We start from the raw sequence: 72,089 nt of genomic DNA, 5'->3' as shown, positions 1-72,089 counted from the left end.
GACAAAAGACGGTTTCACTCTCTTCAGCTGAGGCAGAATATAGAGCAATGGCAGGTGCTTGTTGTGAGTTGACATGGTTGAGGAGTCTTCTCAGAGATTTAAATATTCTTCATTCAAAACATGCTTTGTTGTATTGTGACAATAGAGCAGCTTTACATATTGCAGCTAATCCTGTCTTTCATGAAAGGACCAGACATATAGAGATGGATTGTCACTATATCAGGGACAAGATTCAAGATGGTTCAGTAGCTACAAAGTATGTGAGCTCTTCATGTCAGTTAGCTGATGTTTTCACAAAGGCCTTGGGAAAGGAAGTTTTCATTCCTTTGATTCGCAAGTTGGGAGCTCGTGATATTCACTCTCCAACTTGAGGGGGAGTGTAGAAAATATTGTATCATAATTGTAATTGAATTGAGATTGCATAGCATTACTTTAGGAGATTATGTAGATTAACTACCTTATTAGAATTCCTAGATTGTAGTAGTAGGAGTCCAGCTGCGTTTAGCCCTCTCTTGTATAAAAACATTCTGTATCTATCAATGAATATCCCTTCAACCAATATTCCTTTTTTCAGTATCTAACATCGGAATTGCCAACAAACAGGCACCTATACCTATACTCCTGTCGACTTCATGCAGTTCCAAGTTCAGAGGACCAGTGGCTGGTGGAGGCCCTTCTATGGACAAGGGAGTGCCTTGCAATGAGTGTTCCAAGGAGCACCCTCCTTATTCTTATTGCCCTTACGTGCCTTGTCATATTTGTTATAAGGTTCACCACCCTAGTTATTGCCCTTACTTCGACCATATCCCACAGGGTGCCAACTTTTCACCATGGCTATGAAATAATTTGTGGATGTGGTAATGAATTTAATGAGGATAAGTGGGTTTGTACCTCTTGTGGTGGGAGCAGAGCAGTGCTTAAGGCCAAGCATTTTTCCATTTGTAATAGCGTGAAACAGCACGGCACATATGAATGCCCGAAGGACAAGGTTCTTGCTGCTAAGTATAAATTGGCCAAAGACTAGATACGTTCAGTTGTACCGAATTTGATTCCTTATGACACTGTCTATATTCCAAAATCATCATCAGGAAAGATCTATGTTCCAACTCCTCCTCCTGGGTGGGTTTGTGGACACATGAAAGAAGGCATGCTTACTGGGTCTACGAAATAAGCTTCCAACGAGTTGTTGTTTGCTTCTCTGGATAAATAGACTGGTTGCACCAGAGAGGATTCGGTTAATGTATCTTTATGAGGTCAGTGTGACTTTATGAGCAGATAATTAAAGACGCCTTGAGAACTTTTTAATGGCTGAAATGTTTTACTATTTACAATGGTATACAGGATTTACTTTTTTTTTTTTTTTTCTTATGTGGAATTTACTTTGGTGTTGTTTCTTGACAAATTGCTTGACATTCATGTATGTATTATTATGTTTTCTATAAAAAAAATATATATTTTTTTTATTAATCAAGGCTTGAGGGGAGCCGCAGTAGTTTCCTTTAAAAAAAATTGCCTATTCTAAGGCTGTGCATGGTCCGAACCCGAAAGAAATTTGCAAAAACCGGCCCAGTAGATTTGGGGAATTTCTTCTCTCCCCAAAATCAAAACTTTATACAAAAAGGGGGTTTATAATATTATTGCAACAAAGGCTAATAGGCATTTTATTCTTTCTATTTATTAACAAATGTATATTTATATATTTCAAAATCTGCTGTTCTTACCAGATTTATATACTTGCCGCTAGTCAGTAGACCAATCAAAGTTCATAAGTTATTCATCAAAAAAAAAAAAAAATCAAAGTTCATAAGTCGAAATTCTAACTAAACTGGTTACAAAAATGGTTGGATATAACAAAAAACATTAGATTCTCTCGATGCGTCTGGTGTTGAGATGTGCTGCATCTGGCGTTCACTGTATATCATAACAGCAAAGGATTAACAGTACATAAGCACAGAAAATCAACTTATATAGACAAAAACATTTCATTTTCGGCTTATTCACAATGTACATTATCAATTCTAAACATAAGGGTATCCCCACAGAACGGACACAAGCAAATTCTAATAGAAATATAGAATCCCATTCTCTGCAACATTTTAATACAAAGTCACCTACAAAGCAGACCAATTGCTTTCAACTCCTAGAATCTAGACATTAGAGGCATGTTCTCTTGCTACAATAATCTGTTCTGTTGTCAAGCTTTCATCACCAAGATGTAGCATCGGTATGCTTTATGTTTAAGAGACTGAGCATAGAAAACTAACTGTTGCTCAAAGAATTAACAAACGACATAAGCTAGCTTTACTTGAAATTAAGAGCTAATTAAATTCTTAAACCAGCATAAAAGAATTGAGCCAAGTTATACACAACAAAGAGTTATACTAACAACTTTTTTCAGTCTCTTATTCTACCTTTACTGGATTGCAAAGAACTAAGTTCTTCAAAGTGATCATTCATTTCTTTAATTCCAAAACTAAGAAGCTGGAAATAAACAAAATTGTTAACATTGGTTGAGAAAGTTGTTAACATTGCCAGCACGTACAACTCTCGCAAGTTTCATGTACCGAAGTTGAATTCTTGCTCTAGCCGATATCCAATAACCATCAATTATGCTGAAGGGTCAAACCCAATTGAAATGAGACCAAACCCCATGGAAATTCTGTAGTAAAAACCAAGAAATCACGCAACCATCTATTACAACCCCATTCCACCCCCAGATTGAAATCGCTGTCAACTCTCTTTTTCTTTCACTCACTATTCTGAGTGTTCTTTGCGTCTCTTTGAGATGAAACTGAAGTTGTGCGGAAAGAAGAAAGAATGAAGCAGGGCCTAACATTTAGGTGAGTGCAGAATTGGAATTCCACTGTTTGTAAGGGTTACTGTTCACACGCGCATTGAGCTTTTATATATACTAGCAGAATAGCCCGCGCGATGCTGCGGGTTTGTTTGTTTGTCGCAGTGTTTCTAATTCAACATTATTATTTCTTGTTTGAATTTTCTTATAAGAATTGAAAAGAAAAAAAGATGATGTAGATGCCAAGATTACAAAAATAATGCAACTGATTATTCAAAAATGTACATAGAAGTACCTATACCTATTAAGAAACCAAACAATCAAACCAATCTAAAACAAATCCAAAGACAGAATTATGGTCAGAAAACAATAGCACCTAAAATCCAGATGCAATAAAAAAAAATGTAAAGTATAAAAATCTCTGATCTAAAAATTAGCAGAGACCCAAATCAGGGGGAGAGAACAATAAGTTGTGAAGTTGATTATATTGACGACATAACTAACAGAATCCAACATTCATAGAGAGGGAGATAACAATCACCAAAGCTATAGTAATCAATTCTCTAAACCTTTGATACTTAGACTCCATGTGCTGAAATTCCTAAGCTAAAGTCCTCTGCATGTGCTCACAATCTGTAAATTCCCCACTGAACTAATTCTCTAACACTCTACACTGTGTTCTTGCAATAAATAGAAAGAAAGTTACAATCTTGGCTTCCTCTACATATTCAATTTCTTAATCAGAGCATGCAGTCTTTTTATATACTTCTTTCTTTTACTTAATTTCACAACATCGGCATCAATTTTTTCGAGGCAGGAATTAATGACTGTGTAAGAGCCTTGCCTTGAGAGGTTCGAATGACCTTTCATATCCCAGTAGTTTCAATGCAACAGCTTGGTCTACTCCAAAAATCTCAGCTAATGCATGCTGAATCAGAAGCACATGTACTTGTACATGTATTCATGTGTGAATGTTAGAATTGTAAATGTATTATTGACATATGGCAATATAATAATAACTTGTCCTTATAAGCTTGAAATCAACTTGTATGGATATATTTGTGAATCTATTTTTTGTCAAGTCAACTTGTATGGATATATTTGTGAATCTATTTTTTGTCAAGGACTTATGTGTAGTTTGCTATAAATATTGGTATTACGAGGATAATTGTAATGCAACTAGGCTTGATCATGGTACACGTATTATGTCCCCTGATGCGGTAAAATATTACTATTAATAATAGTGGCGTAAGGATGATCCACTCATGATAACTGGGTATAACCCTAATATTATTTAAAAAATACACACATACATGTATATTAAAAAACATAAACATTATTTCTTCAAAAAAAAATATAAACATTAATAGTACATGCATTTTAAGTGACATGGTAAAAGATGGTTAAATAAATTTTTTTATTGAAAATGACTAAAACTTGATGTCATATGTAAACAAAGTTTTAATAAGTAGACAAATACAAAGTTTATAAAATTGAAAAAATCTGGTATTGTTTATTGTAAATTATATTACAAAGAATTACTTGTAAAGTAGATAATACTGGTGTCACGTCCGAATTTCGAATAAAGATATTCGAATCCGAAACGCAATAACTTAACCAACTTCCTGAAATTGTATAGAAATTTTTCAATTTAATCTAAGCAATAACAATAATCCAAAAGCATAGCTTTTTTTTTTTTTTTGTCAATCACACGATGTCCTCAAAGGCTTCCTAGACCCAAAGACTAATCCGTGCTCGGGGGATATTGTCAGAACGCTTCCTCCCCCTGGCCATCAAGAATATATTGAGATTTAACTCCAATATGCGTCGGCGGGATTTGAACCCGGGTGTGGGGGTTCCATACCTGGAGGCGCTTATCAACTCGACTACCTGTGGTGGTTCCAAAAGCGTAGCCTTAATAAAGACTCAAACACTTGAGTCGAACGTTATATCAACAAGTGTTTACAAAACCTGAATGAAGTGATTTACGAATGTAAACGCTCACTAAGAGCATAATACAAACAACAGTTAATAACAACAATAGGTTAAGAACCTAAACTGTTGCAACTACGTCTCGAACTTAGCCCTGGTGATCCTGACCTGCAGGAATAACGGCTACACCATGGAATAGTGCACTAGGATTGCAAACAACAAACCTGGTAAGCTTGTGAAGCTCTTATGAGTAAACTCAAATCAACAGACACAACCCACATGAATAATAATTCTTCAGTTCAAGGATAACTCAAGACGATCATATCAACACCACAACTTAATAGCAATCCAAATCTCACGTAAACACCAAAGAAAGAACCCCAAAAATATTCTCCGAAACTATGTACTCATGATGCAGTAACACAGTTACATCCATGACGGTACACTTACGACAGACTAGAGCTCTAACTGAATCGTTGCCTAGCTATCACATTGGCCAAGGTTCAAACATTCGATATCTTTACACCTAGGTTACCACTATAACCTTCGGACTTCAGACCTTTCGGCCCTCAAAACAAAACCTAGGTTTACCACTGTAACCTTCGGACTTTGGACCATTTGGCCCTCAGAACAAAACTCAGGTTTACCACGTACTGTAACCTTCGGACTTCGGATCATTTGGCCCTCAAAACAAAACATTTAAAGAAATCCCACACGACTCACAAATGTCACATCGCAACTCCAAATCACTCTTTTAACAATATAAATCATCAAATATATTTCCGGCATAAATAAAAGTTCAATTCAATAATATAAATGGAATCACCAAAAGTACACATATCACAATGCCACACCATCTAGATATATATATTCCACGTAAATATATAGACACACATACACACACATAGTCATTCACGCAGAAATGACCACTAATACAAAGTTTATTTTTGAGTTTTTAGCTATCGATAAGGCACCATATTCTAGAGATTAATTAATTGTTTAGGAGAGTATGACATATTTTTGTCATCGTGGGTCAACGACCCATAAAGCTTATAATCCATGGATCCACAATTCAAAATCCTTATGACAAACCAGGCCAAACCGTGTGACTTGACCCGACCCACTGCAATCTATCGAAATAAAAGGCGGAAGAAACCTGTCATTGTTGTTTCACGCTCTCATTGAATCGAACCCTAGGTATGGCTGGACCCGACGCAAGCTTTGTGGATGAGATCTGCCAGGGAGATGAAACTGTTTCAAAAGGCGTAAGAAACCTAGCCATCTTCTTTGAGACTCTCGGCGCCTCTTATCCAGGTATGAAATTTGCTTCTCAGAATTTCGTTCAATTTTTCTTTGATTTGAAAGAAGATATATTCTATCCTTTATTTTGTATTTTTGAGTTCGTTTTGCTCCTTCCTCGTATGGTTTTGAATTTTGTTAAGAATTGTCTTCAAGGGAAAAATCGTTGTCTTCCCTATTTCGTGGTTTTTGTTAATAATAAAATTAATAATTGTGAAAATATCTGGTACTTTCAAAATCTTTTGAGACAGATCCTAAAGTTCTTGTTGCTCACTAATCTGGAATTTCTTGCCAGATACAAGGAAACAGTTCAGTTCTAGGGCCCGGGCACCTAGTTCTAAAACCAGCAATCGAAAAGGTTGCGGAGGATCCACTGGTTCAGGTTTTGCCTTAGGTATTGGGGTTTTCTGCTTAAGTTGTTCCCTGTGTTAAAATAATTGTGAAAATATTGCCGCTATATTGTATTTTTGTTAGTTTTTGAGAGAGATCTGAAATTTGTCTTTTTTGTTTCTCATTGTGTGGATCATAGAAGAAAACCCTGCTTCCTGTTTACCTTTCCACCCCCCCCCCCCCCCCCCCCCCCCATTAAGCTTTTACTATTGAATTCTACTTTTGTTTTGGTTAATAACTTAGAGATTGCTTTCTCTACTATGTGCTTTTTAGCTCCTATTATATCCTGGTGTTTGTGTAATTGGCTTAATCTTTTACAAACCTATACTCGAATGAGTTCCCAGTATTTATGTAACGTTTGGTAAATCTAGATTTAAAGTGATATCCCAGTACTTAAATAATTGGTATAATGTTTCACAAAGCTATACAAGAGTTTAAGTTTCTGGTGAAAAGGGAATTCAGCTGTGACTACCATAGATTCTTATTGTCTTATCTTTTATGGGTATCTAACATCAGAACTGCAAACAAGCAGGCACCTATACCTATACTCCTGTCGACTTCAGTTCCAAGTTCAGAGGACCAGTGGCTGGTGGAGGCCCTTCTATGGACAAAGCAGTGCCCTGCAATGAGTGTTCTAAGGAGCACCCTCCTTATTCTTATTGCCCTTACGCGCCTTGTCATATTTGTTATAAGGTTCACCACCATAGTTATTGCCCTTACTTCGACCATGTCCCACAGGGTGCAACTTTTCACCATGGCTATGAAATAATTTGTGGATGTGGTAATGAATTTAATGAGGATAAGTGGGTTTGTACCTCTTGTGGTGGGAGCAGAGCAGTGCTTAAGGCCAAGCATTGTTCCATATGTAATAGCGTGAAACAGCACGGCACATATGAATGCCCGAAGGACAAGGTTCTGGCTGCCAAGTATAAATTGGCCAGAGACAAGAGGCGTTCAGTTGTGCCGAATAGGATTCCCTATGAAACTGTTTGTATTCCAAAATCATCATCAGAAAAGATCTATGTTCCAACTCCTCCTCCTGGGTGGGTTTGTGGACACATGAAAGAAGGCTCGTAGTTGCTGTCGAGATAGACGATTATGATTAGACTCGTCTCAGCCTCAACAGAGTCAAATAGATTTATATTCACTGCGTGTCTATGAGATCCTGAATTGTATTGCTCAAATTTTATTTATTTTTTCTATGAAGGAAATAGAACATCGCAGGTGTTCGCTGTATTATTTAGTGAATTTAATCCGATTAATGTGATTTTTTGGAGGCAGGAGGGAATTTAATCTATACCGATGTGGCGTCTTATTATTGGTTAGTTGACTTAACTTGGAGACCAAGTAGCATAAGCATGTTGGTGTTTGATTAAGAAGTGGACGTGCATGGGGCACCAAAGCCACCACTCCTTGATTGACACGTTGCAGATTTCTCCATGTAAATATGAACCCGGCCATATTTAACACGTAGTTTCTCTGTCTAGAATTCTCGGCGGATTATAACTTTTGATCCGTAACTCTAATTTAGGATTTGTGAAAAGCTACGGATATGTTTTGATGTCTTGTTTCTATTTATTGAGGTTTGCGTTAGATCGAACGGTTATTTTCATAAGGTTCATATTAGAAGGCTAGTTTTATGATCGGTACTGTCGATCGAGGTTAGTGGGTTGTAATGCGTGATCGACAAAGTTCATATCTTTAAAATTCTATAAGATTCTAAAATTCATTTGTAGTAAAACATCTTATTTTCTATTTTTATTTTTGGTCTGAAAACATAATTAAGATATGTATAAAACTATATCGTTTCACTAGCAAATTACATAGTCTACTCATTTAGCGTGTGGTTTTACTCACACACCCATCTCTGATATCTCTAGCAAAGAAGTACTAGGAATTTGTTGAGTCAGAAAGGGATTAGACAAGGCTAGAAGAAAAAACTATATACTGCTTTTGTGCATATCACTCACACAATCACACCTGAAATTCGGCTCCAAGTGGGAGTCCAAGGCTTGACAATGGCGTGACAATGTCTTAGGCTCTTATCCTCAATTGGGTGAAATGGGTTTGTACTCGCCGGATTTCGGAGCTGGACGACTCGTTGGGTTGATCTAAGTCGCAGCATTAAATGGTTTCGTAAATACTTGGCTTTTGACCAACTGCTACTTTTCAGTGTTTCTATTTTAAAGCACACAAGCAGCATCATACTTTGTGGCTATGTGCTTCCTAATATCACAAGAATCGCAACTTGCAGCCATGAAAGCAAAACGTCTTTGTTTTTTCAAGAACAGTATTTGAACTATTGCCCACTGAGAATTAAGGTACTCAAAGTTTACAAACTATCACAACTGTATGTGGATTTATAAACCCGACATTTGGTACATACCACCAATGACTCCGTTATTGAGTATACCATCTGGCATATTTTTAAGGGTAGATTAGTCTCTTAATAACAACAATGGGATTAATTGCATAATTACCTAATTTGCAATGTACACGAGAGCTCTCTTCCAAAAACTAGAGAGATGGTGCCGGAAGCGATAATTCGACGACATAGAGGAAGCCAATCACGATGTGGCACACAGCCACACCAGTACATCGCCATCTGCGTCACCTCCATCACCTCCAAAGTCTCTGACATCGACCCCTCTCACCTTTTCTTCTTCCTCCTCTCCAAGGAGTCCCTCCTCTAAGTCCTAGTCGAGATCCAGCAGGATCCGATACCACACTCTGAAATTTTAGGAAAACCCATTGATTTCTCAGCAATAATTGAATTGGGTTTTGGTTAACTTCCCTGAAAACATAGAAATCCAGTAATAATAGACTGAAATTTCAAGAACCAATAGTGAGAAATCTATTTTGTTTCTTCAAATGTCATGAATTGTGTATCAAGAACTATATTTTTGTGGATTGGGAGATGAAAACGAACACTACTATCAGCAATTGGGAAGCCCCAATTTGTCTAACCCTGAGAATTTAATGAAAAAGCACTACATATGTAAAGGCATATACTAAAAGTGTGTCGGGTTTGTAAAGTTATGTACTAATGTGATAGTTTGTAAACTTTAAGTACCTCAATTCTCAATAGACAATAATTCACATACTGTTCTCAAAATTTTTCCTCATACCAAAGTGTGAAACAAATTCACATTAACCACCTGACCTATTCTGCTCTCTACAAGTTACATGCATATATGCAGACGATCATTTGAGATCCTACAACAGAAAAGAATTATATAGAATAATATTATAGGGTGTACATGTCTGCTTCCAACTTTCATAATATTATATGTTTCTTCGGATTAAAAAAAAAGTGTTTCTTTCCATAGGTCTCTCTCTCTCTCTCTCTCGAGGAACCCCTGAAAGCCGGTTTTTTGTTATGGGAAATCATCCTCGTCCGGCGGCTGGCCTCTGGCCTCGCCGTCGTCACGAGGTTGGCTATCGGACGGGTATTGGATGGGCTATTGCTCATAGGATGGCATCTGATGGGGGGTTTGCTCGGGGCTTGTGGATGGTCTGGCTGGGATGGAGTTCAGAGGTGGTGGTCGTGCTAGCAGATCTAGCGATCGAACCCTGATGTCGGCGCCATCAATCTGGCCAGTTTTGCGGTGGCTTGGGGTTGTGTTTCTCCGTGGCGGTTGTGGGTCGAGGCGACGTGGCTCGTATTGTTTTGGGTCATAGATTGTATGCTCGTGGTGACCCAGATCGAGGTGGTGCAGGTCGTGGCGTGTCCCATGCGGTTTTGGGTTGCAGGTGGGGGATCGTGGGGCGCGGATATGGATGGTGCTGGTTGTGGCGACGTGCGGCGGACGGAGCTTGGCTGGCTGGTATGTGCGACAGGGATGGAGCTTGGCCAAGTTATTGAGCCTTGGGTGGACCTTTGCTTGATGGATATGCTTTGAGTTTATGGGCTGGGGTTTTACCCTAGTCCAGTAGCTTCTCAATTAGGCTAGGGTTTAGGCCCTTGGCCCAACCCTATTTTTTAGTTTTATCTAAATTCAATAAATTCCTTGTATTAGGAACCTCGATCTCTAGCGCCTCCGGCGTAGTACCAAAGCAGGATCTCCCCTATCTCGAGAATCTGAAATTTATAATGAGTGAGTCTATTTCTACGTACCACTGTGGGTATACCACTACTTTCTTGTATGTCTATGTCCTTAAATGACAGTGGAAGGGTAAGTAACGGCCTATTCTAGCTTGTGATGAATATACTATTTCACCCCGTGGGCTTGATTCAAAAAAAAAAAAAATCATTATTTGGGGTGATATACAGAAAATTTGTAATCATGCCCTAGTATTATATAGTAAGCTAGGGTTGTGTGTAGGACCGTAGGACAAGACAGACATAAACCATTGGGCTTTAGAGTAATAAGTACGTACAATAAATGTGCAACTTGTTCATATTGTTCTTACCAAATACTACCAAGCTGGCAATAGAATTTATATAGAAATGCCTGCTCACCGAAGGAATAGTTTTTAAGGGACTGTGAGGGACAAATGAATCTGATGGCTGAAAATAAATGCATAGTTTTAAGTTGTTATAATTTCTGCTTTTATATTTAATACTTGTGGTTGAGATGCATTTGTCCCTCACAATCTCTTAAAATTGTCCCTTAGATGAGCAAATCTGTTTATATAGATATATATTAGGGAATAGGAAAAAAGGCCAAAGCTTTTTTCTTTGGACTAAATACTGTTTAGTCCTCGAGCTTTTAACTATAAAACACTTCAGTCCCTGACCTTCTAATTTCATACGTTTAGTCCCTGTACTTCAAATTTCAGACTAATAGGTCCTTGCAGTCTAAAAGTCACGGCGAAATGTCTATTATGCCCTCAGTTGTTGGAATTGTTACTATAATAGACATTTCGCCGCGACTTTTAGACTGCAAGGACCTATTGGTCTGAAATTTTGAAGTACAGGGACTAAACATGTGAAATTAGAAGGTCAGGGATTGAAGTGTTTTATGTTCAAAAGCTCAAGAACTATACAATATTTAGTCTTCTTTTTTATCTAAAAAGGTCAGCTCTTCATGTGGTATATTTTTCCCATATCTACCCTTAGTTAAGAGATCACTTGCCTAGTATGTTAGTGTTAACCTGCACTAAATCTCCAATGAGGACCTTCAACATGAGACAAATGCTACCACTCTTCAGTTAAACGTAATTATTGCAACTCGGCAATTAATTATTCATATAGATTCTTCTAGTCTGGCTGTTTTTTCCATTTTGCTCATCTACAACTCGATCAGGAAGTACTTACCTGTCAAATATATATATATATATATATATATATATATATATAACTAATAACCAACTTATTGTAAGGGGTCTCAAGCTAACAATCTTATATTGAATATATGTTCCATCGAAAACCAAAGAGAGTAAAACCCAAGTCCCAAACAAATATGAAAATATAGTATGCTTTGGGAAAAAATAAAGAATATGAAGATTATTCAAGTAAATCCAGAACATGTGTCTAACCCAAACTCTAAGTTACTTGACCTAGTTGTAATAGGGTTGAATTAGAGATATTCACGGAGATATTCATAGATATTCGATTAATTGTATGATTATCTTTTCTTGTACAACTCTGATTCAATGTCTTGTAATCTTCTATATAAAGATGCCCCAATTATCAATGAAAGCACGACTCAATTCTCTCCCAATTCAGTTTTCCTTAAACATGTTGTTAACATGACGCCCTAACCCTAAAACCTAATAGCCAAAACACTAAATCCGAATACAAAACCTTGAAACCCTTTCTGCCCCCGCCGCACACCTTGAAGCCCTCCACACTAGGAGTCTAGAACCGGCTGGGAAAATACCAAATCGTCCATCAGAAGAAGTTATAGGTTCCCTGCCCAGTTCGAGATCTTCCAGTCCACTTCCAACCACCATATTCCGTCAACATTAGCCCCCTTACCCCAGAAAAGTACCTCCTGGAACCTACCTAAAAGGCACTGAACTAGCCAGAAGAATAGCAGAAAATACCAAACCGGCCAACTTGAACTGTCACATGCCACCGAGCCCACAGACCTGCCCCCGGATGCGGCCCACGTGCAGCCCACAGACGAGGCACAGAAGATCAGAAGCCCAATTGTAGGAAAAAAAGAAAAGAGGCGGCCCACAGACAACTAGACCCGGCCCACTGCCAGCCAAGCCCAAATCCAGCACCATGTCAGCCCCACGACATCACCTACCGTCAAACCACCACATCAACTACAGCCGCCACGTCAGCACCGGTGACACGTCAGCTCCGGTAACAGGTCAGCTTCGACGACTTTTCCGGTCATTTTCCGGAGACTTTTGCTGTCATTTTCCGGCGACTATTTTGGCCATTTTCCAAAGATTTTTTCCAGCCAAATTTTCCGGCTACCTATTTCAAGGTATTTTTTTTTACTAAAAGTTCCTGTTTTTTTAGTTTTTATTCAATCTCTCTTCTTTTTCTTAGGGACTTGCAAACTCCCTTCTTCTACCTCCCCTGTCTTCATCATAAGGGAGATCTAATTAAGCCGAACTTTGGGGGTTCGTGCTCATTCAAAACTTGGAGCTTGTAGAGTCCTCCAAACTTAGTGTTTGTTGAGAAGAAACGATCGTCTACAAACATCATTGTTTCTATCTAATCCAACTTGTCTTGGAATCGAATTTTTTAGAAGCGACTACGCTCAAATTTTTTTATTGTTTTCTTGGTAGCCTTTTCGCTCAGAAATTAATCCTTTTTCTTGTTCTCTTTCAGGATGAGTAACCTGAACAAATTGGAGTTTGCTCCATTGGGAACAACTAGCTCTGGATATCACAGGTGGGTTTGTGATGTCTGACAGCATCTCAAGGCTGATGGAATCCTGGATACGATTCTCGAGCTAGGATGTGTTAACTGTTGATCAAGCTCAAGCTTTGGAAGCAAATAGAGCAGCCTTAGAGGCAAATAAGGCGAAAACCATCATCCTAATGACTTGTCATATGGATGATTTGATAGGAGCATAAATACGACAAATATAATGTGCAACCCTCTACATTTTTCTTAGCTATTTCCTTTAAAAAGTCAGTTTTAACTTTGTTTTCTTTTTAAGTAGTTCGTGGAGTGATTCAAGAGAAATAGGAGCTTAAAGGGAGCAATGGAGCCATGGATCATGAAGTACTGATGTCGAGGACTAAGTTTGATCAACCTTTTGGCCAGAAATTACAAGGGAAGTCCACGGAAATCTTTGTGCAAAACAGTTGCTGCAAAGCAGAAAACTGCAGTTTCAGAATCAGCTTTCTGGGAACGGTTTTGAGGAGCAATTATCACGTTCTTCCAGCTGCACCTTTGAAGAAAGGGACATATATCCTTCAATACATGATGTTATAATTTAACAAGAGCCAAAGAACTGGTCAGAAGTCTCGACGAGGCAGGAGGAAATCAAAGTCAAAGTAGGCTTCCCGATAAGGCAGAAACTGTCAGCTTTTCACGAAGATTTTTGAGAGATCTTTTCGGGAGACTTTCTTGGAGTTTTTCCAGAAGTTTATTGAATATTCTAGAAGATGTGATATCATAAAACACGTAGGAGTCAAGAACCATCCAGAAACTTGGCAAAACGAAGTCGTTCCTAGTCCAAGAAGGAAGCTTCAGAGACAGAAATTGAATCCTAGTCAAAACAGGGTATTTTGGCCGTGACTCTTCTTTGGACGGATTTCTTGGGCATTTTTGGAAGGTTATTGATGCTGCAAATATCAAGGAGAGTCCTAGAATGATTCCTCAAGATTTTGCGAAAATTACTAAGGCTTGAAAATCATTTAATTATGCACCAAGTAGAGTAATCCTCAAGCAACTAGGGGAGGCTTTCAAAGCAGAATTGGAAAAAGAAACTTGGGCTGTGTATTCTATATATATAGAGGCTCTGAACACGTAGAAAAGGACCCCTTTACAGCGCCATCTTCTGTCTAAAAACCCTAGTTCACAAAGTCTAAACTTCCTCAATTTCAAGAAGCAAAAACCGTGCACACCATCATCCATTGTCATCAAGCTTTGCCGTGTTCTTCATCTTGAAGGAGTTCTTGCGTCCAAGGCTGCCTAAAAGTGAATTCGTGGCTCTCATCTTCTTCCCTTTACGGTGTTTACTTTCTTGTAATTCAAACGCATATGTTTTTAGTTGTGAATTTTAAGACGATGTGTGGCTAATTTACTTTTGTTAGGGGCGAGGTTTGAAGCCCCTAAGATATGTTTTTGACAATATTTTGATTCCTAGTTTTGTGATTGCTTTGTTGTGAAATTGTTTATTTGGTTTTGGTTTATGGATAACTCTTACTTCTTTATGTTCATGAACGCGTGCATAGAACATTATGAACTTGTAAGTGGGGCTAGAAATAGGTATTTTAATCTCCTAAACGGTTAATAATGCTTATTTCAATGGTAGTAAAACCTATAGGACAATAGGTGAAACCAAACAAAAAGGATTGCATGCTAGGTAGGCGTTCCACACTAGTTTTGCATACTTGTTCAATCAAACTTCCACATGTGATTAATGCTTAGAATAAATTGTTGATAGGATAGCGTTCTATACCTTGATTGTTTATTCTAAAGGCTTAGTAATGGTGCGTTCATCTTGCTTAAGTAATCTAGGGAAGTAATAAGAACTTATGCATACGTTCATGGTTTGTTCTTGATTGAAACCTTTTTCACGACTTAGTAATTGAAACTAGGATGATAAATTTGTCTCAAGCATATTTTGGTGGTGGATTTCCGAGTTCCTAACATCTTCATCCATATCTTTCAAACCTTAAACTCAAAATCGTTTTTCTTTTCTTTGTTTTCTGTTTATTTTCGTTAAAATCCCAAAAACCCCAAATCAGTTTTGTTTTTAGGATTGCAGTGCCCTCTTCTATCCCCTTTCTGACCCTCCATCTTTCTTTCTTCTTTTCTAGTGTGTGATGATTTCTTTAGTGTTAGTTTTGTTTTCTTTTATTTTCTTTTGTGTGATTAATATAGTTACCCTCAATCCCCAGCTTGAACGATCCCTGCTTACTCTATATTGCTAACGACTACATCTTGCAGGGTTAAGTTGAGCGTCTATTTTGGGCGTATCATGATTCGCTCCAGTACAAGTGTATGAATAAAGAAGACCTCAAAAGGCTGTGGGTCTCACTCGAAGAAAGATTTGGCAATGTTTGTGACTCCCTGCTTTCTAACTTAGAAGTGAGATGACATAGCCTCCGCTTCTGTGATTTCAAGTCAGTTCTTGACTACAACTTGAAAGCACTTTACATTAAATCCGTAATGGAATTCTGTGGTAAAGAGATCACAGATGTGATGTTGATTGAGAAGACTCTGTCTACCTTCCCCGTCTCTGCATTGATGGTTTCTAAAAACTATCGAATCGATGTTACTGTAGGATGTTTTCAATGTTTTCGATGGTTGCTAAAAACTATCGAATCGATGTTTTCGCCTTAGAGGAAAATAAGGCGAAAACCATCATCCTAATGACTCGTCATATGGATGATTCGCTCCAGTACAAGTGTATGAATGAAGAAGACCTCAAAAGGCTGTGGGTCTCACTCGAAGAAAGATTTGGCAATGTTCATGACTCCCTGCTTCCTAACTTAGAAGTGAGATGACATAGCCTCCGCTTCTATGATTTCAAGTCAGTTCTCGACTACAACTCGGAAGCACTTCACATTAAATCCGTAATGGAATTCTGTGGTAAAGAGATCACAGATGTGATGTTGATTGAGAAGACTCTCTCTACCTTCCCCGTCTCTGCATTGATGATTGCTAAAAACTATCAAATCGATGTTACTGTAGGATGTTTTCAATGTTTTCGATGGTTGCTAAAAACTATCGAATCGATGTTTTCGCCTTAGAGGCAAATAAGGCGAAAACCATCATCCTAATGACTCGCCATATGGATGATTCGCTCCAGTACAAGTGTATGAATGAAGAAGACCTCAAAAGGCTGTGGGTCTCACTCGAAGAAAGATTTGGCAATGTTCGTGACTCCCTGCTTCCTAACTTAGAAGTGAGATGACATAGCCTCCGCTTCTGTGATTTCAAGTCAGTTCTTGACTACAACTCGGAAGCACTTCACATTAAATCCGTAATGGAATTCTGTGGTAAAGAGATCACAGATGTGATGTTGATTGAGAAGACTTTCTCTACCTTCCCCGTCTCTGCATTGATGGTTGCTAAAAACTATCGAATTGATGTTACTGTAAGACAGATCACAAGGTTTCATGAGCTCATTGGAGCTATGAATGTCGCTGAAAAGCATGACAACATCCTTGTGAAGAACTATAATTCGAGATCCGTGGAAACAGAGCATATTCCGGAATCCAATTATAGTCGAGCCCCTAAGAGAGGGCGCCAAGAGAGAAACCCTAATCTTAGAGATACTTCTGGATTTTCTGGTCCATATAATCGCTTTATTTGGGAAAGTAACAACCAAAATAGGCAAACACGGAACCGAAGAGGTAAACATGGAAAGAGAGAAGGAGGTAACGCATCTAGCCATGTTGGTGGCGGCACCAACAGAAAGAGCCATCTAAATGATGCTTTCAAACACCTCAATCAATGAAGTATGAGCAAAGAGATGTATGTTCTCGATGTGGAGTATCCGATCATTGGGCACACATTTGTAGAGCTCGTGTAGAAATTGTCACCGCCTACAAAGCATATTGTGAAGCACGAGAAGCTCACTATGTGAAACAAGAAGATAAAAAAGATGATCTAGAATGAAGGGTTGAAGACTACAAATTTGGTTAGGATCAATAGATCGCCAATTCTGTTGAAATGTTTATTTTTCCAAGAGATGTAATAGGCAATTGCCATATATTTTGTAGTAAATGCCATTGGTTTAGTTTTTCTTCACATAGGCTCATCCAAAATGAGTATAATGTCTAGGAAGGTTTTGAGATAAGTGGTACTTAAGCGAGCTTTGCTCCACCAACATCTCTCCACTCATATGGTCATATTTATTTTAGAGTTACTGAAACGACTACCTTTGTTTTGCATTAGCTAACATTTGGTTTAGATTCTCCTAATGGTTAAGAGAGAATGTTGTATACTCCGTTAGCTTATGAATAAAATTTCGAGTTCTTTTCATTATGACTCCATTTTGATTCTTAGCATATTACTTTGTGACTACGATGGTTGGGCCATCAGTATTAATTCAAGGGCATGGAAGAGCCCAAGTTCCCCTTGCCAAATGGCACCACTATCACCAGAGGCGGAGCCACATAGAGGCCTAGTGGGTCCCGTGCCCCACTGGGAATCATACAAATACAACTTAGATTACATAAGTTACTAGTTGCCAATTTGGCAGAGTGGTTCTGCAGCTTTTCTTGTGGGCACTAGGTCCCTGGTTCGACTCTTGCAATATGCTTTACTTTGTTTTTTTTTTTTGGTATATAAAAGGGACAATATACTAATCTCCATACATGCAATACAATACTAATATACAATACCTATGAAATCTCCATACAATACAATACTAATATATGTACTATATGCTTTCTTCTAACTCTCTTTTCTAGGGGTGGACATTTTGTACTGAAAATGCCGTTAACGACCCGAATCGCACCGAAAAAAGGGTTCGGCAACGGCACCTAACTAAAACGGTGTCGTTTTATGATCACACGGCACCGAACCGTATAAAAGCGGTTCGGTTGCGGTTTCGGGTCATAAACCGCCCGATTTAAACCGACCCACACCGAATTTATTTTAATTACATTTTATTTATTTATTATTTCTCTATTGATGGAATTGTTGGTTTTCAATATATAAGAAATCCATTTTTGATTAGGTTTTCAGTTTGTAATAAGTTGCTATGTTTCCTTGATCATTGATATAAATATAAATATATATATATATATATATGTGTGTGTGTGTGTGTGTGTAATAAGTTGCTATGGTCTTTCTGCAAGTTGCTTGATATTTGGGTGACATTTGCCGATTTGTGTGGACTCTAAATGCATTCAAAATTTATTTATGCCTTATCAAAATTGTTAGGTAAAAATAAGCCTGATTTTGGCCCTCTCTTTCTAGTTAAAATTAAAAAATCACTCCAAATCAAAACCGACCCGCACCGCACCGAAAAATAGTGTAACCCAAATAATCGGTTCAACCCTTTTGTAATGCGGTTGCGGTTTGATATATAGGCCAACCGAAAAAAAGCGGTTTGGTCGCGGTTTGGGCCTCAAACCGAACCGAACCGCACCGCGCCCACCCCTACTCTTTTCTATACTTTTCACGTGGTTTTCACACCAATGAAATCTCGTCGAAGAACATTATCCACCCGTTGTAATATATATATATATATATATATATATATATTACATATACAATTTTTTAATGTTTTGCTATAATTATTTTTTTTTTTGTGCCCCAGCAAACTAAAATTTCTGCCTCCGCTACTGACTATCACGTAAACTCTCTACGCTCCTAGAGCAAATTACACCTATGAATAGCCAACAGATTCCATGCAGAAACGCATGTAGAGAACGAAAAATGAGTTCCTTTGCAATACCTCTAATGATTGTATCTCAGAGAAGTTTATGTGTCTCTCTAGTGGATTTTATATCACCACTATTTGAACTATTAAATCCAATAAAATTATGAGAGAAGATCTCTTGAATTTAGACACATATTGGCTTTGTCAAGACAGGATAGGTCATCCTAGTCATGATATGATGATCTGTCCACTAAACACATCACATGGACATCCATTCTTCCGAGAGAAATGAAACACGAATCAAAAGTTGATTCCTGGACTAAGTATGACCACCACTGCTACCTAGGGCACCGCCGCTGTTCACCACCAGCCTAGGGTTGGCACAGTCCATATCCATAACACCATGGATGGCGTCCAACATGGTGATGGCACCCTAGGTGATGCTGCAATCACCAACTTTACTTCAAATAGAGTCTCATACACTTAGGCCCAACCAAAATCCTCATTGGTTGCTTCTAAGGCCTTTCGCTCGTTTTATAAAGCTCGTTCCTTTGGGAAATTAGGACTGAGACCGTCCTATGCAAATGATATGAAAACACTCATTCTGTTCTTACATAGAGTCCATGGGGATTCTGTGGACTAGTTCAACCAACTTGCAGACGTTTAAATATCTCATGATGTTGGCTGACAAACAAACACCTGGTCAAGTGTTGTGTCATCATCCATTTGTAATGCTGCTTATGCTACACTCCTAGCACATATCATATGACAACTGGCTCACTCCCCAGATCATCATATTCAACCAATTGGATTTGACATTGCTAGAGAGTTTATATCGAAGTCTTTCGATGGTTATTACATTGGGACTGATGTTAGACATCATATTCCCATGAACACACCCAAATGGTCTCGCGGAAATGGCTACGATGGTAGCCTGGACATTGATGATGCCCACTCATCTCCTTATATCCGCTTGGGGTGGTGCAATATCGCATGCAGTTTTGCTAATTAGTTTACAACCCACCGCCACTCAATCTACCTCTACGTTACAACTAATGACTAGGTGCAAGTATCGTACTTACGCATATTTGAGCGTGCCATTTATGTGCCAATTGCGTTGCCACAACGCTCTATGATGAGTCCTTACAGACGAATGAGCAACTACGTTGGATTTGAGATTCCAACAATCATCCGCCACTTAATGCCCTTTCTAAGCGATCTCTTTACCGCATGTCTTGCGGATTGTCACTTTGATGAGACAGTCTTCCCTCTTGAACAAAGTATTGTCTCATGTTGATCACTCTCACAAATTAAGCACACTTGCTCAACCATCTTGCTTGACATAGGTTGGAGTTGCTCCCGGTTTCCTTGAGCATTAAGAATCAAGTCTAACTTCTTATTCTATTGCCCTCAATCCGCTTCAACTCAATTTGCTGTTGGGCGGATCCATCTCATACATACCTCTTCTTCTTTGTTGATCATTCAAAATCACATTAGCTTCCTTCACCGGTCTCCTATCACTTTGATTATCATAGAGTTAGGATGACTCGGCTAGTGAGCCAAGAACGCCTTCCACTTCAATCTCATTGTTCTCCATGAAGCTTCCTTGACAAGCATTGTTAATTCTTCTCTTGGTATCTTGTCAAGACCCATTGTAGAAAGTGTTCAACAGTAACCACTGATACCAAAACGTTGAATCTGAGAGATTCAGAAACCTTAATTGTCTTAATCTCATTAAATTCAATCGTCAGCGGCTGAGAAAGTCGGGTCCATGGCAATGGTTGCATAAAGAAGACTTCAGCTCAGTTTTAAACTGCGATCAGATCGACGTCGGAGTCGAATGGATTGATTGAAGGCACATAATGGAGAGGTACCAAAGAAACCGATTGAGATATGAAGCTTCCATTTCTACAACCTCCAATTAAGGATTGAAAATGACATGTATGATTGAGATATGAATCTGCTATTTCTACAACTCCAATTAAGGATTGTTCAAGTTCAAGCCCACCTTGGTAAGAACCTGTCTCTGTTTTGAATCATTAGCCTTTGAGTAGGTGCTTGAGAGTTTTCAAGTTTCACTTGTATGAGACAGTGGACAACCCAATTGTTGAACTTTGGAGCTTGTTTTACTTACCGATCCACACATAAAAATTTCCTTATATATTTTGATATTTGTGGTGAGTTCAAGGAACAGATGGGGTGGTGTTTTTGGGTTGGTTGGTTCAGTTTTTCCTTAGTTAAATTGAGGGGGTGGAGTGGAGTCGGATCCCAAAATTTGCACATTCGAGGTCACATTATACACTAGTGATCTTCTTCTTTTTTCATAAAACCAGTAGCACCAGCAATAGTAGTAGCATAGCTAACCTTCATCTATTTTCCAACTCAAGCAGTAGCACCTGACGTTCAATAATTTATTGATCTTCAAGCAGTAGCAACAGGGTAGCAAAACTTTGTTCTTCATCCCTAAGTATTAGAGTAGTAGCTGAAACTGGACGATTATGAGTGTAGTAGCTAGAACTGGACAAGTACGAGTATAAGTGTAGTAGCAGAACTGGGCAAGTACGAGTGTAGTAGCTGAAAGATTAGATGACTGTAGTGAGTGTAGTAGCAGAACTGGATGAGCACGAGTGCAGTAACAAAACTAAACAAATATGAGTGCAGCGAGTGTAGTAGCAGGATTGGACGTGTGTAGTGATTGCAGTAGCAGGATTGGCAAGTGCAAGTATAGTAGCAGGATTGGATGAGCGAAAATGCTGTAGCAGGATTGGACGATTGTCAAATGTTGTTTATCTGTTATTTTATTTTTTGTCTCATATGGTTTTCCTCTCTTTATTTGAATAGAAAAGAGTTTTTTTTTTTTTTGAAAGGGAATAGAAAAGAGTTTGAAGTAAAGAAAATAATTAGTATGTAGTTATTCATGTGTGAATGTTAGAATTATAAATGTATTATTGACACATGACAATATAATAATAACTTGACCTTACTTGTAAAGTTTTGTCCTTATAAGCTTGAAATCAACTTGTATGGATGTATTTATGAATCTAATTTTTGTCAAGGACTTATGTGTAGTTTGTTGTAAATATTGGTATTACGAGGATAATTGTAATGTAACTAGGCATGATCAGGGGTACACGTATTACGTCCCCTGATGCGGTAAAATATTACTATTAATAATAGTGTCGTAAGGATGATCCATCCAATAAGATAACTGGGTATAACCCTAGTATTATTTAAAAAATACACACATACATGTATATTAAGAAATATAAACATTAATAGTACTTGTATTTTAAGTGACATGGTAAAAGATGGTTAAATAACTAATTTGATTGAAAATGGCTAAAACTTGATATCATATGTAAACAAAGTTTAATTTAATAAGTAGACAAATACAAAGTTTACGAAAAGTTTATAAAATTGAAAAAATCTGGTATTGTTTATTGTAAATTATATTGCAAAGAATTACTTGTAAAGTTAGTAATACCGGGAACCGAAATACCAAATTCGATACATTCTGATTAAACACAAAAAAATTTGGTTTGTAATTGATAGCTCAATTTCAAAACTGAAACCGATTCGAAATCAATCTCAAAACCGAAAAATTTTGATTTTGAAATTGAAAACATGTATAACTGATTCGAACCGACCGAGTAACAACCTTATTTTTAAATTTTTAACATTCAATAAGGCACCATGTTCTAGAGATTAATTAATTGTTTAGGAGAGCTTGACATATTTTTGTCATCGTCGGTCAACGACCCATAAAGCTTATAATCCATGGATCCACAATTCAAAATCCTTATGACAAACCGTGTGACTTGACCCGACCCACTGCAGTCTATCGAAATAAAAGGCGGAAGAAACCTGTCATTGTTGTTTCACGCTCTCATTGAATCGAACCCTAGGTATGGCTGGACCCGACGCAAGCTTTGTGGATGAGATCTGCCAGGGAGATGAAACTGTTTCAAAAGGCGTAAGAAACCTAGCCATCTTCTTTGAGACTCTCGGCGCCTCTTCTCCCGGTATGAAATTTGCTTCTCAGAATTTCGTTCAATTTTTCTTTGATTTGAAAGAAGATATATTCTATCCTTTATTTTTTATTTTGGAGTTCGCAAACTGTTTCAAAGTTCTTGTTGCTCACTAATCTTCCTTGTACTAATCTGGAATTTCTTGCCAGATACAAGGAAACAGTTCAGTTCCAGGGCCCGGGCACCTAGTTCTTAAACCAGCAATCGAAAAGGTTGCGGAGGATCCACTGGTTCAGGTTTTGCCTTAGGTATTGGGGTTTTCTGCTTAAGTTGTTCCCTTTGTTAAAATAATTGTGAAAATATTGCCGCTATATTGTATTTTTGTTAGTTTTTGAGAGAGATCTGAAATTTGTCTTTTTTGTTTCTCCGATCATAGAAGAAAACCCTGCTTCCTGTTTACCTTCCCCCCCCCCATTAAGCTTTTACTATTGAATTCTACTTTTTTTTGGTTAATAACTTTGAGATTGCTTTCTCTACTATGTGCTTTTTAGCTCCTATTACAACCTGGTGTTTGTGTAATTGGCCTGGTGTTTGTGTAATTGGCTTAATCTTTTACAAACCTATACTCGAATGAGTTCCCAGTATTTATGTAACGTTTGGTAAAGCTATATTTTGTGTTAAATATCCCAGTACTTAATTAATTGGTATAATGTTTCACAAAGCTGTACAAGCGTTTAAGTTTCTGGTGAAAAGGGAATTCAGCTGTGACTACCATAGATTCTTATTGTCTTATCTTTTATGGGTATCTAACATCAGAACTGGAAACAAGCAGGCACCTATACCTATACTCCTGTCGACTTCAGGTCCAAGTTCAGAAGACCAGTGACTGGTGGAGATGCTTCTATGGACAAAGGAGTACCTTGCAATGAGTGTTCTAAGGAGCACCCCCCCCTTATTCTTATTGCCCTTATGCGCCTTGTCATATTTGTTATAAGGTTCACCACCATAGTTATTGCCCTTCCTTCGACCATATCCCACAGGGTGCAACTTTTGATCATGGCTATCAAATAATTTGTGGATGTGGTAGTGAATTTAATGAGGATAAATGGGTTTGTACCTCTTGTGGTGGGAGCAGAGCAATGCTAAAGGCCAAGTATTGTAACATTTGTAAAAGCGTGAAACAGCACCGCGCATATGAATGCCCGAAGGACAAGGTTCTTGCTGCCAAGTATAAATTGGCCAGAGACAAGAGGCGTTCAGTTGTGCCGAATAGGATTCCATATCACATTGCCTATATACCAGAATCATCATCAGGAAAGATCTATGTTCCAACTCCTCCTCCTGGGTGGGTTTGTGGACACATGAAAGAAGGCTCGTAGCTGCTGTCGAGATAGACGAATGTCAACCCGCTTTGTTTGAGCCACGAGCTCGTAGTTGCTGTCGTGAAAGACGATTATGATTAGACTCGTCTCAGCCTTAACAGAGTCAAATAGATTTATATTCACTGCGTGTCTATGAGATCCTGAATTGTATTGCTCAAATTTTATTTATTTTTTCTATGAAGGAAATAGAAAGTATAGATCGCAGGTGTTCGCTGTATTATTTAGTGAATTTAATCAGATTAATGTGATTTTTTGGAGGCAGGAGGGAATTTAATCTATACCGATGTGGCGTCTTATTATTGGTTAGTTGACTTAACTTGGAGACCAAGTAGCATAAGCATGTTGGTGTTTGATTAAGAAGTGGATGTGCATGGGGCACCAAAGCCACCACTCCTTGATTGACAAGTTGCAGATTTCTCCATGTAAATATGAACCCGGCCATATTTAACACGTAGTTTCTCTGTCTAGAATTCTCAGCGGATTATAACTTTTGATCCATAACTCTAATTTAGGATTTGTGAAAAGCTACGGATATGTTTTGATGCCCTGTTTCTATTTATTGAGGTTTGAGTTAGATCGAACAGTTATTTTCATAAGGTTCATATTAGAAGGCTAGTTTTATGATCGGTACTGTCGATCGAGGTCAGTGGGTTATGTAATGCGTGACAAAGTTCACATCTTTAAAATTCTATAAGATTCTAAAATTCATTTGTTGTAAAACATTTTATTTTCTATTTTTATTTTTGGTCTGAAAACATAATTATGATATGTATAAAACTGCATGGTTTCACTAACTATGTAATTTCTCAGTTAGCGTGTGGTTTTACTCACACACCCATCTCTGATATCTCTAGCAAAGAAGTACTAGGAATTTGTTTAGTCAGAAAGGGATTAGACAAGGCTAGAAGGAAAAACTTTATACTGCTTTTGTGCATATCACTCACACAATCACACCTCAAATTTGGCTCCAAGTGGGAGTCCAAGGCGTGACAATGGCGTGACAATGTCTCGGGCTCTTATCCTCAATTGGGTCAAATGGGTTTGTACTCGCCAGATTTCGGAGCTGAACTCGATGACGACTCGTTGGGTTGATCTAAGTCAAAGCATTAAACGGTTTCGTAAATACTTGGCTTTTGACCAACTGCTACTTTTCAGTGTTTGTATTTTAAAGCACACAAGTAGCATCATACATTGTGGCTATGTGCTTCCTAATATCACAAGAATCGCAAATTGCATCCATGAAAGTAAAACGTCTTTGTTTTTTCAAGAATAGTATATGAACTATTGCCCACTGAGAATTAAGGTACTTAAAGTTTACAAACTATCACAACTGTATGTGGATTTATAAATCCGACATTTGGTACATACCACCAATGACTCCGTTATTGAGTATACCATCTGGCATATTTTTAAGGGTAAATCAGTCTCTTAATAACAACAATGGGATTAATTGCATAATTACCTAATTTGCTATGTACACGAGAGCTCTCCTACAAAAACTAGAGAGATTGTGCCGGAAGCGATAATTCGACGACATAGAGGAAGCCAATCACGATGTGGCACACAGCCACACCAGTACATCGCCATCTGCGTCACCTCCATCACCTCCAAAGTCTCTGACATCGACCCTCTCACCTTTTCTTCTTCCTCCTCTCCAAGGAGTCCCTCCTCTAAGTCCTAGTCGAGATCCAGCAGGATTCGATACCACACTCTGAAATTTTAGGAAAACCCATTGATTTCTCAGCAATAATTGAATTGGGTTTTGGTTAACTTCCCTGAAAACTTAGAAATCCAATAATAATAGACTGAAATTTCAAGAACCAATAGTGAGAAATCTATTTTGTTTCTTCAAATGTCATGAATTGTGTATCAAGAACTATATTTTTGTGGATTGGGAGATGAAAACGAACACTACTATCAGCAATTGGGAAGCCCCAATTTGTCTAACCCTGAGAAATTAATGAAAAAGCACTACATATTTAAAGGCATATACTAAAAGTGTGTCGGGTTTGTAAAGTTATGTACTAATGTGATAGTTTGTAAACTTTAAGTACCTCAATTCTCAATAGACAATAATTCACATACTGTTCTCAAAAATTTTCCTCATACCAAAGTGTGAAACAAATTCACATTAACCACCTGACCTATTCTGCTCTCTACAAGTTACATGCATATATGCAGACGATCATTTGAGATCCTACAATAGAAAAGAATTATATAGAATAATATTACAGGGTGTACATGTCTACTTCCAACTTTCATAATATTATATGTTTCTTCGTATTAAAAAAAATGTGTTTCCATAGGTCTCTCTCTCTCTCTCTCTCTCTCTCTCTCTCTCGGAAACCCTAAAGGCCGGTTTTTTATTATGGGAAATCATCCTCGTCCGGCAGCTTGCCTATGGCCTCGCCGTCATCACGAGGTTGGCTGCCGGACGGGTATTGGATATGGCTGGGATGGAGTTCAGAGGTGGTGGTCGTGCTAGCAGATCTGGCGATCGAACCCTGATGATGGCGCCATCGATCTGGCTAGTTTTGCGGTGGCTTGGGGTTGGGTTTCTCCATGGCAGTTATGGGTCGAGGCGACGTGGCTCAGATTGTTTTGGGTCATAGATGGTATGCTCGTGGCGATGCAGATCGAGGTGGTGCAGGTCCTGGCGTGTCCCATGCGGTTTTGGGTCGCAGGCGGGGGATCGTGGGGCGCGGATCGGGATGGTGCTAGTTGTGGTGGCGTGCGGCGGACGGAGCTTGGCTGGTAGGTGGACTGGACCGGACCAGGTTATTGAGCCTTGGGTGGACCTTTGCTTGATGGATATCCAATTTGGGCTTTGAGTTTATGGGCTGTTTACCCTAGTCCAATAGCTTCTCAATTGGGCTAGGGTTTAGGCCCTTGGCCCAACCCTATGTTTTTAGTTTTGTCTAAATTCAATAAATTCCTTGTATTAGGAACCTAGATCTCTAGCGCCTCCGGCGTAGTACCAAAGCAGGATCTCCGCTATCTTGAGGATCTCCGCTATCTCTACGATCTGAAATTTATAATGAGTGAGTCTATTTCTACGTACCAGTGTGGGTGCTACCACTACTTTCTTGTCTGTCTATGTCCTGAAATGACAGAGGAAGGGTATGTAACGGCCTATTCTGGCTTGTGATGAATATATTATTTCACCCCGTGGGCTTGATTAAAAAAAAAAAAGTCATTATTTGGGGTGATATACAGAAAATTTGTAATCATACCCTAGTATTATATAGTAAGCTAGGGCTGTGTGTAGGACTCTAGGACAAGACAGACATAAACCATTGGGCTTTAGAGTAATAAGTACGTACAATAAATGTGCAACTTGTTCATATTGTTCTTACCAAATACTACCAAGCTGGCAATAGAATTTATATGGAAATGTCTGCTCACCTAAGGGACAGTTTTTAAGGGACTGTGAGGGACAAATGAATCTGATGGCTGAAAATAAATGCATAGTTTTAAGTTGTTATAATTTCTGCTTTTATATTTAATACATGTGGTTGAGATGCATTTGTCCCTCACAATCCCTTAAAACTGTCCCTTAGATGAGCAAATCTGTTTATATAGATATATATTAGGGAATAGGAAAAAAGGCCAAAGCTTTTTTCTTTCTTCTTTTTTATCTAAAAAGGTCAGCTCTTCATGTGGTATATTTTTCCCATATCTACCCTTAGTTAAGAGATCACTTGCCTGGTATGTTAGTGTTAACCTGCACTAAATCTCCAATGAGGACCTTCAACATTGGACAAATGCTACCACTCTTCATTTAAACGTAATTATTGCAACTCAGCAATTAATTATTCATATATATTCTTCTAGTCCGGCTGTTTTTTCCATTTTGCTCATCTACAACTCGATCGGGAAGTACTTACCTGTGAAATATATATATATATATATATATATATATATATGACTAATAACCAACTTATTGTAAGGGGTCTCAAGCTAACAGTCTTATATTGAATATATGTTCCATCGAAAACCAAAGAGAGTAAAACCCAAGTCCCAAACAGATATGAAAATATAGTATGCTTTGGGAAAAAATAAAGAATATGAAGATTGTTCAAGTAAATCCAGAACATGTGTCTGACCCAAACTCTAATTTACTTGACCTAGTTGTAATAGGGTTGAATTAGAGATATTCTCGGAGATATTCATAGATATCCGATTAATTGTACGATTATCTTTCCTTGTATAACTCGGATTCCATGTCTTGTAATCTTCTATATAAAGAGGCCCCAATTATCAATGAAAGCACGACTCAATTCTCTCCCAATTCAATTTTCCTTAAACACGTTATCAACATGACACCCTAACCTTAAATCCTAATAGCCAAAACAAAATCCGAATACAAAATCTTGAAACCCTTTCTGCCCCCGCCGCACACCTTGAAGCCCTCCACACCAGGAATCTAGAACCGGCTGGGAAAATACCGAATCGGCCATCAGAAGAAGGGCTAGTTTGGGATTGCTGTGACTTTAAAAAAAAACTGATGTTGCTGTATTGTGAGAATAATCAGCTGTGAATTAAAACAGTTTTGTGTTTGGTAAGTAATATTTTTAAAAGTGTTGTCAGTACATAAAACAACTACAGAGCGTGTTTTGATCCACAACAGTTTCTAAAAGTAACATCTGGGTTGCTTCTAAAATCTGCTGCCAGTGACCTATAACTTTAAATTAAGGCAAAATAGTCAAATTACCCCCTAACTGTTCTCATGACTGCTGATTTACCCCCTGACATTTCAATTTTGATTATTTACACCCTCACTTTTCTAAATGATGCAAATTTACACCCTATAGTTAAATTTTAGACTTTCCATCCAATTTCTCCGTTAATTTGGGTAGCATGTGAGGAGCATTTTCGTCTCTGCAATTGTCACCCAAAAAAAAATCAAGAAAAAATAGAAAACTTCTTCTCTATCTATCAATCTCTCATTTATCTTCTTCTCAGCATGACCTCTTCCTTTATGTTCCTTTTATCGAGATCAATATAATGCAATCTCAACTTGAATCAATCAACATGACCTTCACATGCTTGTTGTAATTTTAATTTTCATATTCCATACATATAAATATTTTAGTTTGTTCGATGGCTTCTCAATCTTATACACAATACAAACCCCTCCAACTAGAAACATGGAAGATCAAATTCTCATATATATGAATGTTTGAAATATTAATGACCAATCCGACTTTCAAAGAAAAAGAAAACCAGAAACCTAAATGATCAAAGAATGTTTCTCCTTTAGTGATATGATCATCCAATCATTTGATGTGACTAGCAAATATTAATTAAGCGATCAATTGCAAGTTAACGATGAATCTTAAAATAAAGGGAGTGAAGAAGAAGAAGAGATGGACAAGGAAGGCAAAGGGCAAGTTTTTTTTTCTTCCTTTTTTAACGAAGAACAGTTTTGTATTTTTTTATTTATTTCTTTGACGATGTGTTGGTTTGTTTAGTTTTTTTTTTTTTTGTGATAGTTGAAAAGACAAAAAAAAAAACTCCTTACGTGCTAACCAAATTAACGGAAAATTTGATGGAAAGTCCAAAAAATAACGATAGGGTGTAAATCGGCAACAATTAGAAAAGTGAGAGTGTACATAATCAAAATTGAAATGTCATGGGGTAAATCAGCAGCCATGAGAAAAGTCAGGGGGTAATTTGACTATTTTGCCTTAAATTAAAGCTGTTTTTTATTTATTTACCAAACACAATAAAATCTAAAATTTTGAACAAAAACTTATTTTTTTTTTTTTAAAGCGAAGCAATCCCAAACGGGACCTAAGTAGACCACTTTGAAGTAGAACAGTAGATCATCTCATCTCATTTCAACAATTAACAATAACAGACTGTCTCATCTCATTAACAATAAATTTAGAAACTCAATTAACAATTAACATTAACAATAAGAGTAGATCATCTCATATCAATTCACATTAATTTCGAAGTACAATGTTAAAATACAACAATCAAATGCCTATATGTCATCTTTTATCAATACTCATCTCACTATGAACAATATGGTTTACTTCTAATCTAAACTAACTTCAGAGTAAATCATCAATTTCATGTTCAAGACAAAAAGTGCTAAATAACCAATATAAGCATAGCGGGGAAGAGTAATCTAGCTGCTAGAACTTCTGCTATGGATTGTCATATAAATCTTGTGAGAAGATTGGTTGATACAAAGGAGCTGAGTTTAACTTTGTGTTATTTGATTTGAAAAATGCACTAAAATATGGGTGTTTAGTATTTTTTAATTAGTATTTAGTTATTCATGTGTGAATGTTAGAATTGTAAATATATTATTGACACATGGCAATATAATAATAGAAAATTACATAATAGCACATGACCAAAAATGTAAACACAGAAAATTCACTTTTAAAAAAATTTATACAAATAAGGACATGAGCCCAGACCCAAAAACCAAATGATACAAGCCTGACTCTCAATTTTAATGGAAAATAACCAAAATGCTCAAGTTTCATCCATGGTCAGTGATATATGAGTAGTGGCTAGTGGGCCCCTCTTGTTCGTGCGTGCTTCTTGAATCCCGCTTTCCCACTTCCCCCTCTCTCTCCCTCTCTCTCATATGCAGGGTCTTCCTAATCCTTACTTACCCAAAATACAAAAACTAAATGGATATGATTAATACAAAAACTAAATGGATATGATTAATTTCTTCAACGAAAATGAAAAGCCTTAAACAAAGTGAAAGAAACCAAAGAAGAAAGAAGAAATATCTAACTTGGTGGGCTGCTGCAACTTTGACCTAGAGCCCCCCCTATTTAGGGCTGTCAATGGGTCGTGTCGAGTTGGGTTCGTGTTGGGTTAAGGTATTTGTCATGTCTCAAGATACAAACTCAAATCCAACCCATTTAATAATCGTGTCAAAAATTTAAACTCAAACCCAACCTATTTATTAAACGGGTTACCCGTTTCCAACCCACTTAACCCATTTAATAAATAGGTCGTGTCGTGTTAGATAAAATGACCAATTTAAGGGTTAACAATGCGCCCCATTTAACTAAAAAAAATGCATAAATTGATTAAATTCACTAAAAACTCCACAAGATGAAGAATATAAATAATTAAATCCAATAATTATAAAGCAAAATATTTCAAATTGTCTAATCCTATGATCAAATACTCCTAACGTCCAGAATTTCAAGCAGAAGTACAGTATAATCGGGTTATACGGGTTCACTTTGTGTTGGTGGGTTGACCCGTGGCCGACCCATTTATTAAATGGGTTATGGCAGATTGACCCATGGCTGACCAGCTTTTTAATCATGTGGGTTCAACCCACTTTATTTCGTGCGGGTTTCGAGTCATGTTATCGGGTCGTGTCGGAATTGACAGCCCTACCCCTATGTACCTCTCTCTCTCTCTCTCTCTCTCTCTCTCTCTCTCTCTCTCTCTCTCTCTCTCTCTCTCGTACTTTTCTCTGGAGCTCTAATTCAAAGTTGTCTCTTCTCTCCGCATCTCTCTCTCAATGCATGCTTTCCAGAATCGCCAATTCAGTTAATGATTGCACTCGAATGATTGATGTTTAGAAGATTTAAAAGTGTTAATTAAATGGATGCATCTGTTGCATTGTTAATCTGTTTGATTGCCAAGAAATTCTGTGACTACTTGTTGCAATTACATGCCTGTTGGATATTATTGTCTTGGCAGAGGGTCAACAATGGTCTCCTGATGTGAAGATTTGATGTCATATGTAAAACTTGATGTCATATGACAAATTGAAAAATCTGGTATTGTTCATTGTAAATTATATTACGAAGAATTATTTGTAAAGTTAGTAATACCGGAAACCGAAACACCAAATTTGGTACATATGATTAAACACCGAAAATTTTGGTTTGTAATTGATAGCTCCATTTCAAAACAGAAACCGATTCGAAACGAATTTCAAAATCGAAAACTTTGATTTTGAAATTGGAAACACCTAACCGATTTGAACAAACTGATTGACAACCTTATTTTTGAGTTTTTAGTGGTCGGTAAGGCACCATATTCTAGAGATTAATTAATTGTTTAGGAGAGTTTGAGATATTTTTGTAATCCCTGGGTCAACGACCCATAAAGCTTATGGAACCACAATTCTGACAAACCAGGCCCAACCGTGTGACTTGACCCGACCTACTGAGATCATCGAAATAAAAGGCGGAAGAAACCTGTAATTGTTCTTTAACGGTCTCATTGAATCGAACCCTAGGTATGGCTGGACCCGACGCAAGCTGTGTGAATGAGATCTGCCAGGGAGATGAATTTGTTTCAAAAGGCGTAAGAAACCTGGCCATCTTCTTTGAGACTCTCGGCGCCTCTTCTCCGGGTATGAAATTTGCTTCTCAGAATTTCGTTCAATTTGCTCCTTCCTCGTATGATTTTGAATTTTCAACTGTCTGTTAAGAATTGTCTTCAAGAGAAAAATCGTTGTTTTCCCTATTTCGTGGTTTTTGTTTATAATAAGATTAATAATTGTGAAAATATCTGTTACTTTCAAAATCTTTTGAGACAGATCCTAAAGTTCTTGTTGCTCACTCCCTGTACTAATCTGGAATTTCTTGCCAGATACAAGGAAACAGTTCAGTTTCAGGGCCCGGGCACCTAGTTCTATAACCAGCAATCGGAAAGGCTGCGGAGGATCTGCTGGTTCAGGTTTTGCCTTATGTATTGGGGTTTACTGCTTAAGTTGTTCCCGTTTAGTTAATTAAGCTGTTCCCTGTGTTAAAATAATTGTGAAAATATTGCTGCTATATTGTATTTTTTGTTAGTTTTTGAGAGAGATCTTAAATTTGTCTTTTTTGTTTCTCCCTATACAAGCATTTAAGTTTCTGGTGAAAAGGAAATTCAGCTTGATTCTTATTTTCTCATCTTTTATGGGTATCTAACAACGGAACTGCCAACAAACAGGCACCTATACCTATACTCCTGTCGACTTCAGGTCCAAGTTCAGAGGACCAGTGGCTGGCGAAGATGCTTCAATGGACAAAGCAGTGCCTTGCAACGAGTGTTCTAAGGAGCACCCCCCTTATTCTTATTGCCCTTACAGACCTTACAGGCCTTGTCGAATTTGTTATAACGTTCACCACCCTAGTCATTGCCCTTACTTTGACCATATCCCACAGGGTGCAACTTTTGACCGTGGCTATGAAATAATTTGTGGATGTGGTAATGAATTTAATGAGGATAAGTGGGTTTGTACCTCATGTGGTGGGAGCAGAGCAGTGCTTCAGCCCAAGTATTGTTCCATTTGTAATAGCGTGAAACAGCATGGCACATATGAATGCCCGAAGGACAAGGTTCTTGCTGCTAAGTATAAATTGGCCAGAGACCAGATACGTTCAGTTGTGCCGAATTTGATTCCTTATGACACTGTCTATATTCCAAAATCATCATCAGGAAAGATCTATGTTCCAACTCCTTGTGGGTGGGTTTGTGGACACATGAAAGAAGGCTCGTAGAGTTGTAGTTCCTGCCGAGATAGACGAATGTCAACCCACTTCGTTTGAGCCAGGAGCTCGTAGTTGCTCTCGAGATAGATGATTATGATCGGACTCGTCTCAGCCTCAACAGAGTCAAATAGATTTATATTCATTGTGTGTCTCAGCCTCAACAGAGTCAAATTTTATTTATTTTTTCTATGAAGGAAATAGAAAGTATAGGTCGCCGGAGTTCGCTGTATTATTTGGTGAATTTAATCCGATTTATGTGGTTTTTTTTCGAGGCAGGAGGGAATTTATCTTGGAGACCAAGTAGCCTAAGCATGTTAGTGTTTGATTAAGAAGTGGACGTACATGGGGCACCAAAGCCACCACTCCTTGATTGACACCGGCAGATTTCTCCATGTAAATATGAACTCAGCCAACCCGGCCATATTTCCGTATCATTTTCCAAGAGAGCTTCTCTCTATATTTCACACGTAGTTTATCTGTCTAGAGTTCTCGGCGAATTATAACTTTTGATTCGTAACTCTAATTTAGGATGCCTTCTTTCTATTTATTTAGGTTTGGGTTAGATCGAACGGTTATTTTTAGAATGTTCATAGGTTTTAGGATTGGTACTATCGATCGAGGTTAGTGGGTTATGTAATGTGTTACAAAGTTCATATCTTTAAAATTCTATGAGATTGTAAAATTCATTTCACTACAATCTTATTATTATTATTATTATTATTATTATTATTATTATTATTATTATTATTATTATTATTATTATTATTTGTCTGAAAACATAATTTTTTGTTGCATGATGTCACTGGCAAATTACATAGTCTACTCATTTAGCGCATTGTTTAACTCACACCCATTTCTGATATCTCCTGCAGAGAAGTACTAGTAATTTGTTGAGTCGGAAAGGGATTAGAGAGGCTAGAAGGAAAAGCTTTATACTGTTTTCGTATGTGTCACTCACACAGTGACACCTCAAATTCAGCTCAAGGTGGGAGTCCAAGGCATGACGATGTCTCGGGCTCTTATCCTCAATTGAGTCAAATAGGTTTTTACTCGCTGGGTTTCAGAGCTGAACTCGATGACGAATCATTGGGTTGATCTAAGTAGCAGCATTAAACGGTTTAGTAAATACTTGGCTTTTGACGAACTTCTAATTTTCAGTGTTTCTATTTTAAAGCGCACAAGAAGCATCATACTTTACAGCTCTGTGCTTCCTAATATCACATTGGATTCCTTCACCGGTCTCCTATCACTTTGATTATCATAGAGTTGGGATGACTCAGCTAGTGAGTCAAAAACGCGTTCTGCTTCAATCTCATTATTCTCCATGAAGCCCCCTTGACAAGTATTGTCAATTCTTCTCTTGGTATCTTAACTTGACCCATTGTAGAAAGTGCTCAATAGCAAAATGTTGAATCTGAGAGATTCATAAACCCTAACTTGTCTTAATCCCATTGTAGAAACTGCAAAGTGCTCAATAGCAACCACTGATACGAAGCTGCTATTTCTACAACTCCAATTAAGGATCGTTCAAGTTCAAGCCCATCTTGGTAAGAACCGATCTCTGTTTTGAATTATTGGCCTTTGAGTAGGTGCTTGAAAATTTTCAAGTTTCACTTGTATGAGACAGTGGACAACCCAATTGTTGAAGTTTGGAGCTTGTTTTACTTACCGATCCACACACCAAAAATTTTCATTACATATTTTGATATTTGTGGTAGGGGTGGGCATAAACCGAATCGGGAGTCGAAAACCGGCCGAACCGGATCTGAAAAACGGTCCGGTAACCGAACTGGATGAGAAAAGCAGTCAAAAACTCATTAGCCGAACCGAACCAGTTCAGCATTTTAAACGGGCCGAAGTCAACCGAATTTTAAATACATATATTTTTTTAATGTGTTGTCTCTTTCTTATTGGATGATTGTTATTTATGCTGCACCTTACCACACACAATTGCAACTACCTCATATAAATTCTTATAACCCTAGAGATGTCAGCCTCATTCTCCACAACCTCACGCCCTCACTCTTATCTCTCTCTCTTCAACTCTCATTCTCTGATTTGTCTATGTCTCTCACCATCTTCCACAAAAGATTAGGCCACAAACAAAATTACGCCATGTCCCTTGAGACTAGATGAGGCGATCTATGTTCTTCATCAGATCCGTCCATCGCGGCTAATCGACGGACTCCATCCCCCAGTTAAGGTCGCCGTTTTCGGTGTTCTCCATCTTCTCCATCAGGTGTTCTTTTTCATTGTATGTAATCTTCTATTCGATTTGGGTAGGGCGTTAGACTAATAGTTCAATTTTATCTCCTTTTAGGTTGAGATCAGACTGGGTTTATATTAGATATGATTATGATTATGGTTTATGATTTTTGAACTATGTATTGCAAGATATGGAATCTTAGATCTGGAGGGGATGAGATGAAGCTTGAATTTTTTTCTTTTTCGATGCGATCTGGGAACCGATAAGTTGTGTTTAAAGCTTTGATATTTTCTTGTTCCTATTAATTTTTTTTTCTTATGAACTTTGGCACTCTTGATTATAGCTAACCCAATTCAACATGTTTGTTGAGATTAGTACTAAGCTTCAGAGTTTGATTTTGGATTGTTTGCTGAGATTAGTGTATTTATTTTTGTTTTGTTTTCTTTTGGTTAACAGTATGTACTATGTATAATTAGATCAGCCCCGGAAAAAAAAGATTACAGCCGCTCCTTCATGCGTTTCAAGCTGTGATCTTGAACTTGAAGCCCAGAAAATAAGTTTTATGTTCATCAGATATAATGATAAAAATTGGAATTGGTTAAGAATATGAATTAAAAATATGAGAGATTCTCAAAAAAAAAAAAAATTAAAAATATGAGAGTAAAGGCCCCTAAAAACATTCAATTGCAAAAAGAAAAAGCCCATTAAAATTTGAAATAAAAAAGCCCATCTAAAACAGACACCAAATCGGGCCGAATTGAAAATTCGGTAACCCGAAGTTTTCAGTCCAGCCCATTCTCTCACGGTTCTCGGTCCAGATTTTGGCCCAACCGATAAGTCTGGGTCAGACTCAGTTTTGGCCCAAAATCGAGCCGACCCGACCCACGCCCACCCCTAATTTGTGGTGAGTTCAAGGAACAGATGTGTAGCGCCCCAAACTGCACCTCGCCAGCTTGAGCACGTCACAGTGCCGCGAGACTCTAAAACATAAACTGAATGCTCGATTTACATTCTAGAGAACCGCAAGGCATCTTTGTTGATAAACTTTTTCGTAAAACGCACAGCGGAGATTTTGAAATACTTTTGAGGTGAAAGCTTCTTGAAATTACAAAATTCACTTTGTTCGTCTAGAACTTGTCATTTTCGAATAGTCGAGGACTAATAGACTTAACCACACAATGAACACTCAACAACAAGTTTCAGAATGGCGTGGATCAAGAAATAAAGATCAAGACTACATCAGAAACTCGTTTACTGTCCGGAAAGGTTATCAAATTCCGCGCACCCAGCTCCGTCCGCTACAATCCCGTTACCAGTGCACAGTACCTGCACATACACTGTTGTAGGGGTGAGCTTTCGTCCTCGCTGCTCTAAGGGACCTACTCCGGCTAAGTTTGAAAATCAACTAAAACTTTGTAACAATTTGGATTTGGGCCCAGTGTGAAAACAAAGCGAATATATATGTAAGAACAACAAACTTAAAATATCATTAATCTTAAAACCCGATGCATGATTAGAAAACTACGTGCGATTTACCTGATGGCCTGGTTCCATAGAACCAACATCTGACCTTACCAGTCACAGAGCGCCAAGCTTAACACACTAGCTACACACACGGAACCGAGTCGTCATTGCGATTGCGCACCGTCCGACCGGTGTAGCTAACCCTCCGGAGGTTTAGGGGTGGCTAATCCCCAAGGAAGTCATCGACCACTTTTCCGCTCTCACACACCGCCATCAACAATCTTATACGCACGTAACTTGAAAACATTTTAAATTTGAACTAACAATACACTTTCATCATGCATCACGTATATAAACAAATATGGAAAACATTAGCCAATAGAGAGTCCCGAGTCCCCTACCTGGATTCCGATGCTTTCTCTCACGTACTCCGAGAGTCGCGAACCTTCCGTTCCTCGGGTATCTGAAGTCCTAAGTTCCGACATTTCGATAGTTAATAGTCTAATGAACATATATTTAAATCTTGATGATTAATAAATCGTCCGACCAACTTTTCCTAGTTTGACTACGAGTTGACAAACATTGACCCATTTGACCAAGGTTTGACCAACCGTAATAGGTTCGATGATTAACCCAAATTACCGAACATTTTACTTGAAATTAGAAAATCGACCAATTTCAATTCCTTTCCTCGAATTTTGCATCACATAGTAATTCTGTCGAATTTACTATGGACACCCATACATATTTTAGACCATTTCTCCGCATTCACAACTATATATATATATATATATATATATATATATATATATATTTTTTTTTTTTTTTTTTTTTTTTAACATAACTCCATTTCACAATTGTGATATCAGTTACTACTCTTAGTAACAGATTCACCAACTCGTCCAACATCCTTCCCAAATCAAAATAACTTCAACTCACCACAACAATGACAATTCGTTAAGCTCAAACATAAAATCAAGGAGTTTCTATTGCATAGCATCAACCAAAACCACCACAAATCAATTATGTATTCCTGTGATTACAATCAAACTTGATCCATACTTGTATAACCAAAACGCGACAATCGAATTACCAAGCAACACAGAACTTCAAATTTGTTTCACAATTACCTTTGTCGAGTTCAGTACAGTACCAAAACCCAATCTGCACCGGTGAAGGTCTGGAATCGGCAACATTCTCGGTTTGATACCTCGGTGCACATTCCGGCAACCCAAGCTCTCTATCCAACTCGCAAAGCTTTTCGAAACTCGGTGATGAACAAGGTCAACCTTCGTCTGCAGATGCAGCCTAGCCAAAAACCAAGTCCAGAAGCGCCGGAAAAGCTGCCGGCGTCGAAGATGGCGACGGGGCCGAAACAACCCACAAACCAAAAACAGTCAAAATCGATCGTATTGAAAAACTAATTAGACTAACGTGGAGACCATGACGAGGGGATCAATTTCGGTACCTCACGGAACCCCGACGATCGCCGGAAACTGCAGAAGCTTCGCCTGAAAACCCGAAGCTTTTGGGTTTCGATTCTCTCTTCTTACTCCATGCATGGACGATCCGTGACCAGAGGAGGAACCACAATGAGAAGACGCATCGAGCATGACCGGTGCGCCGCTGTGAAGTCGCCGGACGAGGGAAGTTTCGATCGGGTTCAGTCGCCGGGTCGACGGGCTGGAGAAACGGGTCGAGGCTTCTGATGTGTTCTGGAACAATCTGGGACGCTGATCCTATCAAAGGGCTATTTATAGCCTGACTTCAATTAAAAGGAACGGTGCTGATCAAGCGGTGGACTTTTAATGGTCCAGATCACGCCAGAGCTTTTCTTTTTATTTAAAATGAATTTCCATAATTCCTAAACTTCGGAAAATCGTTATAGATAGCTCAGGTATCCGAAAAATCCTCCGAAAATTTCCACGAACTCGTCGTGACGTGTACTTTATTATCCAACACCTAAATTGAGGATTTTACTTTATGAAAATTTCTGAAAATTTCCTCGAGCATCTTGACCTTTATCGAGATCGTTGAATAGTTTCGCATACGATCTCCGTTAAGCTTGATACATTTTTCCGGGGCTCACAAGATGCGGTGGTGTTTTTCAGTTGGTTGGTTTAGTTTTCCCCTAGTTTAAATAGAAAATTACTTATAAGTGTCATTTTGAAACTTTAATTAGTCATAAGGCCACAGAACTTTTTTGTCTTCATAAGGCCACTTCCTTCATTAAATTTTTTCATTCTTCACTATTTTGTCCTTTTAGCTTATCTCAAATTAATCATTCTCTCTCTCTCTCTCTCTCTCTCTCTCTCTCTCTCTCTCTCTCTCTCTCTCTCTCTCTCTCTCTCTCTCTCTCTCTCTCTCATCGGCGAAATACTTCCTCTCTCAACCATCACGTCGACGACTGGAACTGGATCGCGTTGACCTACTAGAACTGGAACTAAATCTCTAACGCAGTATGCCATTTTGTGACTAGATCTTCGACGCACGAACTGGATCTCCTTATCAATAGCTCCGACGCATCTCATGCGGCCGCCGCCACTGTTCCTGCTCCGCCATTCACAGCAATTTTTGTCCCTGAAAAGCCAACCAAGACGCTTCGCGGCCCTAACAAGCTCGAGTGCAAGGTATCTGGCGAGGTCTCCGGCGTTCATCGCCCAACCGCCTCCGTTGCTGGACTCTTTGATTTCACTGGTGAGTTCTCTCGTCCTCTCTTTCACACACACTTAGATTGTTGCGGATTTGGTTTGAATTTTGTGGAGTTGTGGTCATAGGCTATCAGTAAGGATTCATCTGCTAATGTGTTGTTGATCCACAGTAAATGTTCCAAGGTGTTTTGTGCAGGAGCTGATTTGAAGGTAAGCAATCCGATTATATCTTTGCTAGCATCAATTTGTGTGTGTGTGTGTGTGTGTGTATATATCTATGTATTTGAGTGTTCAAATTGATGTTCTTCTGGTTATGTTTATGAATTTCTTGATTTGTATAGCATGAACAATTTTTAATTGTGATTATTATATTACAAGATAAGGTAGTGCTCGCTAGTCAATGGCTCCCACAGGAACTTATTATTGAATTGAAGAGTGTTCGTAAGGTATTGGACTTATCCACTTTGGCATTCTATTCTATTATATAATTTACCTGTTTCAGTTGTATGGGTTTTAGTGATAATTGGGATAGTGTTTGATTGAATAGGATAACATGATGATGGATTATGAGGAAAGGTATAACCATGGCAAACCACAAAACATCTTTTACAAAGCAGTTAACATTCCTGACCTGGTTGTTTTCCCGCGGTGAGTATCACTCTTCTTCTCTGATTAGATTCACATATTGTGCATTTTGAAATGCTTATTAAAAATTTTGAAGATTGCATTACACAAACAATTTGAATTGTCAATGGCTCTTGATTTAATTGGCAGGAACACATGATACTGAGTGCAACTAAGATTCAAGATTTTGTGAACAAGCTGCGTGCCACATTCTCTATGTCAGTAGTTTTCTATAACTATTAAAATGACTTTCCAACACAATGATAGTAGCTTTCTATGCTTATGTTAGTATCTTTGAACACTAATTCCAGTAGCTTTTATCAAATTGAAAATCAAGATTTTGTAGAGAAATTCAGTTTTCTTTTGTTGAGATTTCGTATCTCTAACATTTCTTATTTGAGATTTGTGTTACACTATCAACATGGATAATCAGTTGGTTTTGTTGCCATTAGTATATATGTTCGTAGCTTTTTATTAATAGTCTAATAGTTTTTTACATGTGTTATAGTAGCTTTATGTTTCTATGTCAGTAGCTTTTAGATTGCTTTTTTTTATTATCTAATTGATAAAGATTTCTTATTTTGTTGTATTTTTGTTCTTGCAGAATTCTTCCCATATGCATTGGCGGTGGTTGATTCTGAAAATCATGTGAATTTGAGTAGTGAAGCCTCCATTGACCAAGAGATCATTCGGCCAACCAAAAAATGTTGAAATGAAGCTTGGTGCTATAGCTGGCAAAATAATGTTTATGGTTAGTGTAGTATGGTAGAGCTTGATAACAAGAAACTTCAACGGAGACCATATGAAAAATGAAAGTAGCATTACAATATTGACAATAGCTTTATACGACTATTGAAATAGATTTTCACAACTATGGTAGTAGCTTTTCACAATTATGGTAGTGGCTTTTTACAACTATGGAAGTAGTTTTTTTCATAGTTATATTGTTGAACCCTGCATACTTTTTGCATCATTGAATATGATTTTTTTTTCTCGATTGCAGTAGCATTTTTCTTTTTGTTGTATACTTTATATTTCTATAGGTTTGTTAGTCTCTAAGAATTGCTTTCTCATTCTCTAGGTGTAGCTTTTATTATGCGTGGTAATGGTTTTTGTTCTGCTTGGTTATAGCTTTAGTATTGATGAGAGTAGTTTTTTGTAATGGTGAGAGCGACTTTTGTTATCGATAAACGTTAAAGTACTCGGGAATATTTTCAGAAATTTTCACAAAGTGAAATCCTCGATTTAAGGGTTGGATGATAAAATACACGTCACGACGAGTTTTGTGGAAATTTTCGGATACCCGAGCTATTTATAACGATTTCCTGAAGTTTTTAGACTAGAGATTAAATAAAGAAATCGAAATTTGGCGGTGCGATCCTAGCCATTTATTTTCCCCACCGCTTGATCTGGACCATTGATCTTTCCTTAAAGGAAGGGAGACCCGGTCACCTCGCTCCAGAACACGCACGAGAGAGAGAGAGAGAGAGAGAGAGAGCTTGGTGCTCTCTGACCCGAAAATGCGTCGCCGACCCAAGGGCGAAACCCGGCCAGAACGCCGTCCTCCGGCCACGACCCAGTGGCGGACCACCAGAAATAGATTCATCTCGTCGTCATCGTCACGCTGGTCGCCTCTGATCGTCCATGCACCTGACGAAGAAGAATAAATGACGGTGAGAAGGTCCGAGCTTTCTCCTGCGATTTCTGAAAATTCCGGCAACCGATTAATCTGCATTTGGTATGAAATCTCACCTCCTCGTCATGCTCTACAGCCCAGTATGATCAGTTCTTCAATTCGATCGAGTTTTGACATTTTGGTTTCTGGGTTGCTTCTGCCTCCGTCGCGGTTCCTCGCTGCCGGCGACTTCTCCGGCCTTTCTGGGCTTCGTTTCTTACTCGATTGCAGGTTTATGCGAGATATTGTGAAGTTTTCTGGGTTATTGACACCAAGGTCACCTGTTCATCATCAGTCCAGTTTTAGTAAAGGATTCCGGGAAGACCGAGTTGGTTTTTGAAGGTATATACAGCCCTTGAATCACATTTTCCCATCTGCTGATAATTGGAAGTTAAGCAACTATGATAGTTGGTTGAGATTATAATCTGAGACTGTGATCTTGAATCGGAAATTTGGTCGAATTGTGTAGTTTTGGTGGTTTGAAGATATGTTTAAACTAGGAGGACAGATTGGATGAGTTGTGGTGTTTTGATTTGAATGAATTGTGATTATCGTATTTGATGCCCTATTAGTGCTGCTAAGGCAGGTTGTTCGAAATGTTTGTGGAATAATTGAAAATGGTCAAGCTTGGGTGTCCATAGTAGTTTTGGGTAAACCTTATATGGAAATTGGGTGTCCATAGTCAATTCCGTGGAATTACTGTGCGACAAAATAGTTTAGTAAATTTGGTACACCTTATATGGAAATTGGGTGTCCATGGTTAATTCCGTGGAATTACTGTGCGACAAAATAGTTTAGTAAATTTGAGATCTTACGTTAGTGAAATCATTATTGGTTTGCTTGCGTATTTGAAATTTATGTATATGTTGGGTGGCTTTAGTGAATCGGGTGCGCTCAATATATGTTTGATCGGTACTGTAATTTCAAGTGAATGTTCGATGATTTAAGTTAATTGTCGAACCTACTACGATTGGTCACACATTGGTCAAACTGGTCAAACTAAGAAACGTTGGTCAAATATGGTCAAACTAAGGAAGGTTGGTTGGACGATTTATTAATCATCGATATTTCATATAATTGTTCAATGAGATATTAATGGTCGGAATGTCGGAATCTAGGACTCCAGTTACCCGATGAACAAAAGGTTCGCGACTCTCGGAATACGTGAGAAAAAGCATCGGAATCCAGGTAAGGATTAATGACTCTCCTCGGTTAGTTGTTTTTTTATATATTTTGTTAAATGATGCATGTTTGGTGGTATGGTTAAAAATACAATGCATACTAATCAAATCGTGGGAAATGTGATGGCTTGAGAGCGAAAGGGGGCACTGACTTCCTTGGGTTTGATTCCCTAAACCTCTGGAGGGTTAGCTATGCTGGTCGTCTGAGTATCCGCAATCACGGACTCGGTACATGTGTGTAGCTACGTAGTGGACGCTCTCGCTACGCTTACCTGGTTATAAATTAATTTGAGGTAAGGTCATGTAGTTGGTCTATGGGACCGGCCATCAGGTAATACTTGGATTTGGCGCCGTATTTATTTAAGCATTCTGCATCGGTTTTCAAGTTGAAAAACAAACATTAAAGTTTGTCGTTCTTTTAAATATTTGGTTTAAGCATGTTTTCATACTGGAGCTCCAAACATTTATCTGTTGACTTTCAAACCTAATCGAGTTAGAGTTCCTATTGAGCAACGAGGACGAAAACTCACCCCTACAACAGTATGGATGCAGGTCCTGTGCACTGGTGACTGGACAATAGCGGACGGAGTTGGGTGTGCAGAACAAGTTCGGTAAACCCCTTGTCTGGAGTTTGTTCTAAATCCTATTTCTCGAACTTTGTGTTTCAAAGCTTATTGCTATTTAGTCTCGAGTCAAATTTAGTTGAATTCTTCTTCATTGGGATTCGTACCTCGTGATAGCTTTTATTTAAGTTCTGGACAAATGAAATAGATTTCACCAGCTTAAGTTTTTCACCTCAAAAATATTTGTAGTTTCCACTGTGTTTATACAAAAAAAATTTCAAACAAAATGCCTAGCGGTTCTCTAGGATGTAAATCGAGTGTTCGGTTTATGTTTTAGAGACTTGCGGCACTGTAACGAGTTTAGGCTGGTGAGGTGCAGCGTGGGGCGTTACACCCTATCCATAACGCCATGGATGGCGTCCATCATGGTGATGGCGCCCTAGGTGATGCTGCAGTCAATGCTTAAGCCTAACCAAAATCCTTATTGGTTGCTTCAAAGGCCTCTCGCTCATTTTACAAAGCCCGTTCCTTAGGGAAATTACGACTGAGACCGTCCTATGCAAAGCAAGGTTCGAAAAATCGCTAGGCGCTAGTCGGGTGATGACTAGGGGACTAGCGCACAGACGCCTAGACGATTTTATATTTTTTACTTTTAATTTGATTTTTATAGCATTTATTTATATCTTGAAGGATATATATAAATACTTGAAAGTAATACCATGCGGTTTTATATATATACTTTTTATTTTTATTTTTATAGCATTTATTTATATCTTGAAGAATATATATAAATACTTGAAAGTAATACCATGAGTTCATGACAATTATGGAAGGCTGGAAGGCGTACTGTAAGTATTCTAAAGGAACATTCTTTATGAGTAAGTATATAAGAGTCTTGACATTATTAAGAGCAATAGAAAACGTATCTATAGTTCTATATAGAACTTCATTTAAGTGGCAAACTCTTTATAACCGGAGAATCTATCAACCTCGCTAAGCAACCCAATTTCCACTTTTTTCCCAGACTCATAGAATGAACTCCCAGTCTGAACCAGTTTAATGAAAATGAAGATAAGAACATAAACAACAAAATACCACAATGCTACATAGTAAACTTGTTCACTTAGAAAATTGGAATATATAGGAAGTTAGAAACAAAGTCTGCAACTTTGAGTTCAAACAAGATCAAAGCACACAATGCACTCAACACCACTATTTTCTACGTTTGGATAATCTACAAGATTTTCTCCCCCATGAAAAAATCATCCACTGAATTTTCCAAGCAATCAGCAATTGTTTTAATAAACATTAAAAAAACCAGCAATTGCATTAACGAAACATCACTCGATTCAATTCCAAACAATCTGCAACTACAGCAAGCCAAACAGAGATTTCATATACCCAATCAATTAAGAAATAATAATTTCAGAAGACCCAATCAATTAATCCAATCAATAGACCCATTCAAAGAACGAAGAACTAAATTTGATTGAAAACTTAATAACAAGGAGAGACAGAGACAAAGGCTAAAGATTAAGAGAGAGAGAAAAGCAATATTGGAGATGAAGTTCTGAGCCTCATAATCAGATTGGGAAGTCAGGCGGTCGAGAGAGAGAGAAAGAGGGGCACGCAGTGGTTGACGGCGAAGTCGCGGTCACTATGGTGGTCGATTGAGAGAGGCTGACTTCAATTTTGGATTGAGAGAGATGCAGATCGTGTCTCGCAATTGCATAGAAAAGCAGGTCGAAGGGAAAAAAAAAACATATAAGAACTGAAATCCGCCTAGACGGGCTACTTAGTGCCTAACCACCTCCCGCCCGGGCGACTAATTGACCGCCCAGGCAACGTAGGCGGCCGCCGAACCTATTCCAGTCCAACCTTGCCAATTTGACCATAATCGAATCGGAGAGCCGCCGCCCAACGCCTAGGCGGCTGAGTTTCAGAACACTGATGCAAAGGATATGAAAATACTCATTCTGTTCTTACATAGAGTCCGTGGGGATTTTGTGGACTAATTCAACTAACTTGCGGACGTTTAAATATCTCATGATATTGGGTGACAAGCAAACACGCTGGTCACGTGTTGTGCCATTGTCCACTTGTAATGCTGCTTATGCTACACTCCTAGAACATATCATATGACAACGGGCTCACTCCCCGGATCATCCTATTCAGTCAATTGGATTTGACATTGCTAGAGAGTTTACATCGAAGTCTTTCGATGATTATTGTATTGGGACTGATGTTGGACATCGTATTCCCATTAACACACCTAAATGGTCTCGTGGAAATGGCTACGATGGTAGCCCGGACATTGATAATGTGCATCCATGTCACGCCCTGAATTTTGAATACAGTAATTCAAATCCGAAATGCGAAAACACCCAAGGAAACACATAGAAAATATTTTTATTTAAATTAAGGAACTAAACAACTGAGCTTACAAATTAAACTGAATGTAAATTCAACATGTAACCACACTCACCAACTCACTACATAGCGGAAGACTACAAGTATAAGCGCCCTTCCACACCCACGTGACGGAAAGTCCACCTCAGCTTCGATAACGATCACTCGATATTCTAACTTGCACAATAACCCTACACCATAGAAATAGTGCACCGGGATTGCAAACCACAAACCCGGTAAGCTTTCAAGCCCATATGAGTAAACTCAATTAAAGTGACTCACGTCACGCATGCTTATAATTCCTCAGTTCATGAGACAATTAAAGCATTAACATTTAATTCCACAAAAACATGCTTTCACTATCTCAGTCTAACAAAATCAATTTGCAATTATCACAACAAAAACGTCGAGTTCATATCAATCAATAACATGCTTAATAATTTCAACCCAACTAAAACCCACATGCTCTATCTCTCAATTCATTTGATTTCTTTTCCCACAAACTCCAATTACACAAATAACTCCAAATATGTTAAACACTCTACGTCCCCACAATCTATCAGATCACTAATCATTTGCCTCAACAGCACAACCACAAAAACACACTCACTCCCCTCAACATAAAGCATTTGCCAAAATCATGACATCTCAACTCATTTCACGATCGCTACGGATCACAACCCAAAACCGTACACACAATAAGAATTAAACAAAATCAGTAATCCCTGCATAGAAACTAGTTTACACTATGCCAAAAACTGCATCACACTACACTTTTTAGACAACGAAAAAAAATTTCCGTTGTGTGATAACTGAAACTGCTTCACACAACAGGTTTAATGAGATTGGCGTTGTATAAGGAGGTCGTACATCAATTTTTTTGGGTCCAAGATGATTGTACAACAGTTTTAAGGATTTGTCTGTTGTCTGAATGTAAAAAAAAATTCCCCCTCACCTTGCTCAAATTTTGGTCGAAATTTTGACTCACCTTGCACAACAGTATTGTTGTATATGTTGTATGAGAGTAAGTTGCAAAATAACATACAACGCATTTTTTTGTTTCCGTTGTGCAAGTTTGGAAGAAAATCATATGTACTCCAAAATGAGAGTGATTAGCCCCAAAAAGACCAATTTTTGGGTGAAATGCTGGTACATGAATGTAAGCTCCTACAACAGAATGACCTATTTTTGTTGTGTGAATGCGAGATGACAATCCTAGGCGGGAGAAGTGCGTTTGTATGTGATTTGCACTAGGCGGGAGATTTGCTTGTTAGGTCGTCCCTAAGTTTCAAGTATAGACCATCATACAACCAAAATTCATTTATGTGTTGTCTGACTTGATTATACAAACCAAAATTCATTTATGTCTCCCACACGGCCACACTGTCTCCCACTTAGCTAGTCTTTGCGAAAAGCCGTAAAACCCATCTTCTTCTAGCTTCTGAAAGTGGAACCCGTCTTCTTCTCTTAAAAGAATCAAACCCATCTTCTTCTTGAAACCCATCTTCTTCTAGATACATATATTTCAGCAAAAGAAATTTCCACACTTCCTCTCTCTCTGATTTCACTCCCCTCTCTGCGGTTCTTTGAGTCGCAAACCCTAACCCCTCTTTTCTTCGATTTCTGATTTTTGAATTTGAAGAGGCGTGTAATTCTCCTCTCTTTGCTATCTCGACTTGAGATTAGGGTTCTTCATACTGAAAAAATTAGGATGTTCTTCGATCTGCTGATTCTGCATACTGGAAAGAAGAAGCTCATCAAGGAATGTGAAGGCTGGGTCTTCGAAACCTCTAATAGATCTCACGAGTTAGTCGCTGGTGCATCCAAGACGGCGGCGCTCAAGCAAGAAGATTCAATAAGAGCGGGGAACGAAACTTTCACACTCCGAAAAAAAATTAGACCCGACCCCGAGAGAAAGCGTGCTCAAACCCTAATTTTCATTCTTAACCCATCGACCTCCTCCTCCCCAAATTCGCTCCTCCTCCTCTTCACCATCACAATCCTTCCTCCTCCATTCTCCGGCGGAATCTAAAGCTCCGAGAGAGCCGAAGAAACCTAGACCCCAACAAAGTTGAAGAAATTGATGAAGCTCTGAATCCTTTCGACGACAAACTCGAGCTCCCTCTCCACCTTTCGCCGCCTCCGACGGAGATCAACCAGCTTATGTTCGCTGCTTCCAGCTTTGTCGGTTAACCTAACACAACCACGATGATGACGGCTCAGTTGCACCCTGAATCGACGTTGTCGGCTCTGAAATTTCCTGACTTTCGATTCCGATTCACACTAGTCAAGACTAGAAAGAAGAAGCGGTAGTGATGAGTTCGGCGGTGCTGAAGGAGAGAAGAAGGCCAAATGCTCTGACTGTGTCCCTTAATTCGAAGATTTACAGAGTCAGCGATAGGCTCTTCCTCTGCCTCTCCGGCCTCACCACCGATGCTCAGACTCTGTAAGTTGGAATTGCTTGTTCTTCACTTAGGGTTATGGTTTTTAAGCGTTGATTTCGATTGGTGTAATTTTGTTATGGTTTTTAAGCGTTGATTTCGATTGGTGTAATTTTCTGTTTGGGTAATTTTGGTGAAGGTTTCAGAGGCTTATGTATAAACACAAGCTTTACCAGCAGAGGGAAGAGAGGCATTTTTGATGGGTGTTCTGTATATGCTTGAGCAATGTGATTTAGGTTTGGTCCAGACTCATACTTGATACATCTGTCATGATCTTTCTTAAATTTTACTGTTTTTTTTTTTTTTTGTCAACTGCAGGTCACCTGATGGAAAAGATTGAATGCTGACAGAACTCGGAATCAAAGATGGGGCACAACTGAAGCGCCATTTGATCCCCAAATCTAGAGTGAAATCTAAGAGAAGCAAAACGAAAAGCGAAAGCAAAACCAGAGAGAGGTAAAGGTCTTTTGAGCTTCTTAGTTTAAGCAATTGAGAGTTATCTTTTTGCGTTTATAGTTCTCTGAAACCATTTGGCCTTAGTTCTGAATGTTCACCTTTTATTTTCCTATATGTTCCCCGGAATGAATGTGGGGAGTTGGAACGTTTGGAGAAGCTAGTGAATAGTATGAGAGCGGAAGCTCGGTATATATTGGTGAAGAAAGAATTGAAATTGGCTGAATTGGTATATATTGGAGTTAAGCTTGCACCTTTTGTTAGTTTGATCCACCTATTTTTTCTTTTGCTGCATTTTGGAATTTTTCTGGGAATCCAAACATTGTTTTCTCTTTTAGCGTTCTGCATTATTATGGTATTTAATTTTTGGATGTGATTACAGATCTGGCGGTATGGTGTTAGCGTGAGAATCTTTATTGACGATGTATGTGAAATTTGGTTATATTGTGGAATTATTTGTTTGTTTTTGTCAAATTTTTATGGAGGTCTTGACTTTTTGGTTTTGATTGGTTTGGTTTGCAACTGGGAATTGATAATAATGAAAGGAAGGAATAGGTTTGAGTATTTTGCTGGATAACGATTTTGACTTGGTCATATGCTTGATTATGAGGGATTTTTGGTAATTTACTATATACTAAACGGCCTGCACTATTCATTTTACTGTTCATATTGGGTGTATGAAATGACTCTTACTGACTTGCTAAAACTTAATTGGGATTGAAATAAATGGATATATGCAGTAGTGAATCTATTGAGAAGTATGTCTATTAGTGACACTGAAAATACAAAGAAGTATATTTATTAGTGAGTTTGTTGTTTCATTTTCTGGAACTTTGTATTGTAGTTGTTATCTTATTCCAATTTGTCCGTTTGACCTTTATCGTCCGGGCCATTAGTTGTTTGCTGCACTTAGTTTCTATTGTTTGGTTTGGGATTTTGGATAACACCCATTATTGAGTAGTTTGTGGTGATTTTATAGGGGCTAGATTGGCAGAAGCTGTACAGAAGTTGGGAAGATAATCCGGATGTCGGTTTTATTGCATTGAAGGTAATTGTGTTTCTTTTTCTCCCCGTTGCCACTAATTTGGTTCTTTAACATGGGCTACCATTCTTTTGTCCCATACTATAGGTGATATTGCTTGGTTTTGATTACACAAGTGGTGACTTATAAAAAGTGGTTTTAAATTTTGAAGGGCAGTGGCAAGGCATTTTGTGCGGGTGGAGATATGGTGTTTCTCTATCATTTCAGCAAGAAAAACTAAAAGAAGGAAATAAATTCATACAGTATGTTTTTTTTTCCTCTCTCTCTCTCTCTTAATTTTGCTGTTATCACGTATTAGTTTGTGCCTCTAGCTAGATGTGTTTTGCTTATGTGGTTGTTATTAAGACAGGAAAAGTAGGATACATGTTCTATTCACTATTTATTAAGTGAGGTTTTGGCTCTTGGTTCTTGACCTTTAAAGAGCTTTTGGTTATTCCTATGCAGATTATGAGGGAATGGAGGAAATGAGGACCAAAAATTAAGGAGCCCAAACCGATAGGGTGACAAAACTTGCTCTCCCTTCTTTCTTTCTTTGTTAATTTTTTTCCCCTGTTTCTGCCTTCTTTGGCTTATTTTGTTTCTGTTCCATATCTAGATAAGTGATACAAAAAGAATGGGTTTGTATGAGCAATTAGGAGTGGCTAAGTGACAGATTTTGTTTAAGCAAAGTACGCATGGCTTCTTTCTCTTTTGTTTTTTTTGTTGTTCTTAATGCTGCTCATGTCTAAGTTGCTATGGAGATTGGTGTGTAATTTCCATTGTGATCCAATAACATCATTCTGAAATGTAAGAAAACTGATCAGTTAATGTGCTGTGTATCTTGAATTGAAACTGATCAGTGTTGTTGTGCATATATTCATATATATATATATATATGTATATATATATATCAGAGAAAATACTAATAACTCCTGAATTCGTCCCTTGAAAATTGATCAGTATCTGCTGTGCATCTTCGTAATTTATATCGGATGGTAAAGGGTGAGAAGCATATTCGTATTGAAAGACGTTATTAGACAATCAATATTAGTCAGTGTATACACACGCAAATAGGACTTATATCATGCTCATTAGTGAGAGCTCAGTCAATATATACCAACTTTGACATCAAAATCAGATAGTTCATGATCAAGTAACTTGAAAATGACCATTTTTTTTTCATACTGCCTAATAAGAAGGGTTTGGTTGAGTTTTTATTTTCTATTATCTGTATCTCTGAGGTGACCTTAATTATCTTTGCCTGTTTTCATCGTCCTTTTTTGTTTGTATTTGAATGTGGTATGGTTATGTTGACAACTGTTTAAATCTAAAAATGCAGGAAAGAAGATATACTGGTGACATTGTGGGGGGGGATATTTCATGCAGTCTTGATATTGAGGCTATCAGGACAACACGGCCACCTGCACTTGCAGTTTTCACAAGCCTCAAATTGAAACAATATCAAAGGAAGCCATACTAACTTTCATTATGTCATTCAGATACAGTATCATTGAAAAATCATACTTTTATTTGATCTCTTTTATATTAACTTCCATATATTCGGTATTCTAGACTAAGTTTTACTATCAAGCACATGAAGCACTTTTACAGGATCACCGGTTAATGCCAATCTTCATTACTGAAGTATACTTTGCTCTCTTTTTAATAGTTATGTAACTTTTGATTCATCTAATCAATCCAATTAATCTGGCAATTTGCAGAGAACACAACACCAGCAACTACCTTCAAGAAGACCTGTCTGTACTACATTTGGTCATCATAGCCATGTAAGTATAGTCATGAAATTACATATAGCTAGGCTTTTATACATACTACTAATCTCTGTTTTTAATGGATTACTGAAATTTTTGTTTCCCTTTGGTTTATGATGTAGGGAGCATAAATTCAGATATTAAAGAGTTGAAAATAGTTATTATGTTATGAGCAATAATGTTCATCATAAGGTTTTCTATACATTAGAATTAGATAGACGTATTCCAAATAACTGTAAATTAGCTTTGATGATGTTCATTGTTTATGTGTTCTGCTTTGCCGATAAATTGTAGATTGATTTGTTTGTATCACATGTTCCAATCTTGCTTATACATGGTCTAGCAAGGATATACCAATTCCTTGAAGAAAGAAGAAATAAACATTGCAGGCTGGTTCTGCTTTCGGTGGGTATCCCATCAATACAACTCATGCAAGCAAGTTCATACTGTTGAAATCAAATGCGTACTTGCGTCCTTCTTGATATGTCTGTTCAGAGTTTGAAGTCTAATATATTCTACATTGGTTATTAGCTTGTAATTTCTTTCATACTATTTTGCAAATATTGTAGTCATGTACTCTTAGCCTCTTTAAATTATTGTTTCAGGAATATTGTGCAGCAATGTGAATATTCAAATGTTAAAGCTACTAAACTGATTCCCCCATAGTTTGTGTTTTGAAAGATCACCTGCCTTCCAAAGTGGGGCTTGCATTAAGAGATGTAGATGCAAGTCTTTTTCTTTTTTCTTTTTCTGCAACTTCTTGCTTGTAGCAACTCATGTGTAGTGTGGCTTTTGATGTGGAAATATTGCATGCTGCCTCTTGAAATAAGTTGTTGTTTTTTGTTTGTGGTTGTAGATTATTCAATTGCAAAGAAGTTAATTTATTCTCTCAAGTCAATTTTTTAAAGGTTTCCTTCCGTTGGCTTGTTAACTAACATTACATCAGTGGTGGCAGAAGTAGAATAAAGAAGAGAGGAGCAGCAGGAGCAGGCATATTACATCAGTGGTGGCAGAAGTAGAAGAAAGAAAAGAGGGGCAGCAGGAGCAAGCATTAGTAGTGGGCGAAGTGGGCAAGCAATCATAAATAGTCCAATAATCACTGTATCCATTTCTAGCACACTTATGTGTTTGTCTCTGATGCAATGTAAGACAATAAAGTGTCACTGATTCATGACTTTGTGGAACAATGACTAATACGAATGTATATATCTTGGTGGATCCAATGTATTTTGAAGTTTAAAGTATGGGTTAAAGTACTGTTAGTTCATTTGATGGTTTGCATCAAATTTTATTTCCATTTGATCATACAACATATTTCTCATACATCAGACAATGGTTCTTTGAAAAAGTAAAGTCTTGTAATTAACTCTCACACAACAGAAAACACTAGAGCTCCGTTGTCTGAAAAGCCTAACAAACAACGGACTTAAACAAGTTCTGTTGTCTGAAGGCAGCACCGCAGCTGCACAGCAGCTGCGCATGGCACCTGCCGAGCCATCTGTCGAGTATCACACAACACGTTTAACACATACACGTTGTCTGTATGTTTATCAGACAACTGTGTTCCACCGTTGTCTGAATTTTCATCAGACAGCGGCTCGGTCTACAACGGTGGCTCTCCATATCCCACAACGGTTTCCATCTGTCGTCTGATAATGTTTTTGGCATAGTGTTAGGAGATCACATTCAAACAATCAATAAAAATCATAATAATCCCTGCATAGAAACTTAGTTCAGGAGATCACATTAAACAAACAAAAGAAATCATAGTAATCCTTGCATATAGTTTAGTTCAGGAGATTACATTAAAATCAAACGAATGAAATGAAGAAGAAAGTAGATAAAGAAATCACATGATAGAAATGAAAAAGGAAATAGATATATATATAAATAAATCAAACACTCACGCTAAAACCAAGAATTCACCCTTCGATTCTGAATACACAATCTCACAAAATAACTCGTTTCAATCGTAGCCTGTCACCGCCTAGGGTTATGGCATCCAATACTCTCCTCAATCGTAGCCTGTCACCCGCCTAGGGTTATGGCGTCCGACTTACTTACTTAATTGTAGCCCGTCACCGCGTAGGGTTATGGCATCCAATACTCTCCTTAATCGTAGCCCGTCACCCGCCTAGGGTTATGGCGTCCGACTTACTTACTCAATTGTAGCCCGTCACCATGTAGGGTTATGGCATCCAATATACTCACCTTAATTGTAACCCGTCACCCGCCTAGGGTTATGGCATCCGATCACATACCCTCACACTAGTCACTGTTAGGATTATATAGTTAATTAGTTACTAATTAGGGTTAATTAGTTAACCTCGTCTTCTTAATTAGCTTTGTTAATTGTACTAAGTCTGTTACTAGTTTGTTAGCTCAGCTTGTGTGATTGTTATGTAATGAGTGTTGGATGCTTGACACGTGTTCTTGTGCAAGTCATCTATGGGTTCAGCTCACTGCTATAAATACCTGATGACCTCTTGTACTTTTATTAGACTCTGAAATACATTTTGCTTCATTTTCTTGCTTCGTCTTCTTCTAGCTATCATGGTATCAAAGCTCGGCTGCGACCTTGGAGCACTTCAATTCTTCAAAGACTCACATACAAATATGCAAGATCTTCTACTATTCTACTTTGATTTCTGCTCTGCAACTCAGATAAGTCTTCATCATCTTCGTCAACTTTGATCTGAGGTTATTATTTGACTTGAAGAAGTTTATGTGATAATTGATTCTCACTACTTGAATCGAAGCTTTGGTTTTTGATTTTGATCTGTTTTGAGTTGGATTTACTCAAAAGAAGCATCAAGAATTGTCTAGTTCTTCAATCTTTTTGGCTCTCAAACCCTAGTTTACAGTCATAGCCTGCAAATCTGTTGAAATTGTGCCTTGATTTTCTGATCTACATAAGTTCTACAAGAAAATCTCTAGCTCAAATCCTAGATCTGCAATACTTGAAACCCTAGCTCATTCCAACATAATCAACCTAGAATCATGACTGCTTCCACACCTCAAAACTTGTCTCACACCACTCAAACCACAGTTTACCTTCCTAATATTCTACTCGATGAATCAAATTACCCTACCTGGTTGTTTAGGATGGAATCCTTCCTTCGTGGCCAAAATCTCTTTGGTTTTGTAGATGGCTCTACTCCTTGCCCTCCTCAGTATGTCCTTTCCACTGATGGCACCACAAGCACTACTTCAGCTGATTACATCACCTGGAAGACACAGGATCAAAGCATTGTTAATATGATTGGTCAAACTCTTAGTGCTGTTGCTATGAATTGTGCGGTTGGAAGCAAATCTGCTCAAGATTTATGGATCAGACTGAGGTTGAAATTTGCTGATGCAAATAAGCAAAACATTTTGCAACTGAAATCTAATCTTCAGAATGTCAAGAAAGGATCTGATGATATTGAGACATATCTTGATAAGATAAAAGCAGCTAAAGATGCCCTTGAAACTGTTGGTGTGATAATTGATGATGAAGACATTGTGGTGACTGTACTTAATGGTCTTCCCTCAGAGTTTGCAGCCATCAAAACTGTTATAAGAGCTCAGTTCACTTGTTCTCCCTTGAGCCAATTAAAGACCTTACTTAAAGCTGCTGAAATGGACATTAGCAATGAAGTTCCTGGTATTCAAAGCCTACTTACTGCTATGCTTGCCAACTGTAATTTCAATGCTCTCAACACTCAGGCTGCCTCCACATCTACTGCTAATTCATCATGCACCAATCCTTTACTCCCTACTTCACAGTCTCAAGCTCAATTGCAGTCAACCTCACTCATACAACCTCAAGTTCAAACTTCTGTGCAGAATCAAGTTGTGCAGCCTTCTACATCTGTGCAACATACTATGCCTTTTACATCTGTGCAGCCTTCTGCTGCTACAAGCTATGCTACTCAAGGCATTCTCTCTCCTGCCCCAGCTGTTCCACCTGGCTTTTCAGTCTCTCACTTGCCTACTTATCCAATCTCTGCTCAGAATCCCTATGTTTCAATCCCTGCCATGCCTTATGGCTTCACATCCATTCCATCTGTTCCTGTGTTCAACTCATCTCCTGCATTTGCTGGCTTCTATGCTGGCAGAGGAAATGGCAGACTAAACAACAATGGTGGAAGGGGCAATGGAAACAACTTTGGGAGAGGCAATCAGCAATATGGAAGCTTTAACAATCAAAATGGAGGATTCAGGAACATTGCTAACAATGGCAATTCTATTACATGTCAATGGTGCAACAAAGTAGGTCATAGTGCCAAAACATGTAGGTCTCTTCCCAATGCTCATCAAGGCAACAATGTGATCACTCAAGGTGGCTGTCAATATTGTGGAAAGCCTGGACACACTGCTGATAGATGTTATTTTATCATTGGTTTTCCTGGACAGCAAAGTGACTCTGAAGCTGACAATGTCAATGCCAATGCTACTGCAATGCTTGCTGCTACCAATCTTGCACCACAATACTGGCTTGCTGACACAGGAGCAACAAACCATATGACCAATAACCTGCAACTCCTCAATAACATCACTTCATATCCAACCAATGATGGGGTCCAGATTGGTAATGGTAAACAGCTCCATATCACACATTCTGGTGATGCAATGCTGGGATTACTTAAACTTAACAATGTTCTGTTAATTCCTGAACTTGCTGCACACTTACTTTCCATTTATCAATTGTGCAAACAGAACAATTTCTCTGTTTGGTTTGATGAATTTATGTGTATCATACAGGACAAGGTGCAGGGCAAAATTTTATACCAGGGACTGAGTAAGCAAGGGCTATATCCTATACCATTTGATCTACCAAAAACTGCAGCAACTACTTCAGTTACTTCTCATTCTTCAACCGGTCTCAATAATCTTCAGTCACAGAATAAGGCTACATCTGCACCTCACCATTCAGCTTATATTGGTCAGAAAATCAAGCAGTCATTGTGGCATCAGAGACTTGGTCATCCCACCAATGAAGTGATAAAGGTCATGCTTGAGAAGTCTAGTATAGTACACTCTTCTATTGAGAATGATAGTGCAGTATGTGAGCCATGTTTGTTAGGCAAATTTCAAAAACTCCCTTTTCCTAGTTCTCAGTCTAGATGTAGCTCACCCTTTGCACTTGTACACTCTGATGTTTGGGGCCCTGCTCCTCATCTATCCCTAGATGGCTACAAATACTTTGTATTGTTCATTGATGATTGTACAAGGTTCACTTGGATGTTTCCAATGAAAAATAAAAATGAAGTCTTGGGTTACTTCAAATCTCTATGTGCAATTGTACAAACTCAGTTCAATACTTCAATAAAAGCTCTAAGAAGTGATGGTGGTGGTGAATACACAAGTAATCAGTTCAAGGGATTCCTAGCACAGTCAGGTATCATTCATCAAATATCTTGCCCTTACACTCCAGAACAAAATGGCATAGCAGAAAGGAAAAATAGACACATTAGAGAAACTGCAGTCACACTTCTTCAGCATGCATCTCTTCCCAACCATTTTTGGTTTCATGCTTGTGCTACTGCTGCCTTCTTGATCAACAGGATGCCTACATCTGTTCTTCTTATGAAATCCCCTTATGAAGTGTTGTATCAGTCTGTGCCTAATGTTGTTATGCTTCGAGTGTTTGGCTGCTCCTGCTATCCACTTATGGCCCCTTATAGATCAAACAAACTTCAACCTAAGACTGTCAGATGTGTGTTCATTGGTTTTGCAGCAGGATATAAAGGCTATATTTGTTACAGCCCATCCCTTAAAAAATATATAATTTCAAGGCATGTGTTCTTTGAAGAAAACTCTTTCCCTTATGCTGGTTGTAACACTAAAGTTCTGCATAAGAAAAATGGGATTGACTCGGTATTTGATCAGTTCAGCTCCACTCATGCTCAAGCACCCCAAAATGTTCCAGTAGATACTTGCTTGACTCAAAATCAGTCTCATACTCAGCACATTATGCCTACACCTGTTCTCTCTTCTTCACCATCATCTCCACATGTTCATACAGGTGATCATCCTTCTAATTCTCTACATATTGTTGAACCAACCTGTGACAATGAGATTTCTGAGTCTCCTGTTGTTAGTGCTGCATGTGACTTTGTTGACAATGATCCTGATGTTATTCTCGCATCACCATCTAATGCTAATTCTTCTTCACACAATGCATTTGAACCTCTGGCTAATACTTGCATTCAATTTGCTGAAAGTGATGGTGTTATATCTGTGTCTGCTGAACCTGGTAATGGTCACATTTCTATGATTCTCAACTGTGACTCCAACTATAATCCCTCAGCTCAAGTTTCTGAATCTAATATTCTTCATCCTGTTGATGGCATCTCACCCTCTGTAAGTAATTCTCATTCTATGCTCACTCGAAGTAAGAGAGGGATCCAAAAGAAGAAATGTTTTACAGCTCTTCTTACACATCTCAGTCTAGACCCCAGTGCTACTGAGCCTTCCAATTACAAAGAGGCACTTAAAATTCCTGAATGGAAACATGCTATGGATGAAGAGTATAATGCACTTATGCAGCAGAATACTTGGTCTCTTGTTCCATTACCTGCCAACAAAAACCTTGTTTCTTGCAAATGGCTCTTCAAAGTTAAAAGAAATGCTGATGGCTCCATTGCTAGACATAAAGCCAGACTTGTAGCTCGAGGGTTTAGTCAGGAATATGGAGTAGATTATGATGAAACATTCTCACCTGTGGTTAGACACACTACTGTAAGACTTATTCTTTGTCTTGCTGCTCATCATGCATGGACTCTTCATCAAATGGATGTCAAGAATGCATTCTTACATGGATTGTTGAGTGAAGAAGTCTACATGACTCAACCTGGTGGTTTTGTTGATCCTTCTGCTCCCAGGCTTGTCTGCAAGCTACATAAGTCTCTCTATGGCCTGAAGCAAGCTCCTAGGGCCTGGAATGAAAGGTTCACCAATTTTTTACCTGATATTGGCTTCTCTACTTCATATGCTGATCCAAGTCTCTTTGTCAAACAGTGTCACACAGACTATGTGTTTCTTCTACTATATGTAGATGACATTATCATCACTGGTAATTGTGAATCTCTTATCACTTCAACTAAACTTGCCCTTCAGAGTGAGTTTGATATGAAAGATTTGGGCAAACTACATTTCTTTCTTGGACTGGAGATTGAGTATCTGCCAAATGGTTTGTTTGTTACACAACAGAAATATGCTCGAGATTTGTTGCATAAGTCTGGCCTAGATGACTGTCATTCCCATGCTACACCTTGCAAGTCAGGTCTTAAACTTTTGAAGAATGTTGGTATTCCCTTACAGTCACATGATATTACTCAGTTTCGAAGTTTGGTTGGCTGTCTTCAGTATCTTACCTTCACAAGGCCAAATATCACTTATGCTGTTAATTCAGTTTGTCAGTTCTTGCATTGTCCTACTGATGTTCATCTTCATGCTGCTAGAAGGATACTTCGTTATGTTAAGCACACCATGCATCAAGGCATATATTTTAGGAGGGGTTCTCCCAACAGTAGCTTGCCTTATCTTCGAGCTTTTTGTGATGCAGATTGGGCTGGTGACCCCAATGATAGGAAATCCACCACTGGGTTTGTTCTTTTGTTCCATGATGCCCCAATCTCCTGGTGTAGCAAAAAGCAGACTGCTGTGTCTCGTTCTTCCACTGAAGCAGAATACCGGAGTATGGCAGATACAACTTCTGAGATTTTGTGGCTCTTACATCTTTTTCGTGATCTTCATGTCACTTTGGCTGATGTCCCAGTTCTTCACTGTGACAATATCTCTGCTCTTGCATTGGCTACCAATCCAGTCTATCACTCTAAACTCAAGCATATTGAAGTAGATGTTCACTTCACCAGAAATCAGGTCAAGGCTGGCTCTCTCCAGCTTCAGTTTGTCACCTCCAAAGATCAACTGGCTGATCTATTCACTAAAGGCCTTTGCTCACCTCAACACTCATACTTATGCTCCAGCTTGATGCTACTTCCTCCCCATCAAGCTGAGGAGGGGTGTTAGGATTATATAGTTAATTAGTTACTAATTAGGGTTAATTAGTTAACCTCGTCTTCTTAATTAGCTTTGTTAATTGTACTAAGTCTGTTACTAGTTTGTTAGCTCAGCTTGTGTGATTGTTATGTAATGAGTGTTGGATGCTTGACACGTGTTCTTGTGCAAGTCATCTATGGGTTCAGCTCACTGCTATAAATACCTGATGACCTCTTGTACTTTTATTAGACTCTGAAATACATTTTGCTTCATTTTCTTGCTTCGTCTTCTTCTAGCTATCAGTCACCACACAGGTATTCACACAGATCGTCATATAATATTGTTTCCTCGCCTCCCACAACCTCAACAAATAGCAAAACCAATTCCAAATAATATGTTCTCGTCTCCTAGCCATCATCAAAATCGAATCCCACATGCTTAATAAATTCCCCAAATCATGAATCAATCAAGTCATACAAATCGACAACACAATCAATAATGATTCAAGTCTCTCATGGACAATAAATGAAAGGATCACACTTTACTCAATTACTCTTTATCAACATCAACTCAACAATGTATGATAATTTATATCTTCAAGAGAAATGTTCGGCATGATAAATCAATCAATCAAATCAATACTTCACCTAATGCCATATCAACCAATATATATATTCCACGTAAATATATATATACGTAGTCACCCACACAGGAATGACTACTAATACCAACTATAGTTCACACATAGTAAAAATCGAGAAATTCATTTTTTTATATACTTAAAAACTCATTTTCTTAAAATCATTTTTCAAACATAACAATTAAATGTAATTAATGAAATTTCGTTCATAAATGAACCATGTGAAATTTACTCACCTCTAATCCTGCTGCGTCTTCTTAACAGCTCAAAATACGATTCACAATCGTCCACCAACTCAAACTGTCAATCACCTAACCAAATAAGATAATTAACTTAGCGCACAACTCATAAAACGCACTTATATGAAGATCCAACGGTCGGATCTTCACCCGTGACCACACAAAGTCATCAGGATAGTCCTATGATCATTCTTTCAAAATTACAAGTCTATCGGACGGTCCAATCTTCACAGGTCACAAATTGAACAATCGAAATCGATCGAAATTGTAAAATTCATAACTTAATCATACGATCTTCAAAATTTACATGTTATATATCAAAATGATTATATCAACATGTAGAACATAAAAATGGGCAGAAACTGCCCCTGGGGTTACCGGAATTGGCCGGAAAAGGCCGCCGGAGTTAGAGGCAGAGCAGCCACCGACGACCGCCAATGGCGTATGGGTCAGGCTACTCCTCTTCATTTCATCATTTTGAGAAACTTTCATAACTATCACGAAGTCGGAAAACGAGTGGAAGTGATCGAAAATTACCAAAACGTTCCTGTTTGACCGGAAAATCTGCAGAAAACGGCAAGGCCTCTGACGAGCATGAAATAGATCACTTCAGGTGCTGTCCTTCTTGGGGATTTATCAGGGGGTTGAGGTGAGTTCAACAAGCTAAGAACATCAAGTTTTGGTGGCCTAGAACTCGAGATATTGACTTCGCAGTCAAAACGGCCGGAAATGGAAACAAGCTTCTCGCCGCCTCTACAAGCCGTTCCACGGCACAAGGCTGCCACTAGCAGCTGCACAAGGTCGAGGCGAAGGTGTGGGAAGAATTTTGGTGTGATTTGGTGGTCGGAGGAGGGAGAACGAAGCCGGAAATGGTTTGCTCTGTTTTCAGCTCGTGCTCGGGAGAGAGAAAATGAAGAAGATGAACGGTGCGGCCGACAGAAATGGAAACCCTAAATTTGGAAACTTTCCATTTATATATATACCCAAAATGGAAATATTTCCAAATGCAATAACTTCTTCATACAAACTCCAATTCTTACGTTCCGCATATGCATGCACTCGTATCGATGAGATCTACAACTTTCATGAAGGAAGTTTCCTCAAATTCCGTACATATAAAAAGTCGACTTCGTAACCCCCCCTAAAATGTGCATTTCGAATAATTGTTAGCCTGAAAATAATTTCACTCCACCCTCGAACCATGAAATCGTACTAACGAACACTTTATTAATTCAAGGAAATTCCAAGACATTAATAGTGAATTTCCGGGGTCTTACAACCCATCTCCTTATATCAGTTTGGGGTGGTGCAATTTCGCATGCAGCTTTGCTAATTAGTCTACGACCCACCGCCACTCAATCTACCTCTGCGTTACAGCTAATGACTGGGTACAAGTATCGTACTTACACATATTTGAATGTGCCATTTATGTGCCAATTGCGCCGCCACAACGCTATATGATGGGTCCTTACAGACGAATGGGCAACTACGTTGGATTTGAGATTCCAACAATCGTCCGCCATTTAATGCCCTTGCTAGGCGATTTCTTTACCGCATATCTTGCGGATTGTCACTTTGATGAGACAATCTTCCCACTTGAACAAAGCATTGTCTCATGTTGATCACTCTCACAAATTCAGCACACTTGCTCAACCATCTTGCTTGACATAGGTTGGAGTTGCTCCCGGTTTCCTTGAGCATTAATAATCAAGTCTAACTTCTTATTAATGTTGGCCTCAATCCGCTTCAACTCAATTTTCATTTGAGTGTTGGGTGGATCCATCTCATACATACCTCCTCTTCTTTGTTGATCATTCAAAATTACATTGGCTTCCTTCACCGGTCTCCTATCACTTTGATTATCATAGAGTTAGGATGACTCGGCTAGTGAATCAAGAACGCTTTCCGCTTCAATCTCATTCTACTCCATGAAGCTCCTTTGACAAGCATTGTTCTTGGTATCTTGGCATGACCCATTGTAGAAAGTGCTCAGTAGTAACCACTGATACCAAAACGTTAAATATGAGAGATTCAGAAACCTTAATTGTCTTAATCTCATTAATTCTATCGTCAGTGGCTGAGGAAATTGGGTCCATGGCGATGGCTGAATAAAGAAGACTTCAGCTCAGTTTTAAACTACGATCGATCATATCGACGTCGGAGTCGAATAGATTGATTGAAGGCACATAATGGAGAGGTACTAACGAAGCCGATTGAGATATGAAGCTTCCATTTCTACAACCTCCAATTAAGGATTGTTCAAGTTCAAGCCCACCTTGGTAAGAACTAGTCTCTGTTTTGAATCATTGGCCTTTGAGTAGGTGCTTGAGAGTTTTCAAGTTTCACTTGTATGAGACAGTGGACAACCCAATTGTTGAAGTTTGGAGCTTGTTTTACTTACCGATCCACACACAAAAATTTCCATATATATTTTTATATTTGTGGTGAGTTCAAGGAACAGATGGGGTGGTGTTTTTGGGTTGGTTGGTTCAGTTTTTCCCTAGTTTAAATTGAGGGGGTGGAGTGGAGTCGGATCCCAAAATTTACACTTTCGGGGTCACATTATACACTATTGATCAAATTTTTCTTCTTCATAAAACCAGTATCACCAGCAATAACAGTAGCATAGCTAACCTTCATCTATTTTCCATCTCAAGCAATAGCACCTGACTTTCAATACTTTATTGATCTTCAAGCAGTAGCAACAAGGTAGCAAAAATTTGTTCTTCATCCCTAAGTAGCAGAGTAGTAGCTGAAACTGGATGATTATGAATGTAGTAGCTAGAATTGGACAAGTACGAGTACAAGTGTAGTAGCAGAACTGGACAAGTACAAGTGTAGTAGCTGAAAGATTAGACGAGTACAGTGAGTGTAGTAGCAGAACTGGACGAGCACGAGTGCTGTAACAAAACTAAACAAATATGAGTGCAGTGAGTGTAGTAGCAGGATTAGACAAGTGCAATGAGTGCAGTAGCAGGATTGGACGATTGTCAAATGTTGTTTCTTTGTAATTTTTTTTGTCTCACATGGTTTCTCTCTCTTTATTTGAATAGAAAAGAGTTTGAAGTAAAGAAAATAATTAGTATGTAGTTATTTATGTGTGAAGGTTAGAATTATAAATGTATTATTGACACATGACAATATAATAATAACATGTCCTTATTTGTAAAGTTTTGTCCTTATAAGCTTGAAATCAACTTGTATAGATGTATTTGTGAATCTATTTTTTGTCAAGGACTGATGTGTAGTTTGCTTTAAATATTGGTATTACGAGAATAATTGTAATGGAACTAGGCCTGATCGGGGTACACGTATTACGCCCCCTGATGCAGTAAAATATTACTATTAATAATAGTGGTGTAATTAGGATGATCTACCTAGGATAACTGGGTATAACCGTAGTATTATTTTAAAAATACACACATACATGTATATTAAGAAATAGGGCTAAATACAAATTACTACCCTGTGGTTTAGGTCCAAAATAAATTCAGTCTCTGAACTTCTAATTTCATCAAAAACACCCCTGCACTTTCAATTTTGATCTAATAGGTTCAATTTGTTAGTTTTCCGACAATTGAGTTATTTAACTTGTTAATGTGGCTCATATATGACCTATGTTTTATGATGTGGTGTCGAGGTGGTCTGCATAGTCAATTTAGGAGTGAGTCCTACTATTAAAAATAAATAATTTTTCAACAAATAATCCAACTATAACTTGAACCCATAAAAGAATATTAACGAATTGGACCTATTAGATCAAAATTGAAAGTGCAGGGGTGTTTTTGATGAAATTAGAAGTCCATGGACTGAATTAATTTTGGACCTAAACCATATGGTACTAACTAGTATTTAGCCCTAAGAAATATAAACATTAATAGTACATGTATTTTAAGTGACACGGTAAAAGATGGTTAAATAACTATTTTTATTGAAAATGGCTAAAACTTGATGTCATATGTAAACAAAGTTTTAATAAGTAGACAAATACAAAGTTTATGAAAGTTTATAAAATTGAAAAAATCTGGTATTGTTATAAACTAGATAATAAGAGAGAGATAGAATAGAGAAACAGAATATGGAGGAGGTAAAGGTGTGTGTTTCATTCTTATTAGACCCATTTATATAGGAGTAATGTTTACATCATAAGGACATAACTAATGAGTATTTACAGTGGACAACCACATGTATATAATATTTACAACACTCCCCCTTGGATGTCCACCACTAAATGATATGGTGTTGGACGCGCTTAATGTTGTCTCATCAAAAACCTTGTCAGGTAACAAAAATCCAGTAGGATAAAAACAACCCTGGTCTAAGGAGAAAAAGAGTGCACCGCGCATATGTCCTAGGTATGATAATTTTGAATGCCCCCTAATGAGAATCTCCCCCTAATTATTGCAAGCTTTAATCATGTATGTAACAAAATACATGCACCATGTATATTGAATATGGTGTGTCGATTACATAGGTGAGACTATATGTGTTTTGCGTAAAGGGGACTCATCATGAATTGCAATTCCTGCAAAAGTTACGATGATACCTAATAAAACTATGATATTCTTAATGAATCTTACCTGACATAATAAGAGTAAAACCAATTTCATATGCTCAAATTATAGATAAAGATATTAGTTAAAGAATGACAATATAAATGAACAACAATATAAATGAACAACAATTGACATATTATCCGAGCATTGAAATTCAAGTATGGCATACTTAGCCATAAATATCAATTAGTGTAATTGATAATTTCATATAGGCTCAATATGAGTTCTAGATAAATTCATAACTTCGTGGAAGTTAGAATATGTTGCAACATTGTGAGCATGATTCGAATTCGATTTCTTAGTCTTGTCATAGTATTCATTGAGGCAATAAGTAATTTTGACTGTAAATGAATGAGTATATATGAACTTTAGACTTTTTGATTTTGTGAGTGAGATTTAAGCTCTTTCATTCATTCATGGACTTGCCTTTGACAATATGAATCCATTAAAAATTGGTCAAGCAATATGCTTATAATGAGACATAGGATTTAGAATTTACTTTTAGCAATTCGCCTTTAAGATTTTCATATTAACCAAGACAACATACCATAAGCCTCTCGTCAATATAACACATATATGTAACACTGTACTTATAGAAAAGTTGTTGTTTGGAGAAGAATGATAATCCCAAGTTTCTATAAAGAGACTTGTGTCATGGTGATTTCAATTCACTTTAGTACACCCTCTTGTAATTTTTAGGGTTGATAAAGTCCAAGTATATCATCCCATTTACAATATTCTATTTCATTGTAATTGCCTCTTTCCAATTTGGCCAATATTATAGTTTATCGACACAGCGAAACGTGGTATAGTATACAACCCTTGATGATTTTCAGTAGTGCTACTATAGGTGAGATATCATCAAATTTCGATCTCACACATTCATATATGCATGCATTAGCTACAATAAGCTTTGTTGATATCAAGTACTCATTCCTCTTTTAGGAATGTATTGTCTCTCTAGGACAAATTAATTAGAAAATGTGGATCTTTGTATAACCTCATGTAAAGATTATAGGGCTTATATAATCTTCCTTTATAGGGAGCTTCAAACATTAAACTTGGTGGATATAGTCCACATAAATTCATCTCGTTACAATAGTGTTTCCTCTCCCTAACGGCGGGAAGACTATCTAGTTTGACCATTCATAAAATGTGCGATAAAAAATATTGGATCTATGATATCCATTAGAGGGTGGCGAGCCCAAACCAAATTTTAGGTAAAAAAGATAATGAATTGAGATTTTTTCTCAAAATTAAAATGAGACATGGTAGATAGATATCACACACCAATTCATGTCGTTTTTCATAAACGATATTGCTCCCCTTAATGGTGGGAGGATTGTCTTATTAAAGTGACAACTCGAAAATATGCGATAAATTATAACTTTCTTGTTAGGAAGGTTTGCAATTATTGTTGTATTATATAACAATGTAAATTATGTAGATGAGTGTACATGATATAGTAGATAGAACAATGACACATTGGTCACTCCAAAATAATTTTCATTTAGCTCAATGAAATTTTTAGTTCATGATATGTATATAGTAGTATACTCATAGTTGATTAATACAACTTAAATTTGGTGAAAATTTCATCACCAATATATGCAATGGTATTCCATATATGTAACATAATATGAGCTCAGTTGGAGCCATCAATCAAGATCTGTAGCTGTTGAAATGATTATTACCTTAGCTTTCTGAAGCATCAATTATAAAAAATTATCAACAATTGTAATGGATCATGTCCATAATTTCATTATATGCAAGACAAATCATTGATTGTAGCATAATTAAGAAAAAATTTAGGTATTCATGTAGCTCATATGACAAAAACGTTTGTCATGCCAAAAATAATCTCAATAAATAAATTGTAATAAAGATAATTAATGTAATTAACCTTAATAAAGGATAATTCATAATTAAATGAACATAATTCATGATGAAACATTCAGCATGATTTGAAACGTAATTAAAGATAATTACATAATTAAAGAAAAATTAAAGGGCTAAATACTGGTTACTACCTTATGGTTTAGGTCCAAAATCAATTCAGTGCCTGAACTTCTAATTTCATCAAAAACACCCCTGAACTTTCAATTTTGATCTAATAGGTCTAATTCGTTAATCTTATGTTGTGAGTTCCCGTTATAGTTGGATTATTTGTTGAAAAAAAATTTATTTCATAAATTTCTAATAGTGGGATCCACTCCTAAACTGACTATGCATACCACCTCAACACCACATCATAAAACATATGTCATATATAAGCCACGTCAATAAGTTAAATGACTCAATTAACGGAAGACTAACAGATTGGACTTATTAGATCAAAATTGAAAGTGCATGGGTGTTCTTGATGAAATTAGAAGTTCAAGAACTAAATTGATTTTGGAGCCAAACTACAAGGTAGTAATCTGTATTTTGCCCAAAATTAAATAAGAAAAATACAAATAAAAATGATTAAACAAAACAATGATAGATAGAAAAAATGCCTAAATATAGGCTTAAAATTAATCGGTGCCAAGAACATCGCCTCTGATCATGTTGTCAACATGTTATCCATTATCTACAAAAAAAAAAAAAAAATCAGAGACGTTGAGCTTGCTATGTACATAATTTTAGTTGGAGGTAATCCAATGCATAGCAGAATTGAAATCAGTGATAGAGTTGAAGTTCTGAAGGCGCAAATGCGTCCATCAATATCATGCTCTAGGTAGAAAAATAGTTTTCTGGTGAGCAAATTGATTAGCCAATGCTTGCCAAAGCTCAAGCATATCTTTCACAATAAAGTACTCATCTTTTAGGCTTTTGTCAAGATGATGATGCAAGAAATCATAGCCTTGGCGCGATCTTGCACAGATAACTTATTGTCAACTTTGATGGCATATCTAAGGTTGTTAGCCAAAAGGTGAATTTCGGCATCTAGAACCTAGCTCAAATAATTTGCCAGAAATTTCAAGAGGATCAAAGTCCAACTTTATCAGAAGCGTCATCTTTCTACAAAGAGAAAAGACGAGATATATCAGGATCCATAAGTATTATAATGATATGTTCTATGAACAATGATAGAAAATTCATATACGAAATAGAGGTTTCGAAGTGTTCATAAATATGAACAATGGATCTCATAAGGAAAACACGAGAAAAGCATTCGTGTGATGTCTGTAGAGCCATAGGTCTAAGACTACTTGGTCAGCGGACTGGAGTCTTGACTATTGGAACATGTAGTTCTCAATGTCGTAGATGAAATATAAACTTTCAACAATTATACATCAAATATCTAAAAATTACATGATCGCATAAAAATAATTGATGTTCATCTAGGAGAGAAAGAAGAAAAACTCATAGATCATTAGCCTTGGTCATAAGCAAATATGTTGCACCATAAGGCTTGCAGATCATCATGGAGTTCAAAGAAGAAGAAGAAGAAAAATAAGAGCAAATGTGTGCTGATAACTTATTATAAACTAGAGAATAAGAGAGAGATAGAAGAGAGAAACAGAATATGGAGGAGGTAAAGGTGTGTGTTTCATTCTTATTGGGCCCCTTTATATAGGAGTAGTGTTTACATCATAAGGACATAACTAATGAGTATTTACAGTGGATAGCCACATATATATAATATTTACAACATGTATTGTTTATTGTAAATTATATTACAAAGAATTACTTGTAAAGTTGGTAATACCGAAAACCGAAATACCAAATTTGGTGATAGGAGCATTTTAATGCGACATTTTAATATTTAACTCCCCATATTTTGCTTAGTTATTTCCTTTACTTAATTATTTTTAATTTAGTTTCTATTTTCTAGGTACATCAGTGAAAAGTGGTAAAAAAGAGCAGAAATGAGGGTAAATGAAGAATAAGTCATTTTAGAAACTTTCCTCTTTCATTTTAGGAAATATTTCCTATTTTGTTTTAGGGAATTTTCTTCCTTTGAACTTTCCTATTTCTGATTTTCTTGTTTTAAAGAGGGAATTTAGGAGTTCATCCCATTGAAAACTCTTGAGTGATGAAATCAAGGAAACTTGAAGGATAAGAAGACTTACATAAATAAGGAGGAATTCAAGGAATTTCCATTCACATAAATTCTTCTTATTTCATGGAGATAAAATGGGAGTGTCTATATTCAATATTTATCCTAATTATCTTATTTCCTATTGATTATAACTCTAATTAATTTCTGATTTTTCTTAATTATAGGAGTTCATTGTGTGCACAACTCTTGGAAGAAGAAAGTAGTGTAATTCAAAGGAGGGAAATGTGGAGTTTGCCATGCAAAATTCTAGGGAAGTTAAGAGGAAGGAATAAAATCAGAAAATACTAGAGAGGAATAAGAGATGTATCATGTCACTATTCAAGGGAAAAGAGATCAGAAAATTCAAGACTCTGTCATGAGAAAATCAAGGAAATTTGGAGGAGAAATCACCTCTAGATGATTGGCCATGATTGCATCACAAGAGAGGAGGATTTCACTATAAATAGCAGCAATTCTTGAAGCCAAAAGACCACACCACTTCACACACCACTTCTCCCATAATTCTAAACACTAAAAATTCTCTTCATTCTCTAGTCTTCAGAAGCTTTGCGTCTCAACCAAGGAGGAGAAGAAGTCATGCAATACATCAAGATCCTAGCCGCCATCCACCTTCTGTCGTCTCTAGAAGATTGCTTGCTTTCAAGGATCTTCAAGTTCTTCATCTCAAGGCTTTGTCATTCATCTTTCATAGTGTATTTCATACTTTCTTTTGTTTTCCTTTGTTTGATTCGTAGAGTTATGAATTCTAGTTAATATGACATTAAGGGCAAAGTTTAAAGCCCGTTTCTATGTTTTGAAATAAAGTTGTGATTTCTATATTGCTTATGTGAGATTGCTTGATTGATTCTGGATTACAGAAAACTTTTGCATGTTTATGTTCTTTGGTGGCCAACTTAGAATATATGCATGTAATTGGTGCTAGATTTAGGTAAACAATTCACCTAATAGTTTTTTGAACCTATTTTATAAGTAGTAAGACTTTGGACAAAAGTCGAAATCAATTAAGGAGGATTGCAAATAGATGAACTTTTTCATACTAGGTTGTGCACTTTGGTTGACATCCTTTCTTTGTTCTTCATGCGTTGAATGTGTTCTTGATTAACTAGCTTTCTAGACTATGATTGCATGTTCAATAGGATTAATTTAGGTACTTTCACTTAGATTAATTATTCAAGGAAAGTAAAAAATGGGTAATCGTTTGCTTTTTAACGTTTCACATGATCAACTTCTTTCTCATGACATAAAAAATCAACTATAGGAATTGTGATTAGATTTCTTGCATATAGATGTGATATTGATCTTTGTTTCTTACGTTCCATCCTTGTATATGTGTTTTTACATTTTCTTTATTTTAATTTTCAATTTTATAATCCTAAAACCCCTTTTTTGTGTTTACTTGTATATATCACTACACTTTGTTTTATTTTTGTAAATAATATTTTATACTTATATTAATTCTTTATATGTTTAAGCAATTACAGGTGTACCTTCAATCCCCAGCTTGAACGATCCCTACTTATTCTATACTGACAACTACATTTTGCAGGGTTAAATTGCGCTCTACATTTAGCGTATCATTTGGTACATCTGATTAAACACCAAAAAATTTGGTTTGTAATTGATAGCTCAATTTCAAAACTGAAACCGATTCGAAGCCAATTTCAAAACCAAAAAATTTTGATTTTAAAATTGAAAACATGTATAATTGATTCGAACCGACCGAGTGACAATCTTATTTTTGAGTTTTTAGCTGTCGGTAAGGCAACATATTCTAGAGATTAATTAATTGTTTAGGAGAGTTTGAGATATTTTTGTCATCGTGGGTCAACGACCCATAAAGCTTATAATCCATGGATCCACAATTCAAAATCCTTATGACAAACCAGGCCTAACCGTGTGGCTTGACCCGACCCACTGCGATCTATCGAAATAAAAGGCGGAAGAAACCTGTAATTGTTCTTTAACGGTCTCATTGAATCGAACCCTAGGTATGGCTGGACCTGACGCAAGCTGTGTGGATGAGATCTGCCAGGGAGATGAAACTGTTTCGAAAGGCGTAAGAAACCTAGCCATCTTCTTTGAGACTCTCGGCGCCTCTTATCCAGGTATGAAATTTGCTTCTCAGAATTTCGTTCAATTTTTCTTTGATTTGAAAGAAGATATATTCTATCCTTTATTTTTTATTTTTGAGTTCGTTTTGCTCCTTCCTCGTATGGTTTTGAATTTTGTTAAGAATTGTCTTCAAGGGAAAAATCGTTGTCTTCCCTATTTCGTGGTTTTTGTTAATAATAAGATTAATAATTGTGAAAATATCTGGTACTTTCAAAATTTTTTGCTCACTAATCTGGAATTTCTTGCCAGATACAAGGAAACAGTTCAGTTCCAGGGCCCGGGCACCTAGTTCTAAAATCAGCAATCGAAAAGGTTGCGGAGGATCCACTGGTTCAGGTTTTGCCTTAGGTATTGGGGTTTTCTGCTTAAGTTGTTCCCG

General features: G+C 37.6%; 4 protein-coding genes and 3 long non-coding RNA genes across 14 annotated transcripts in view; all 7 read left to right on the top strand.

The window, feature by feature from the left end:
• Positions 1-5,852: 5,852 nt before the first annotated feature.
• Positions 5,853-7,783, top strand: LOC112202365. The gene is made up of 3 exons (XM_040505632.1): positions 5,853-6,040; positions 6,321-6,419; positions 6,948-7,783. The coding sequence occupies exons 1-3, from the start codon at positions 5,926-5,928 to the stop codon at positions 7,490-7,492; spliced, it is 759 nt and encodes a 252-aa protein (XP_040361566.1). The 5' UTR covers positions 5,853-5,925; the 3' UTR covers positions 7,493-7,783.
• Positions 7,784-22,699: 14,916 nt separating this feature from the next.
• Positions 22,700-24,318, top strand: LOC112202364. Its single transcript, XR_002937317.2, has 3 exons — positions 22,700-22,859; positions 23,015-23,113; positions 23,638-24,318. It is a non-coding gene; the product is annotated as an uncharacterized LOC112202364 (long non-coding RNA).
• An 8,019-nt stretch (positions 24,319-32,337) lies between these two features.
• Positions 32,338-34,235, top strand: LOC112202363. Of its 2 annotated transcripts, none has more exons than XM_040505631.1 (3): positions 32,338-32,543; positions 32,783-32,881; positions 33,125-34,235. In XM_040505631.1, exons 1-3 carry the CDS (start codon positions 32,429-32,431, stop codon positions 33,673-33,675), a joined length of 765 nt encoding a protein of 254 aa, XP_040361565.1. In that variant the 5' UTR covers positions 32,338-32,428; the 3' UTR covers positions 33,676-34,235. The 2 variants fall into 2 exon arrangements, with proteins under 2 accessions (XP_040361565.1, XP_024199118.1); XM_024343350.2 differs by having other exon boundaries at positions 32,783-32,869; positions 33,125-34,233.
• Positions 34,236-35,678: 1,443 nt separating this feature from the next.
• LOC121049113 (D-lactate dehydrogenase [cytochrome], mitochondrial-like) lies at positions 35,679-41,499 on the top strand. Of its 7 annotated transcripts, XM_040505635.1 has the most exons (7): positions 35,679-35,920; positions 36,061-36,138; positions 39,816-40,033; positions 40,114-40,197; positions 40,371-40,433; positions 40,535-40,635; positions 41,216-41,499. In XM_040505635.1, exons 3-7 carry the CDS (start codon positions 39,866-39,868, stop codon positions 41,244-41,246), a joined length of 447 nt encoding a protein of 148 aa, XP_040361569.1. In that variant the 5' UTR covers positions 35,679-35,920; positions 36,061-36,138; positions 39,816-39,865; the 3' UTR covers positions 41,247-41,499. The 7 variants fall into 7 exon arrangements, 3 of the variants coding, with proteins under 3 accessions (XP_040361569.1, XP_040361567.1, XP_040361568.1); XM_040505633.1 differs by lacking the exon at positions 36,061-36,138 and having other exon boundaries at positions 35,679-35,905; XM_040505634.1 differs by lacking the exon at positions 36,061-36,138.
• A 6,485-nt stretch (positions 41,500-47,984) lies between these two features.
• On the top strand, positions 47,985-49,496 carry LOC112202146. The gene is made up of 3 exons (XR_002937130.2): positions 47,985-48,885; positions 49,020-49,116; positions 49,199-49,496. It is a non-coding gene; the product is annotated as an uncharacterized LOC112202146 (long non-coding RNA).
• A 740-nt stretch (positions 49,497-50,236) lies between these two features.
• On the top strand, positions 50,237-51,811 carry LOC112167495. Its single transcript, XR_002923795.2, has 4 exons — positions 50,237-50,381; positions 50,527-50,617; positions 50,820-50,875; positions 51,694-51,811. It is a non-coding gene; the product is annotated as an uncharacterized LOC112167495 (long non-coding RNA).
• Positions 51,812-71,491: 19,680 nt separating this feature from the next.
• LOC112167328 overlaps positions 71,492-72,089 on the top strand; it is a 1,856-nt gene continuing 1,258 nt past the window's right edge. The window contains exons 1-2 of the mRNA XM_024304336.2: positions 71,492-71,703; positions 71,960-72,058. Coding sequence (XP_024160104.1) covers positions 71,589-71,703; positions 71,960-72,058 — 214 coding nt within the window. The 5' untranslated portion in view covers positions 71,492-71,588. The remainder of the gene's footprint in view (positions 71,704-71,959; positions 72,059-72,089) is intronic.

Source organism: Rosa chinensis, chromosome 5, assembly GCF_002994745.2.
Source record: "Rosa chinensis cultivar Old Blush chromosome 5, RchiOBHm-V2, whole genome shotgun sequence".
Taxonomy (NCBI): Eukaryota; Viridiplantae; Streptophyta; class Magnoliopsida; order Rosales; family Rosaceae; genus Rosa; species Rosa chinensis.
This window is presented reverse-complemented; position numbering and strand designations above follow the sequence as displayed.

What these genes read in the sequence shown, in the direction of transcription:
- LOC121049113 (XM_040505633.1), top strand. Translation starts at nt 39,866, where the DNA reads ATGCGGCCGCCGCCACTGTTCCTGCTCCGCCATTCACAGCAATTTTTG. An exon ending in TGGACTCTTTGATTTCACTG is followed by an intron (nt 40,034 to 40,113) that starts GTGAGTTCTCTC and finishes TTGTGGTCATAG; the next exon opens with GCTATCAGTAAGGATTCATC. An exon ending in AATTGAAGAGTGTTCGTAAG is followed by an intron (nt 40,434 to 40,534) that starts GTATTGGACTTA and finishes TTGATTGAATAG; the next exon opens with GATAACATGATGATGGATTA.
- LOC112202365 (XM_040505632.1), top strand. Translation starts at nt 5,926, where the DNA reads ATGGCTGGACCCGACGCAAGCTTTGTGGATGAGATCTGCCAGGGAGAT. An exon ending in TCTCGGCGCCTCTTATCCAG is followed by an intron (nt 6,041 to 6,320) that starts GTATGAAATTTG and finishes ATTTCTTGCCAG; the next exon opens with ATACAAGGAAACAGTTCAGT. An exon ending in TGGTTCAGGTTTTGCCTTAG is followed by an intron (nt 6,420 to 6,947) that starts GTATTGGGGTTT and finishes GCAAACAAGCAG; the next exon opens with GCACCTATACCTATACTCCT.
- LOC112202363 (XM_040505631.1), top strand. Translation starts at nt 32,429, where the DNA reads ATGGCTGGACCCGACGCAAGCTGTGTGAATGAGATCTGCCAGGGAGAT. An exon ending in TCTCGGCGCCTCTTCTCCGG is followed by an intron (nt 32,544 to 32,782) that starts GTATGAAATTTG and finishes ATTTCTTGCCAG; the next exon opens with ATACAAGGAAACAGTTCAGT. An exon ending in TGGTTCAGGTTTTGCCTTAT is followed by an intron (nt 32,882 to 33,124) that starts GTATTGGGGTTT and finishes GCCAACAAACAG; the next exon opens with GCACCTATACCTATACTCCT.